Source organism: Cryptomeria japonica, chromosome 4 (genome assembly GCF_030272615.1).
Source record: "Cryptomeria japonica chromosome 4, Sugi_1.0, whole genome shotgun sequence".
NCBI lineage: Eukaryota > Viridiplantae > Streptophyta > Pinopsida > Cupressales > Cupressaceae > Cryptomeria > Cryptomeria japonica.
In genome coordinates, this window is record NC_081408.1 from 513,709,679 (window position 1) to 513,781,767 (window position 72,089).

Below are 72,089 nucleotides of genomic sequence, written 5' to 3' on the forward strand. Positions count from 1 at the left end.
ACAAGAAGAAAGGTCAGAGAAAATTCTTGCATGATTTCTGAATTTGAGCCCAAAACATTTAAAGAGGCACACAACGATGAAGATTGGATTAAGGCTATGGAAGAGGAACTTGACCAGATAGAAAAGAATGGTACATGGTCTTTGGTACCCAGACCTGAGCATAAAAATGTTATTGGCACCAAATGGGTTTTTAGAAATAAGCTGAATGAAGATGGCACAGTGGTAAGAAACAAAGCAAGATTGGTATGTAAGGGATATGCTCAAGAAGAAGGAGAAGACTATGGAGAAACCTTTTCTCCAGTAGCTAGATTGGAAGGAGTTTGAATGCTTCTTGCATATGAAGCCTTCAAGGGATTCAAAGTGTATTAGATGGATGTGAAATCTGCATTCCTGAATGGAATACTTGAAGAGGAAGTGTATATAGAGCAACCAAATGGGTTTGCCCTATCAGAAGACAGTGATATGGTGTGTAGGCTACATAAAGCCTAGTATGGATTGAAACAAGCACCTAGAGCATGGTATGAACGTTTACACTCCCATCTTGTGAAGATTGGATTTGAAAAAACAAGTGAAGATAGCAATATCTATCTGAAGTTAGAAGGAGATCAGATTTTGATATGTGAAGTGTTTGTTGATGACATAATTTTTGTTGGAGATGACAAGATGAGCCATGCATTTGCAAATGAAATGAAGAAGGAATTTGAGATGTCACTAATCAGAGAGATTAAGTTCTTCATTGGACTACAAATTCAACAAATGAAAGATGGTATCTTTATCACTCAGTCCAAGTATGTCAAAGAGGTGTTGAAGACCTTTGGCATGGAAGACAACAAATTCGTTGGTACACCGATGATGACCGGTTGTAAATTGTCAAAAGAAGATGACTCAGCATTGGTGAATGAGAAGGAATACTGGTCAATGATTGGTAAGTTGCACTATGTAGTACACGGTAGACCGGACATTGCACATGTAGTGGGCATTGTTGCACGTTTCTAGAAAAGTCCAAGAGAATCCCACTTGGTTGCAGTCAAGCGGATTCTTAGATATCTGAAGGGAACTATAGATTATGGATTGTGGTATCCATACAGTAATGATTTCAATCTCAAAGTGTTTATAGATGTCGATTGGGCTGGTAATGTGGACTACCGAAAGAGCACACATTCTTTCTTGGTGGTAGACTAGTCTCATGGATGAGCAAGAAGTAGAGTTGTATCTCTCATTCTACAAAAGAAGCAAAATATGTAGCAGCATTTATGAATTGCACTCAGACAATTTGGATTAAGTATGTATTAAGTGGTTTCAAAGTCCCTGTATCTGAACCGGTGAGTATATTTTGTGACAACACAAGTGCAATTAATATTTCCAAGAATCCAGTATTGCATGCTATAACCAAGCACTTCGAGCTCAAGTATCATTTCTCGAGGGAGAAAGTTCAGAACAAAGAAGTTGTATTGGAACATGTTTCCAGTAAGGAGCAGTTAGCAGATATATTCACCAAGCCTCTACTGAAGGCTACATTTACCTATTTAAGAGGTGAATCAGGGGTGTTGCCCCTTCAAGAGGTGAACTAAAGGTATGTGCTCCACATCAATCAGGTATTGCATTGTCAAATCTTTTTAGGATTGGTGTGTTGAAGGATGCTACTCCTCGGGGGGAGCAACATAGTGGAACATGGATGTCTGTGCCTCCACTTTGACATTGTTGTCAAAGGGGGAGAAGATGTGAAGCAGAGAAGATGTCTATAGTTTTGAAGACATAATATGGAAGAGATTGGGGAGAAGATTTGAAGCGGAGAGATATCTTTGTATATTGCCATCAATGCCAAAGGGGGAGATTGTTGGCATATGTGCAGAGTTTGATGACATGATGATATTGTATGTTGTCATTGATGTCAATATGTTGAAGTATGAACCGGTATATGTGAAATGGTGAACCGGTATGTTGGAATGTGAACCGGTATATGCAAAGTTTGTATCGGAGTTTCATTTGGTATGACTACCGGTTGGTAGTCTTGGGTTCAGGGTTTCCGGTTGATGCATTTCAAGTCTGTGTGATTCGACCGACGACATCCTATGATGAGTTAACATTGAGATGAAGATCATATCGCTTTGCCACGTCAGCCTTGTGCACGTGAAGGATTTCCTTGAGGATCTTGCATGAAGAAGATTGATTCTATCTACCTCAGGAATGTGCGAAGTCTCAGTAAATGGTGGAGAGTGTGTGATGGGTTATCAGCTTCCAGAAGTGGCAAAGATCAAACAATGGAGAACGTCTTGAGATTTGTTCAAGATTGTTTTACCCTATGCAATGTGATTGAACGGTCAGTATTGGACCGACTGTATTGTTAACCTAGATACTTAGGGTTTTAGGTTTTGGCTACCAGCCTAATTGTTGTCTATAAGGTCGATGATGATTTGCATTATGAAGTTGTTGGCAAATGTTATGTGTGTATCCAAGTGAAGAGATACTTGATTCTTGCCAGACCGGTGTAGTGAGTAGAGATCTGCAGAGTGTGATTGCAGATGTAAAGGAACTAAAGTGGATCTGCCTTGGCATTAAGTGTTGTTATCAGATCAATGTATTACTTGTTGACTTCTAACCATTTCAGCAGTTGGAAAATCCCTTTACCGGGTAGCTTTAACAGGCTTTTTGTAAATCATTTAACAGGGTGACTCAAAATCATTGAGTTCTTCAAATCCTCTTGCGAGGTAACCTTTAACGGGGTTTTAACCTTTAACCGGGTATTTAGCCATCCCTTAACCTGGTGATCCCTAGCAGGATCGGTTCCTAGCAGAACCTGTTGTAAAGTCCTTAATCGGACTAGGCTCCTAACAGAGCGGACTTCAGAAGAGTTCATGAACAACTTGTGGGTATTCATCCCCACCGTGGTTTTTCCTAGTTGGGTTTCCACGTGAAAAATCAGTGTGTCATGTGTGATGCTTTTTCATGTGATGTTTTAGTATTTTCTGTTAAGCGGTGATGCATGTTGATTCAGCGGTCATTATATTTCTGATGTATTACTTGTTTAAGCATATGGGTGAAGTGGAAATGGGATATTAGGTTTTAAGCATATGGGTGAAGTGGAAATGAGTTATTAGGTTTTGTGAAGATCTAAGTGTTATCGGTTTATGACTTTTACAATCACTATGTTTTACCGGTATTGCCTTGATTTAGATCGGTGATGTTGTTTACTGGTTAGTGCAGTCTTTGTTGTTTAAGTTGTTAAAGAAGTTTTTATCTATTCTGATTCACCCCACCCGCCCCTCTCAGTATCTGTTGAGTATTTATTGTTCATCATTATTCATCAGTTTTTATATGTAATTGACTAGTGTCTTCTCCTCTTTTGGGCTACAGAGTGACCCTCTTCTAGACTTTCGTGTATAACCTTATGAGACAATTTTTAAATCTACTCCTTAGATGGATCTGTTAGCATATCTAACTCTCAATACTATTTGAGTTACTGTCTGCCACAATGATGAGTCTGATTGAGTTTAAGTTTCCCTTGAAAAGACCAATCAACAAGAACAGAAGGACAAGGTTGTCACAAATGTATTCTGTTTTATCATATTATTATTGTAACAAGCAATTCTTTCATAAGAGAATTTAAGATAGCATTCATTCACTGGAAATGAAAATCATAGAGAACAGATATCTTGAACAAAATATCTTCCACAACATAATTGAAATGAAACACTGATTCTATTACTGAAATAAAAAGTATTTGCAAATTGTATAGTAAAATTCCTCATGATGTCTTTCAAATCATTACATTACATACTTATAATAAAGTGAGGGGTCGTGCCCCTTCAAAAGAGTCTTTTTGAAACTTAAGCAATAAAGAAACTAACTTAACAACTAGGGATTTTAGGATCTAATTAAGCACATATGTACTCTTGTTAAATGATCTGCATATCCTTTGCTTGAGTATGTATCATAGTCTTCCACAATAATCTTTGGCACACTTTCTACAACAATCATCTCTTCTATATAACTGCGAACTCTATTAGGATCTCCCTTCTTGGAAGCTTTCAAAGCATCCCATAAATACCTTTGGCAGTCTTGTATCCATCCGACTTGATCTTTAATTCTTTATCTTCAGTCAGCAAGGGTAGTATGTCTTTTTCTTTATCAAAAATAAAATATCTCGCTTCTTCGATTAGTTCTTTTGAATACCTCATATGATATTCCATCAAATTTTCAATATCCTTTATAACTAAGGCATTTGAGTTAATCCTCTTCTGCACTTCATCGAGTTTTTCTCGTAACCGAGTTTCCAACCTTTCATGCTCTTCAATGAATTTTTTTTTTTGAACAAGTAGCCCAACATTTGTCCATCCATTCCATCATAAAAGAGAACCTCTTCTAGATGAGTGTTGACATTATATCAAACTTGATGTTTTCCAATTGGTTTTGTAGTTGTTGGTTCTCCATTTTAAGTTTACTACACTTATCCTTAAGTTGGGAACTCTCTCCTTGAGTGAACATTGGTGTTGGGCCCATAGTATTAATCATATCTCTCAAGGACTCAATCTCTTTAACCAACTTACTATTCCCGAGTTTAAATGCATCCCTTTCTTTCATGAGTAATTGGATTTGAGCCTTATTTAATTTAGCTACATTTATGCCCATATCTGATGTAATTACAGGGTCTGTCTCACCCATCTTGAAATCACATGCCCAAAATATTTCTTAGTATCAACAATAAGAGGCCTTTTATTTGGCAGATAGAGTGCCCAAATTAGGAGTGAATTCTCATCCGGTTTATATCCAAACCCAATAAAGACTTGAGTGACACCTGCAGGGCTCAGTTTATGCTTTGCACCACTATTATGAAGGAAACTATCAAATACTAACGCAAATTTTATATCTCACCCAGGGAAGATTAGAACACCTGCATCCTTCAATATTTTTCTTCCCTTTTCAGGAGTCATGGTTTCCATCTCACGATCAACATCCATCCTTAGAGTCCCCAGTAACTGACCTTCATTGTTGTCTGTAATGGTGTCAACTATTTCCCTTGAGGCTTTTCCTTTTAATTTATACAAAAATGATTTAAATTCTGAAGTTTTAATAAATTGATCATCAGAAATGAATAAATTACACACTAATTGCATTGTATCCTCCTCAGCAAGTTCTCCAACTTCCTTCTCTTTATTCATTGGCTAGTATGCCTCAATTCGGGCAGTTAGAATTTTATTGGATTTGGTAGGTGGAGTTTCTTCATCGGATGACTTTTCACTTGCAGAGGATAGGAGTTGTGTACATACTACATTTCCCTCATCTTTGACTCTATGTCCATAGTGTACCTCTTAATAGCTTTAATTACATCAGCTTCATCCAAATTTCTTATTGTGTCTTCCTCTGGATAAGGTATATGATTATATCTGCTCAACTTTTGCATCCTTTTGACATTATCAATGAATCCCTCTAGATCAAACCATGTCCTCGGTGTTGCTTTGATCATGTTATAATACATCAATTTATCCAAGATCTAACTATATCTTTCATAGGCAAGTATAGTGAAATCACCAAAACATAAGGTGGCTAGCATAAAAGATTGTTTTTCATAAGACCTCAAATGCATAACATTAGAAAAATCCAATTGTCTCACTATTTCAAGATAAGCAATTCTATCTGGAATAGGCTTAGGCAGTATGGAAGGAGTATCCTCAAATCCATATATCCCGATTATGGTAGCATCTGAATAACAATACCAATCCCCCCAATTATGTTCCACTATCTTAGGTTCATCATAATCCTTTGGTCTCAAGAATTTCTTAATCTCTTTTGAAAAAGAATAATTACATGGGTGACTGAAAATTCTGAACAGAGTTTTCACAAAGTACTCCTCAAAGTATGCATAATTCGACTTGGCAAACCTATTGTCCCAAATAGATGTCCATAATTGAATCGGTAAAGGCTCACCTCCCTGATCAAACTGCCTTATCTTTAGTTCTTCTGGCCATATACCCTTCTCATGTCCGTAATATAGAATCATATGCATAAGACTCGAGTAATGTTTGAAATATATTTTGGAAGGGTTCTTCTTTATTGCCATAAGGGTTGTCACTCATTTGGTGAATTAGGGCTGCATAATCAAAGTTTCTAGGATTATGGTTTTGGACATCTGCAACAACTACCATAGGCTCAATTGACATATATTCAGGGAACTCAACCCCTAGCACTTGTCCAGTCGAGTAATATGTATATTTGAAGTAACTTTCGAACATATCTACATGGAATGGTGTCCCGTCATTATCCTCCAAGGGTACTAAATTCCCATCTATCCTGGGTCTATGCAATGTCAATCTCCAACCCTTATAAGTAGTATCTAGGCTCCAATATTCTCTGCTTAGGTCTTCATATACAATTTGATGATCACATATATCTTCAAACCCAAAGATCTCTTCTATTACAACTTTAGATAAGTACAAAATGGTTTTCCTTGCAGATAGCATGTGGCTTTGAGGTCTGGGTTATAATATTTGGCTAAGAGCTTGACTAGGTCCATGTTCACAAACACATTAGGAACTACTATCTTCCCCAAGTTCAGTCTCCAAGGGTTACACAAAGGCTCATGCCTAGTTCTCCTACAGTAATTAAAAAGAAACAACTCATATCCCCGAATATTGGTCCACACATCCCCCATATCCTAATATTTGTCTTCAAGTCTATTGGCACTAGGGTCTAATTGGACTGATCTTCTATACTTTACCCCTGAGCCAAGGAGTTGGTCAATTAAGTCGTAGCATAATCTTCATTCTTCAGCCACTTTGTCTTGTTCAATTTCATCTGGTTGTTTTGAAGGTTTTTCTTCTTGCATTTTCTATTTCTTATTTTTTTGTTTTACTAGTTCCCCCTTTTGTTTTTTACCCTTGGAATTTGTAGGTCTATCCATCTTTCTAAGCAAAAAGGTGTAATTCAAAATGAATTTCAACAGAATTACAGAGGAATCACAATTGCTTACTTGCTATTGCCTGATCTTTTTGGTTTATTCTTCTGCCTCCGCTGCTCGCAATATCTTGTCAATTCACTCTGGCTGAAATGTCTGTAATAACTTCTCACAGAGTATTCTTATTGTGCAACATTAATGTCATCTATGACGATTAATGCATCGATAGACTTTGAAAATTGGACTATCAGACTGGTGTGACAACCACTTTTATAGGTATGATGCCATTCGTTTGCATGGTCAAGACCTAAGAAATATGTTGTCAATGGGGAATGTCATTTGGTCGCCTTTCTTCGATTCAGGTTGACAACTAGCGGTCTTACCGATTCACTTAGTGACCTTTCCTTTTGGTATGGTTTGCTCATCAAGGAGAATCTCTCTGATTTTATCTCCTGGAATTCATTGTTGATTAAATGCCATCGGTGGGACAACAACTATCAGAATCATAAAAGAAACATCAGGTCGAAGACTATTGTCTTGCTGATTTACTTGACCCTTCTTGTTATTCGCATCGGAGTGACTTAACCCGATACACCTTCATGTAGCTCTATCGATGTGACTTATACTATCGGGCTAACTTCTGGGATCTCACTCCAACTTTATAAGTTCTGTCGATGAGTTATCACTAATCTCATCGGCCAGACTCTTCCTAATAGCCTTCCTCTCACAGATTTGCATTGACATGACATATAAGATCAGGCTGACTGCTTCAAGCTCACTCCGACAAGGGTTATCACATCAATAAAGTTTAATTGTCTGTTTTATTAGTATGTCTATTTTCGATGACATTGCAAGTTTATTTCATACAATAGGTTCTCCTATTCGTAGAATATGAAAATATCTCCCCGAAAAGTGCCTGTGATGCTAATTCAGATGGGTGATAGTATGATCGATATGACTTGATGGGGTTTTCTCGATGCATTGTTTTGGTGTGTTTTGTTGAAATCAAATGCTGGGCTTTATTTATCAAAAAGGTTATTTAAATTTTATATATATATATATATATATATATATATATATATATATATATATATATATATATATATATATATATATATATATAGGCAATATTAGTGAGGTTCATGGGAACCAAAATGCATAGTAATGAAAAATCTAAGGCTGTATGATAGCCTTACATAAGAAGAACATTTTATTACTTTTAGGTGCTAACACCTTCTTTCTTCAAACCTCTCAAACCTTCTTCTATTTTTTTTTTTCTCCAAAAAAACATTATAATCTTCCCATTAATGTGATCATTTGCCTTTCTTTGACATAACAATACCCATTTCTACTTATTCTTTGTCTTCTTCATCTTCAATTGATTTTATCTTATGCCTTTTTATTTTTGTCTCCTCGATATTATTAATTTGTCTCTAACATCATTTACCATCTCAAATATTTTCCTTTTAGTGTCAAGGATCTTCATTCTTTGTATTCTTTTGAACAATCCTTTGTTGCCTCCAAGGCAACTTATTTTCCACTTTCCTTGATGTTTGATTCCTTGTCGTGCATCCTTTATAACTCCTTGTGCCATTGTACAATGCATTACTTTGTTCTACAACAATGATTGTTTCTTCTCTAAATTCTTTGCTTCCTTCTTGATTCTTTTTCAAATTCCTAAATTTGTTTCTCCCCCCTTTGTTGGTTTGTGTTGCAATTTATCCAATCTATCAAATGCATCCTTATCATCAACTCTATATTTTTTCTTTTCTTCTCTATTGCTCTTTCCACAATAGCAACCCTAACTCTAGGTTTCACATTCACTCAATTTTATTTTAGTGACAAAAATTTGATTGCAAATTATACTTGCAAATTACCTCAAATCTCAACAATCAATCTACTCACATTGCATATTTTTTATTCTTCCTTGAGCTTCTTCACTTTCGGTGGATTTCCTCGTGGTTCAACAATCTATCCACCTTGTTCTTTTAGATCTTACTTTGTAATTAGACATGGCTACCAAATTACCTCACTATTGGCACTTACATTTGTAGGGTGATCTTGTTTTACACTTATTCACCCTTGCAAATTACCTCTCAATTGGTGGTATAATAACTCAAGCTTCTCAATTCTTTTTCACTAATATGAAGCTATTGCCATACCTTTGATTATCTTCTATGCGACATCACAATGCTAGAAGACAACTTTTCTCTCTCATTAATGTGATGTTGATTGCCTCTTCTTCAACACTCTATCAACAAGCTTCAAGCACCTTTGTTTATCTTCTTCTCAACATCTTAACATTGGAGGACAACTTCTTCATTTACCAAATACTTGGATACCTTCTAACCAACAACTTGATGCTAGAAGATATTTTCACATTTTTTGCTATAGATGGAGGGTTTAATGAAGACTATCAAACCATGCTGACTTAGCACCACCACTTACAATTAGTGGATACCAAAACTTAATTATCAACAAAATTTCATGACAATGAATTGGAATCCATATACATATGCTTAACAATTTAAATTATGCCTATAGGTTTTTCTACTAGGGATTGTAATTAGTCTAGACCTTAGTCTTAGATTACAATACAATTCAAGCACTTCACACAAGCATAGTCTCAAACACTAGCTTCATTAGACTGATCTTGCTTTTGTTATTCTACTTTGAGGTACTAGACATTACTTGGTCCTTGGATCTTTCTTTTCCCTCTATCATCCTTCCTCAAATAAATTAGACCTTCTTTATAAGTGTATAGTTGACGTAGAAGGTTCTTGGGTTGCCCAAAATAAAAATTATAATTCCCAATAATGCAATTATAAACATGAACCCGCTTAGGGCCAATGGACTTGTAGGTATCTTCAAATATCATTGTGAAGATTTAATGTTTGTTGCACAACTCAAAAGGGTATTTATTAAGAAATTGGACAGAACATATCATTGACCAATAGCCAACTTCTACGAGTTGACATGGCACACTAGAATATGATCTTATGAATCTCTTATATCAATTTAGAGGCTCTTGAATCAATGTGTTGCCACACAAGTAATTTTATCTATTGTTCTAAGTGCTCATTTAATGACTAAATCTATAAAATACAACTACAATGATTGGAAAAGAACTATCAAACTACAAAAGAAAAACCGCAGAGATATTTTTGGTTGATGCAATATTGCTTCAGATTTGCAAGTCCTCTTTTGTATCTTGCCCCAAGAGCAGTTAGCTTTGGTTTGCAAGTCCGGAGCAATGAGCTCTTTTTGTAATCTGATATATATAATGGATATATTTTTGTTGGCAGGTGCTCACCGTGGTTTTTCCCTGTTTGGGTTTTCCACTTAGAAAATCTTGGTGTTCATGTGTTGGATGTGTGTTCATGTTTAATTGTTTATATGCTGAATTAATTTTCTGTTTTAGGCTGATTCACCCCACTCTTAATCATGTTGTCACAATCCTTAATTTTTCTTAACTAACTATTTATATTGTTAAATTAATTAAATGATGATAAAATATATAGATATTTGTTAAGTGGAGACAATAAATAAGATATTAGGATATGATTGATTTCAAATTTTTGTTTAATTAGTTGAAGTAAAAAAGAAAAGAGATTGCTATTCTATTAAGGCGTATCATTAAAACCATAGTTGTATAATTATGTCGAGAGGCATCTACAATGACATACAAACATCCGTAAACGAAAAACTGATTTTGAATAAATTTGACGTGTAGATGATTATGCCGAGAGGCATCTACAATGACATACAAACATCTATAATTATGTCGAGTTATGCCGAAAGGCATCTACAATGACATACAAACATCTGTAAACAAAAAATTGATTTTGAATAAATTTGACGTGTAGATGACAGGGAAATGCATGCATGTTTCAGTTTCTCTATAAGTATTATTTTATTTCTCTAAATAAAAAGAATCATTGCCACTTGTCTCTAAGGGCACGTTCCCATGCAGCTACTTAGCTTATTTTGGCTGCTGCTCCACTTTTTGTGCAACAATTTGTGGAGCTGTGCGTAAAAAAATTGTATTTATTTTTAAGCAGCTCTCTTAAATGACACTTTAAATGAATTTTTTAATAATATTTTTTACATATAAAATTTAAAGCAAAATTTAATAGTTTATTTAACATTAAGTAGCTAATTTAAGTTGAGTGAGGAGTGGAAATTTAATTTTAAAAAAACAAAAAAAACTACCACTTCTCCTTAATTCACTCAAAAAAAAAATGAGTTAGAGAGGGAAACTAACAAGTTTGGGGAGGATAACATGCATATCGCCGGCAATGCATAACATGCAATTGATCTGTTTTATGATGCGAGGAACATTGTTCTGTGCGCAACAGGAACATTTGATGATTTTCTCGTTTGATGAGCGATAGAAGGGATTATACAAGTTGCTGATAAACGCATTTGTGGAGGAATTAAATTGAGGAAGAAGCTAAGATTTGAAAGAACGAAACCCTAAAGGCTGAAAGACTCTACAACTAAGTCACTCCTTGGAAGATCTAATGAGGAAAGTACATTCTCGAGGTGTCTGATTGCCAAATTATGTCAAATGGCTGTGAATAGAAGACTCCGGTGTTATAAAAGGTCGATCCATTATTACCCATCTCACAATATGTTTCTGCAAGCTGCATGGTCTTCTATCACAGGTCAGCTGATGTCAAATTTTCTCTAGTTTTTATCTGCAACCATTGCAATTAGAATCCCGCAGTTCTTAGATGAATTTATGGAATTTAGCTTTATACCTCTTCATGTTTTCTTGTAATTTCTTAAGCCTTTAGGGATATACATTCCTTGCAGATCTTGCGCTTAGCGCATCTCCTGAGATGGCATCTATTCGTTTTAGGTGGAAATCTTATCTTTTCTTTGCAATGCTAACCCCATCCCTTTTACCATGCAAGATAGGCAAGTCTAATAAACTACTCTGTTTGTTGGTGCCTTTAGCTGATAACATGATTTTATTTTTATGCAATTAAGAATGGTTTGTGTCTCTGAAGATTTCATAATATATATATAATTTTTTTTACACGAGGTATATGCATGTCTACCACTACATCTGTGAGTGCACCTACTACTTGTATGCCTTCTAATCTACTCCAAACTATTGATATTATCCTATTTCAAGTTCGGTTAAGTAACTGTAGCCTGCCAATTAATGTCATCGCTTGAGTATTACCATCAATCTGACTTCATGTTTGTCTCTGCCTCTGTTAATGCAAAACGATACTTAGCTTTATATGTAATTATTAGACCAAATCGAATGACATAATATACAATATAGTAGTTACTTCCTCCTGAAAAGTAAACGATTAAATCTTAGCAATTATAAAACTCTCTGAAAAGATAGAAGGATAATCCAATGCAAAGGAAACTTTTAGTATGGTATTATTAAAGACTTGAAAGTCCACGTAAGTCGCTTTATTTAATTAAAAGCTTATTAATACTTTTTATAAATAATCATATATTAAGAAATATTAGTTTGGAAATATTGCTTAAATAATAAAAGGCTAGATTATATAATTAGCTTGATTCATATGAGATAATAGTTTGTAAATTAGATTTAGATGTATTATTATTATTATTATTATTATTATTAATTTCAAAGTTGATTAATTTACTAATAGAAAGTGATTGTAGTTATATTTTGTCATTATTATATTTGTTCTTTTATTTACTCGTTTTCAATGGAATTAGAAGGATACGAAAAAGAAAGAAAAAGGAAATAATGTCCATACTAATTATAGCACATTTGTAGAAGACTCTGAGGAATTGGTAAAGGTTGTGGCACCCATAATTCTTTCTGTAATTAGTTTATATTTGGTAGTTTTCTAAACCTTATGATTCCTAGGACTTGAAGCATATAAGTGACTAATAAACAACTCTTTCTATTAGAACATAACACATGATTCAATGACAAGGGGGCAAAACATAGTATGATGAAATGCTAAACTAGGTCATGTTTCACTTCTTTAACTTAAGATTGTTATTACTTGTTAAATTATCACATATGATTTTATATAACAAGTGTGGATCATCTTCTTTAACTTATCTTCCCATTGTAGACATGTGAACATTAATTGATCATAGTTTTTTATGACTTTAATAACTAAGGTTTTGAATATATTTATTATTATGAGGTTACCTTATATGTCTTTTATTGAATTCTTGATTGATTAAGTGTATTTTAGCACGACAATAATTAATTTTTTATTAAAATCTTGTTGAGTAGACAAGAGGATGTGCATATTATGCTTTATTACGCACTATTAGGCTTTTGAAATGCTCATGAATGCACTTGATTGAGCTCTTGTATACTCGTGTATGTTTATGTATGTTCATGCAAGCTTGTGTAAGCTCTTGTATTATCTATATGCTCTTGAATGTATTTATGTTCTCTTGTATTCTTTTGTATGCTCTTGAGCATTCTTGTAGCTATTTTGTGCTTATGTATGTTTGTTTGAGCCTTAAATGCATGGTTGTGAGTTCGTTGTATAGCATGTGTGTTTTGGACGGGTGCCGAATATGGAACAATAGGGGAGGGTAAACCTCAACACCTAGTTTACTTGCTGGTAGTCGGCAAAATCTTTGGCCAAAGTCTTTACAACAATTTACTATTGTTGTTTTCTTTCTTACCCCCTGCCAAATCATGAATGTAGGAACGACATAGTCATAGGTGACATGTAGTTAGATGTATTCATGTTGCACCGGATTCCATCCCCAACCAGTTTCGAGTTGCTAGACTTCTTCATGCAGGGTCGGTGGTTCTTCGTGTCAGGAAGAACTCTGGGGAAGCGTAAATGCTTCGTGGTTGGGTGGTAAAGCACTCCGACGGTGTTCTCGCTCGTGATGTAAGCATGGGGATAGATGCTGGGAGTCCTTGTCAGAATGATATTCAACTTTGTATCATTTATTCATTGTAAATAAACCTTACGGTCTCTTGTATCTAAAGTAATCTTTCTTATGATTTGCAGATCTAATGGCTCATGTAATTCAATTATTGTGTCAAGTTATATTAAACAATGTGTCAAGTTATAACATTATGTAACTACTTTTATCTATGAAGCATATTAGATTAATTGATAGTGTTTTTCTCAATTTTATGTGAAAGTTTATTGTAATTATGTAATTTAATGTTTTAATAATAGGAGGTCTTTACACATGCCTTGGGTTCAAAACATATACGTATTTGTGTGTGTGTGTCTATATGTATGCATATACATATATGTATACACATGTATATTTGTGTATACATATAGATACATGTATATACATATATACACCTGCATTTATAATGTCTGTGTGTACAATAGAGTGGTGCTCTGCATTTGGTCTCTTAAGAGACTGTGCAAATTTTTTGGAAACGATCAACTATGTAGTTGGAGACCATTGGCCATCCCCTGAACAGTTGGGGATGAGCCTTCCCCCGATCGTCCCGGGGATAGATGGCCATTTTTGGCGGCAGGAGGGATAAAAAAAGATATTTTTATAAAATCTATTTTTAATATTAAAACGGTAAACCTTAATATGGATATCTTAAACAATTCCATTATGATTAGACTTAGCCTAGTGAACTCAGTGAAACGATTCTATCTCCAAGGGAAGCAGCCAGTCACATTTTTTGTATCTTTGCTCTCTTCTTTTCAACAAGACAACGCATTGAGGTCTATGGATTTTTTTTACCTTCCATTATTTAATATTTATACCATGAAATTCAAGTAGTTTAAAAAACTTAAAAATATTCTGAAAAAAATGTCATTTTCAGATTTTCTTAAATGTTCTTAGTTCTACGTTGATTCAATGAATTATGATATTCAGTGATTTTAGAATCTAGATTCTGATTTATAAATGTTATTACGTTATTATGATAAATGTTATCGTGTTACAATGTTATATAAATATATAATTCATGAATATATTTAAAATTTCATATTTCCCTGTCCCCTGCTTCGAGAAAAAAAAAAAAAAATACCGGAAACCCATTTCTTGGTCCCCCATCCCGTAAGATCGGGGTAACATAGTATATTGGTTGTTTCATTAGGGGATAGGGACTAGTAGTCGTTAGGGCTAACTTCGTCAACATGTAGCCGTCACATGGAATATTGTAAGACCTCCGTTTTTTTTAGAAATGTAATATGGACACTTTAACTATCTACAACTAAGGTTTGAAGGTGTGACTCATCATGCAAGTCGTCAAAATAACACGTCTAGTGCAAAGTGTAAAAAAAACAACTTTTAAAAGATTTGACCAAAACTTAATCTAAAGATCCCTGGTTGTTGAATAAAAAATATCATTTGTAATTAATATAAAATCGTATTTTTATGTAAAATATAACTTATATGAAACTTAAATGGACCAAATACCTATTAGTAATCATAAATGTGTGTTATCTCTAACTTATCCAACACCAAATGACCAATAGTTGAACACAAAACCAATATATTATGATATAAAATAAAACTTATATGAACACAAAGGGACCAATTGTTGAACACTTAAATCTTTGGACAATCCCTCACATTTCATGAAGAAAAACAAGGTATTTATTGTGTTCACCTTTTATATTTGTGATAAGACAAATTACTAATATGAAAAACTCCAATGCATATACATTGCTACCCCAATAGTTGTTCACATAAGAATAATATTTTTACACTATGATAACAGTACTTGTTTAAGTGAGTATCTTATTTTATAAATGACACATTTATATTGGATAGCTATGATATTTTATTTGAAACAAAAAATAATCTGTTTCACTTGTTAATTATTGTATTTATGCCTTTTTTTTATAACATTTATAGGTTCTCTTATGTTCAAGTATTGGTTCATTTTGATCAACATTTGGCAATTTTTTTATTTACATGTGGATTATTTATTTACATTATATAGTATAAATATGTGGCAAGACTGGATATTATATGCACAATTGCTATAACGACTATTGGACCCCGTACAACTACTGGTCCCTCTCCCCTATATCACCCAACACTTTGGTTTGGTCCCTCTCCCCTATTATCACCCAACACTTTGGTTTGGTGTTTTGGTGTGGATTGATATTTACAAGAAAGTTATTTCATGTGCAAATGTGCTTTTCTTTGGCCTCTTTTTAATGCATTTGGTGAATTGACAGCTATCCCCCATGGGAGGGCTGGCCCTATAAACCCTAACCCACCCTTGTTTATCCATGACAAGTGGGATCCCGGGTTCAGGGAGAATTGAACCACTCTACGGCCGCTGCCAAACTTTCAATGCCCTCCAATCAGTGTATCGTCCATCCCCAATCCATGTGGAAATGTTAGCTGATAAAGAGAAATATCAAGCAGTTTACAAATTTTGAGCTACCAGACAGAAAGCAGCTTCAGTGAAACAACAAATTGACAAACATTAATATAATGCTTGGGCACATACAAGTAAATGTTTAAGTCTACGCAATTTATTAAAACATCTAGCTGATTAAGCTCTTCTGGATATGAAGAAATGTAGGATTCTATTGGAATGACATTATCCTTTTGTTGGCTAAACTATCACTTATTGGCTAAAGAGCCTGATATGTGCATAACATCCCATCGTCTGATTAGAGAGATAATTCATAGACTTTTATCAGCTCAAATATGGTATTTGGCTAATCTGAATTATCTGAAAACTAATAATAATAAGACTAAGAACTGTCTACTTGAAAGTTGTACCTGAATGAAAATTGGTGATGAACATGCTAATATTGATATAATTTTTTTTTTAAATGGTAATACAACTGATTTTTGAAGGCACTCTAAATTCCAACCGCCTTGATAAATACTAAATTTTTAACATGACATTTTGTAGGAGCCTTCATGTAATTATGATTTGGAATCGATTGTGTGCAACACCCAAAACAATGGATGCAGTACAAAAGAATATCATGATACTTTATGTCAAGCTTCTGAGAATTAGCTGTACCTAGCAAGTACTTTTTTCGATTTTTGTATAGTGCCTCCAAGGAGAGGAACTTCTTTACATAGATACTGCAGCTTAATACTTAATGAATATAGCGATTGCTCCATTTTTTAATGTTCAACTGCAATAGAGGTGATCAAGCAAACCTGTCATCCATTATTTTCACCATCATTCTCACTGTCAGAAGGCCATCTGATTGTTTGTACTAGTCGTTCTCGCATCAGCTCCAAGTTCTGGTCAGTGATTGCCTTGTGCATGTCCACATGATTGTATCCCTGGAAAGCCAAAATAAAACATAAAACGGTTCTAATCAGTAAAGTTAAAAGTTGACAGCCCAGAAATGAAAAAATTAGCATGGGAAGTTAGATAGATTGTATAACCATAGGCAAATAGCTCGCTGAGACACTTTGTGTTGTATACAAATAGTTTTTCTTTCATATCCGTTAGTATGACAACTCAAATTATAGAGAGGTGGTGCTTCTAAGAAAGATTTAGGTATCATAAAATTTACACAATCTACCTTGGCCCATTTATTGAACAGATGAAGTCGGGTTATCATTACTCTTTCTCCTAGTTCTTGCCTTTCCTGATAAAGAAAAAAATCTATTCATTTCAGTAAGAAAATCCCCATTTATAGCTTGCACAGATGAAAAAAATACTTTACGTGGACTCCTGAGGCAGAATCAGACACAAAATATGCTTGCAGACATCCATACATAATAGTCACTGCACTTTTAACTTTTTAAATCATTGCAATCATGTTATGTTTTCGTATGTTACCTTTACAAGAAGACGAAGGAAACGTTTTCCATCACTGGGTTTGTTGTTTGCCACATAGCTGTATTAACAAAATTTGCGAGCTTCAGTAATAATGTAAAGCAGCACATGGAACTGGCCAAAATCAATATAATTGTCTTTCCACTTAACTATGCATGTCTTGGTGAGAAATTGAAAGAAACCATCTCGCCTTTGAGTACAAGAAGCACATATACAGAGGGAATATGTTTGGTAGAGTTAACTATAAAACTATTACACTCCTAATTTTCCAATGTGTTATTCCACCAGTACAGGTTGGATGTTGTCACTCAAGAAAACTAACATACCTAAACAATCTGTATCTACTACCTTATGGAAAACCGATAAATCAGAGGTCAGTTGCTAACAAATATGAAGTATATGTGAAGCAGCACATGAGACTGGCCAAAATCAATATGATTGTCTTTCCACTAAACTATGCATGTCTCAGTGAGAAGTTAAAATAAATCAACTTGCTTTTGAATCCAAGAGGCAAATATACAGAGAGAAAATGCCTGGCAGATTTAACTTTAAAACTATTACGCTTCTAATTTTCCAGTCAATGTGTTATTCTACCAGTATAGGTTCGATGTTGTCACTCAAGAGTCAAGACTACTAACATACCTAACAATCTGCATCTACTATCTTAATAAAAACTTAAACAAGTAAATCAGACTTCATCTGCTAATAAATATAAATTTGAAAACAATTACCCTAGATCAAAGCCATATACTTACTTGTAGAACCACCTGTACTCAGTGGGATTCATCTCGTACAGTTGTGTAAGAACAGTCTTGACTGCTTTGAATGTGAAATAATCAAGAAGATGCTACATGAAAAAAACTATTTTAGTAAGATTAAAAAAAAATTATTTACAGAAACAAGACCTGATATTCTGCAGGCATGCACATATTGATAAAAAATATAAGCTTATAATATCTTATAAATGAGATAGAGATTCAGAACTACCTCCATAAAAATAAGCGAGAGATTATTAATTCTATATAACAAGATTACATAAAAGAACAGTGCATTGAATAGAGACCAGCAAAAAGATGTAAAGTTTACAGTTATTTTACTAGAATTCATATTTAAAACCATTAGAGACATTACATTAAGCCTTTGAGCATAATAACAATTTGTACTTAGTAGTGAATATTTAACAGCTCTGGGGCTGGGGGCCTAGCTTGATTGGCGAGAGCTTCCAGTGGTAAAGCACGACATCATGAGGTCTAGTCTCCCCCCAGCCCACGTGGTAGCGGAGGACATGTTGCGCCAATGTCACTGGTCACGTTAAAAAGTTTACCCAGTGCACTGCAGTTTATAAGGGGGTGCTATACCTGATTCCTGGAGTCTCTCTCTCTCTCTCTCTATATATATATATATGTTTAACAGCTCTGAATACCACGATGGAAGGCTATTGAATGGAAGGAATTCACTGTGCTCTCCACAACTTTTATCGGAAAATTTATGGGCAGGTTCAAGAAATAATGTGTGCGAACAACCAGTCTAACCTGCCAACTCATACAAGCTTACCAAGAAATTAAAGAGCCAAGTCATTTGAATTACTTCAAATATACTGGGGAACCCTTTAAGATAAAGATTGACAGAGATTCAAGTAAAAGATTCCTCCAATCCTATCATATTTAATTTTCAATATGATCACCCATTACATCCATAGTTTGTATTTCCTCAACGAACACCCCACTTACAGCAAATATGTTGTCCTGTATGAATAGACAATTCTGATATATATAGCCAGTGTTTGAGATATCAATCATTGTGAGACAATTAATTGTTGTTTCTCTCAGGTGCACTACCAATGATTTATGGATCTGTTTGAAAGGAAGGACAGCTGATGGGATGAAACTCCTCTGCTTCAAGATGATTTTACAATATATTCAAGACCTGGCCTGGAGTCAGTTCCCTTAGATGATATAAGAGTTATTCTGAAACAACGAGAAAGTTATCAAACAAAGATCCAAGGTCTAATACACACATTGAAGGTTGGAAAGAAAGAGGTCATTGTTCTGATGTTAGCAAAAGCATCCCTTTGTTTCCCCTTATTCAAGTGATGGGTCTAAACATGCAAACTTCTTTGATGTATGCTGACAAGCACCTCTAATCTTGATACTGAAAGAAAGTTTCCAGAGACCACCTTGAGTCACTAAAGAGGCACCGATCTTCTGCATATCTCATAAAAATATGTGCATCTGAAAATAAAATGATCCTCAATTTTCATCTCCTGGAACCAAAATTGGCACAAATGTAGTAAGTTGCTACAATTGTCTAGAAGGTTGCTATAGGCATGCTACAAGCACGTCATAGGTTGTTATAAGTACACAAGAAGTTGTTATAAGTTATCTAAGGGTTGCGACAGGCAATCAGCAAGCTTCTATAGGCAACTAGAAAGGTACTATAGTGATAAAACGAATGGTGAACCATGGGCAAACGATTAAAGAATGATTTGAGAGGTGTTTTGTGCAAGTCCAAAATGTTAGTATGATGAATGAAGAGTCAACTATCTTCATCCATGCTTGATACAAGCCAGTTCAAGACATTTATATCAACCATTGGAAGTCATTTAGGCAAATTGGAGCAGCAATTGACCTTGCTGGAGCATTGTTGTATCTTCATCTTGAAGGTCGGCCCAAGCAATGCCAATCCCATTAACATGGAAAATTGTTTTATTGAGCTAGCAGTAGATTTGGAGGACATGATGGCTCAGCTTCCTTCTTGGCAGCAATTATATCTCTTTGTCAACGTTTGGTAGACCATTGTCCTTTCTTTCCACATGGATTGTTGGGCATTTCAAATGCCTTGGCAGTTACATGCATGGCAGTTAGCATCCATGCAAACATCCAGCTTTAATGGTGAAGTTGGAATGGCAGCAAGAGGAATGCCAAGCAACGATATTCAATAGCAAAGTGTGGTTAGAGAAAAAAATAATCCACGATAAAGACAATTGCAAGGGCTATTAAATTAACTAGATAGCTTTAGAAAAGACTTTGATGTTAATGAGTGTCTTTCATATCATACCTTGAACAAAGATTAGAGGAAGAACAGTGAACAAAGAGGAGCTCACTGAATTATTCCACATCAAGGTGCAACCAAAAACTAAAAAGTTTATGCTGTATTTGATTCATTCTCACAAGAAAACTCAATTCTTGTAAATTGGTTGGCTTGGTTTGGCAGTGATAGACCACGCTTGTCAATCTTTCGGACAGATGAAGGATGAAGTAAAGTAAAAGTCACCAAGCAATGCAAGTTTTGTTTTAAATTTTATCTAGAGTTTATTGATAGGATTCTTTTCCATGTGGCTTCCTTGGATATATGTGGAGTAATCCTTGGGATTCCATATCTAAATAAGAGAGAAGTGGTCTATTTCTAGAGAAAGAACCAATAGAAATTGGTTTAAAAGGAAAATAGTATTTCTTCAACTCTCAAAATAGCAAATCCAAGCTTGCTTTGGCAAGTACCTCAAAGGGAAAGTGGTTGATAAATGAAAGTGGGAGACTTTTGGAAAATAAGCACAGTTGAAGGAGCTGAGACAAAGCTTCATGCAGCATGGAGTAGCAGATCGGTACAAAACAGAGCATCCAATTTTAGGTGTTGTTTGTTATGTGGCATAGGGCAACGGATTCTTCAACCCTTATCATTTAATTCTTAAGGCTTTTGGGGACCAAATGCCTCCTAATCAGGGAGCTGTGATCCAAAAGCCTGGCTACATTTTTCAAATCTAGAAGGTTCACAGTCAATCACAGTTATGGTAAATTGTTACAGGTGTCTAGAAGCATGCTACATGCATCTAAAAGGGTGTTGCTAGCATGCCACAGGTGGCTATAGGTATGCAACAAACCATTAAAGTCACCTACAGGTTGTTTTATGCTATCAACAAAATACTATAAGTGACCATAAAGGTGCCACAGGTATATAAAATGGTGAACGATGAGTCAATGATGTGAAGAATGACTCAAGAGGTGCTTTGTGGTGGTCTACAATATCAGCATGATGCATGTAGAGTCAACTATCTTCATCCATGCTTCCTAGAGGTTAGTTTAGGACATCTATATCAGAAGTTGGAAGTTGTATAGACAGATTGGAGTGGTGGTTGACCTCGTTGGAGCAGCATTTTGTCTTCATTTGGGTGGTCAGACCAAGTAATGTATGATCCCATTATCATGGCGAACTGTTCTGGTAAACTAACAATAGAGTTGGAGGAAGTGACCGCTCACTTTCAGTTGTCCTTTTCTTCCTACATGGTTTGTTGGGTGTTTTGAATGCCTTGGTGGTTACATGTGCTGTGGTTAACACCCATGCAACCATCCACCTTCAACCAGGAAGTTGGAAGAACAAGAGGAATGCCAAGCAATGATATGCAATAGCAGATAGTTTCAAGGGTTTGTTAGGTGACTAGATAGCTATAGAAGATATTCATATATTGATTCGAGAATTAAAGAGAGTTTTGTAGACTATTGCTGAACAATAACATGGTAGAGATAAAGGAGACTGTATAGTTAGGACAGCGCAGTGTATGTCATGATCAGCATTTTCTCTCTTGTAACAGCACTAAAATTAGTAATGAGATGCTAAATGCATACACTTCCAAGAAATTTTCACTTGATTGAAATTCTCCAAAGGAACCTTGGCGTTGAGTGATTTATGCCATGTTTATTTACTACATATTCCTTGTGTTATTCCAAATGGTAATGTTTTTTAAGTTATTTAATGATAAGACAACATTAAGATGAATAGTGGAAGTTGATCCAGTTTTTTGATATCCACTGCTGGTGCATTACTAGATTCATCAACACAGTGGTTTATGGATCGCCAACTTGAGTGGTGGTGCATCAAATTCAGCTTGTAAAATACACTGAGGAACTAAATTTTTACACTGAACAATTTCTTTCGAGGAATAATGTTTGTAATCATTCCAAGCAAGCCCACTCAATTCTGTTCACAGAAGGACCCCAAACCTCAGACCCATGAAGAGAAGTTATCCAAACAAGAGTATCAAAAAGATATATCTCAGTACATGTATATCCAAGAACTGTATCTGAAAACATTCTTTTTCTAACCGACTTCAAGTAGCATAGCCTTAAAAAGCCTTGCCTCGGCAGAAAGCTTGAAAGAATGGCTCCTTTGAATCTGACCCCAAGATATGTTTATGAAGAGCTCCATACAACTCTCACCTTGAAAGGTGAACAAATGAGATTGGCACATTCTATGAGAGAAAATCATTCCAACTGGTTTTTTCAAGTTCACATGCAGCTTTCTGTTGCCACAAAAAAGATCCAGTTTATTGTAATCCATTTGCTGTTGAGGAGGTAAGAACAATTCCATCAAAAAGAAACAATAATGTGATAAATGTAATTTCAAGAAGCTCTTCAAGGAGAAACTTTTCCAGTTTGTCAATGCACATACCAAAAAGAGTGGGGAAGAATGAACAATCCTTCTTAGCTCCAGTAGTACTGTTGATGATCAAAGAAGTGCCATATGTTGTATGAAAATGACCTTTGACTATATCATAGTCTCAAAATTGCTTGAACAACTATGTCCATTAGACCCAAAGATCACAACCTTTCAAAGAGAAGATGCCTAGTAATAGTGCCAAAAAATTTCTGAAAGTCAACAAAGTAATAAACTGGTTCAACTTTACAATGAGCTTCCTCAATGATGGCTTGCAAAGTGAAAATGATGGGGAAGAATGAACAACCTTTCTTAACTCCAATAGTACCATAGATGATCAAAGAAGTGCCATGTTTTGTACGGAAATGACCTTTGACTATGTAATAGAGTCTCACAATTACTTGAACAACAATGTCCATTAGACTCAAAGTTCACAAACTTTCAAAGAGAAAGATACCTAGGAATAGTGCCAAAAGTTTTCTGAAAGTCAACAAAGCAATAATAAACTGGTTCAACTTTACGATGAGCTTCCTCAATGATCGCTTGCAAAGTGAAAATGATGATCACAATCGAACTTAGCTTGACTATGAGCATGAAGTTTAAAGGTATCCACAAAGGAGGAAATATGAGCATCTAGAATAGTGGCAGAAAGCTTGGAGAGTGGTTGTCCAATCATGATAATCTTGTAGTTATTAGGGTCAAGGGGGTTACCATACTTGTAGATAGGATGAATCAAGTGAGAAGACCAAGATGGAGGGAATCCATTGATTACTATATTAAATTAATCATCAATGGAAGAACAAAGTGTGGAAGTTGGATACTTTCAGAATTCAGATTGCAATCTATCAATGTCAACTGTTTTATTAGTTTGCAATTTATAAATGGCCTCTTTCATTTTGCAATAAGTTATAATAAGATGATGAAGATGAGAGGCAAGGTATTGTGATTGGGGGTTCTCTAAATGTCAAAGTAAGTTAGAAGAAAATGATGAATATGAGAGGCAAGGTATTGCGACAGGAGGTTCTCTAGTAATGTCATAATTTAGAATCAAATTAGAACCAAACAATGGATCTACAATATAGCACATATTCCTATCCAGAAGGATGGCAAGCCAAAAAAGTTTAGGGTCATTATGCAATAAAGGTAGTAAAAATAAAGCTAAACAATACTATTATAGGCATTGATCTCACTCAATAGAAGCCCTCATCATGGCAAAATGAAAATGGACAATAGAAGAACCAAACAACATGAGTGCACTGAATACTTCCCACAAGTATGGTAGCTGCATCCGAGTGAGCAGAAGTAAGGTTTTCTCAAGCAGCCAGGCTGAATCATAACAAAATATAAACGACGGGCAATCAAACAATAAAGACACCAAGCAGACAGTTGAACAGAGCCTTTATTTTAGGATCTTTATCTTCTTCAAATTCACCTTGGCATCTACAAACTCTTCTCCACCATGTATCTATGATATCCCAAAGATCGTCTTGCAAATTTGCACTTCTTCAAAGTCAGAAATAGCTTATTCTTCTTTAAGTTTCTGATACCCATTGAATATGTTCCTCTGATGTCTTTCTGAGAACAAGATTGCCATCCAAGTACATTATCGCATAAGAAGCAATGAATGGTTAAACTTTATACAGAAATTCCTTACATAACACAAATGGATATACACATCACTCTTTCAAAATCTGTTTTGTCTGGATTCTTGAATTTTTTCTTCCAAATGCCCTCATCATTCACTCAAGCTTGAAGATAACTAATTTTCTTTCCCACATTTCTGAAATATTTGGCATTTTGCAACTGATCAACCAGATCATCGATCTGAGGTGGTGGATACCTAATCTTGATGGTTATCTAGTTGAGGGATCTACAATCTGTGTGCATCTTTCATGACCCATCCTTCTTGGTAACCAAGATTATGGATTGACCCACATAGAGATATTATCTAGAGCACCCCTTGGTCCAATAGCTCCTGCAATCACTCCTTTACCTCATTGGATGCCTAATAGATTTCCTTTATCATCCAATACTGGGAAAATGGTCATTCAAATGCCTGTTGAATCATGCAATCCACTTCTCTTTTTAGAGGCAAACCCCTTGCTTCTTAGAAAAAATGCCAAATTGTTAAAAAAATGTTCCAATGTTCTCCTTTTCTTGCTTGTGCAACTAGTATTTAAAACTTCAAGCAACAACAGAAGCTTTTTTCTTGCATTGATCAACCTCTTTGTTTAACTAGTAATTACAAGAGAAATATTTTGCTTCCCTTCGTATTTATTGATAAGAAATGGTTGGCCTTGCTTGATCAAGAGGTATTTTTACCCCTTCTCAACAAAAATGCTTCTATATCCCAGCTTTATGAGCATTGAAACATCATCTCTCATATATCAAGTGGAACAACATGGCAATTGTATTTCACCCATGATATCAGAAACAACAGAAAACTTAAAATTTCCTTACCTAGTGACTTGCAATTTGGTACCCTTGTGCAAATAAACTGGATATGGTTGTTGATGATTATCTGTTCAATGTCCAAGATATTATACCAAGACTTTGAAATTAAAACTCTTTGAGAAACTTTACTGAAGTGGAAACTATATTCATGGTATTCACTCACATTTTGATTTGAAAATGCTTCTCATGCTCTTCATTCAGATTTTCTTCACTGCTATAATTTTCCATTTCCTTTTGCATGGTGGCACATGGCTTCTCTTCCACATTCAAACTACAATCTACTTCTTCCCCCTTAATTTTGGATTATATATTCTTCTTGTGCTGCTCCTTTCAATTCTTGGAGTAAATGTTTGAAGTTTGAACCATGTTTTTGAAATTTAATATCTATTTGCTTATTTATGTCACCAGTCACAATGATTATAAAGTTTCTTGGAATCCTTGCCTTTTTGGACTGTGGTCGCATTCTTTTGTTTTTTGTATCTCCATTTCTTGACTTTATTTTGATTTGCCTCCCAATGATTTGGATTAGAATAACCCACTTATTTCCTCTTCTTCATATCCATTTTGGTGTAAAGAACCTTCACACATGCCTCATCTATGTTCTCTACATGGAAGAGTTGCACTTCTCTTTGAATGTGATTATGCTACCATCCACGATACTTGACAACTCCACATGCCTACAATAGAGGTTCCTAACAAGATAATTATTGTACACTTTGCCTATGCTTTGGACAAAAAAATTTCCACATTATTGATTGCTACTATCCATTCCCAACTGGATAAAACTGTGAATTAGCTACTTGAAAGACTCCTATTTTGTCACCGGTGGTTCATCACAAGGCATCAACATAACTAGCCCACCATATCAAAGCATGATTAGGCGTATTCAAATGAACAAAGGGAACATTTTTTTTAATTAGTGATTCCATGGATATCAACGTAGATCTAAAACCATTTCAACCAAGTATTCAACTTTTCATAATCAGCTCAATTTTCATAATATTTGAAATCCTAACTATCATTCTGCCTTAAAGGGTGTGGCTGCTCTTGAAATCTCCCTTTTCATTGATTTATCCATAGAGATTTTCTTGTTACTTTCTTTCTTCATTTTCATGTTGTTGTTTTGGAGGAATCCCATGTTTTATGGCTATGGATTCCACCAAGCTATGATGGAATTGGTCAAACTAACTTGTCAAGTGACCCAGGTAGCTATACCGGCTTCCTGTCTTGTAGAATGGGCTTCATATAATTCTATTTCCACTGCCATGGTTGAGATATGAACTTTCAAACTCCTTGACTCAATCTCTGGTTCATATGACTCTAATTATTCTTTTCCAGACTCTTTATCATGTTGAGCCAAGCATATATACATTCTTTATGCTCCCAGAAAGCCAAGAAAAATGCTGATACAACTTCAATGATCCAATACCGTATTTCACCTATAATTGTACAATCTACGACTAATACAACTTATTAACCATTTCCTATAATTGTTCAAATGCTGAAACCAAAGTCTACGTAACTTAAAATCAAAATGTACATAGCAGAAATTCATGTCTTTGAGTGCTCAAATGGCAAAAGCCTCTATATATACAATTAAAAAAAGAAAATTAAATACAAGGAAAACACAAGAACAAAATTCCACAAGTGATTACCACAATTACGTGGATATAAAAAAACTCCAAAAAAAGGGATTACAGCTTAATTTCCCCACTAATTATCAGTTCTACAATTGCATACAGAGATTTTCCTGTCTTTGGAGCCTGAAAATACTCTCTATTTCTATTCTTCCCCGCTCACCTATATTCTATTTCCCCATTACTACTAGATGACTTTTTAAAGGAAACCCTCTGTCTTGGAGGTATATACAAACATCGAGAAAATTAAAATCATTCTGGTTTGTTTTCTCAAAATCTCTGTGATTGGAGACCCTTTAAGATCCATGAAGGAAGACGTCCCCATGGAAAACTGAACAAAACTGCAGGTTGTAGAATGTTTACTTGGTCTGCTTAACATCCTCATGGACATCCATATGGACACACTTATAGAACCTGCATAAGTGCTGAACTGATTTTTTCAGATCTTGACATGTTTGAGAGATTATTGGCATCATCATATCCTCATTTGGTACCTCAATGCCAACATATCATGGTGCTGTTTTGGATCATTTGACTCAATCTCAATTTTTCTTAATCATGTTACTTTTAATGCAAGCTTTTCTACTTCTCTAGAACTAGATTTGTCATCAAATTATATCTTGATGTGTGTTTGATCATGATGTTATAGACCCGTTCCAAATCATCAACATCCAAACTAATAATGTCATTGATGCTATAAGAATAAAGTTTGATATGCTTCAAGCTAGGATTAGGCATATTGATGTGGTAATGTGGAATTGATTTGAGAACTGTTCCCAACATCCAAATCATGAACATCCAAACTAATAATGTCATTGATGCTATAAGAATAAAGTTTGATATGCTTCAAGCTAGGATTAGGCATATTGATGTGGTAATGTGGAATTGATTTGAGAACTGTTCCCAACATCCAAATCATGTGTAGATAGATTCAAGAATTCTCTGAGCTCAACTATCTGAAGGCAATCTTAGTATGCAGTGGAGTTGGACAATTAATTTACACATCTTTGAAATCACATCTATTGTACAATGCACAGGTAATTAAATTTAAATTTACCCTTAGTTTCTGGGACAAGGATGGTGGGTACACATTTTGGGGGGGACATGTTTTTGGGATAGGGACAAGAGGGACCCTTTTTTAAGGGACGACTATAGATAAAATAGGAAAATTTAAATATATAGAAAATTTCAAATATTCATATGATAGCATTGATAAGGCAACCATCATATACATCATAGAACCCTAACACATAATATTAGAGTTCAATTGAGATTTTTATTTCATAGAAAGTGACAAACAATTAAGTTTTACTTTTAACAAAATTTAATTGCATTCATTGACAATGTACATACATATTATATAAAATTACAACAAAATGCCCAAAGGTTGTAAGTTACAACTACAAAATGACAAAAATATAGAAATATGCAGCTGTCCCTAACCAGCATCTCGTAACACTGCATCAAACTCGAAGTCTAAGTCATTACCACTATGAGAGGTCTCATCTTGATCCAATGGAACCCCAAGCAATACATCATGTCCCTCATTATCAACCTATGTAGTATCTTTGAGATCAACATCCCAACATGCAGCTAGAGTATGACAATATTCAGTAGTCTATAGGTCCTAGAGCCACAAGGCACTAAGCGCAACCACTAGCTTCTCCAATTGTCTAGAGTTAAGTCTACTCCTCTTGACAAATTGGATGAAGCTATATGTAGACCAATTCCTCTTTGCAATAGAGGAAATAACAACTTGTGAACGGAGATGAGTCCTCAACTTTAGTGCATCCTTGCCATACCATGTCCACCATCCAATGGCATCGGTTTGAGCTAATGTAGCTCTATCCATCCTCGCCTCTAGTCTATTGAATGTTGGGCCACAAAGATTCACAAAAGCTAGCCATTGTGGTCTAAGTTTGCTATACTCCTCAAAATACATTTTTCCAAGGGCCTTTGTGAAGCCTTCTTTCACCTCTTCATCATTAGATGGAAGCACTCTCCTAGATCTTGTTGCATATTGTTGTGTTGTAAACACACACGACCCATTACGAATGGGGACCCCCTTTTTTTGCTTGATATCTTAGCATTTTTGCTTAGTTTTCTTAGCTTGGCGATAATATTAGTTTTTGGCCTTAGTCAAGAAAGGGTATGTTCAAGTCAGGAATGGGTAGGTTGAGTCAAGAAATCCAAGTCCAGGATGAGAAATGAATAATCAATCCGTAAGAAAACTAGGAAAATCCAAGGTTTGGACAAGGAATGTGCAATTGATATAAGGTTTCAATTCCAAAGCAAGGAAAATTCCTTGGCAAGGTGAGATTTCCAACCTTGAAAAGAATGGAAAATAAGTTTGAAAGTGCATGAATGAGTGATCTTCAAATTAGGGATAGAGTGTAAAATGGGGAGGAAACTATGCTTGATAAAACATGGAGTTGAAAACATGTTAATGAAAAATTGTCAAGAAGAAAGTTGTTAAGGAGAATTTGTGAAGGAAAATTCCAAAAGTTCAAGGATTTTATCCATGACAAGAAAGTGTAATTTGGAAAAATGGTAAGTGTGGATTAGAAGAGGAAAATGATGGAAAATTCCGAGTTTGAGATAAGGATTTCTAAGATCAAGTTAAAAAATGCAAGACCTCAAAAAATCCACATTTTTTTTGAGGAAATTGGATGACATAATGCAAAATCCTTGGACAAGATAAAATTGTGATAAAACAAAATGAAAGGCAAAGGCTAAAATTCACTTGGAATTCTTTAACTACATGCAAAATTTGCTTGGAAAAAAATGAAAAAATCCATCATTAAGTTTCAATCCCTCTAAGGAATTTCTTTGAAAAATCCAAGACTTCGAAGAGGGTGAGTCCAAAAATCCACATCCATGATAATATTACATCAAAAAATCCATAAGTGAAATGGAATTCTGCTTAATAATCCTTGTAAATCATGGATCTCTGCTTGTAAATCCATGGATATGATGAAATCCAACCTACTAATCCTTGAACTCCTTGAAAACCCACTTAAAAATCCATGCACGCCTATGATTTGCACTGGAAAATCCTTGGGTAAGTTGAATTTCTGCCAAGGAACGACTAGGCAAGGTGAAACGTGATAAAGAGAAGAGGACCGACTTGAATTTAAAAACACCAAGTCCCTCCAAAATGCAAACGTCAAAATGCAAAAGGTGAAAGAGGAAGGCCAACCTAGAGTAGGAAACGTGGGTTTCCCTCCAAGGTATTATACGAAATTTTGCAATTTATAAAAACAAAACAAACAAGTCGACCCTTGCCAAAGAAGAGGTAATTGCTACATAGAAAGCATATAAAGAAGGATCAAATAATCATTTTGTAATGCAATTCAAATCAATGCACAACAGAAAAAGAGCAAGTTTCGTAGCAAAAGAGCGAACTCCAGTAGAGAGGTGCGAATGTTGTCAAAGAATAAATCAAATTAGAGTAGAAGAAGAGAAAATTTAATAGTAGAGGAGCAAGTTCAATAGGAGATAGGTGTGAATTTAATAGCTAATAACAATCTCCTCATCCCTATGTAGTGGCACCCTCCTCGGCAAGGAAAGTATCATTTTTCTATAATACATTGGCAACAAAGAAAATGCTAAGAGATGTAAGGGGGTGGTCATCTTGTTCCAAAGGTCAACAATGATCTTTTGCCACTTTTGAAAAATGTTTCCATTGAGTAATGTTCCTTGGCTTATATTATATTTTTTATTTTTTTTATCTAGAGTCCATGCCATCATAAATTTCGCCCAAACATGGGTGACTTGTATCAGCATGCCTAATCATACTAATGATAGGCTCATTGACTCTCAAAACATATTCCACAGAGGCCCAATACTCATTGTCTAGGATCCATGCTTTTGCTTTTTGGGCTCTTTTTGTGCTTGATTGCTTCTGCACACTCCCTAGGTTGTTGATGACCATAGAACTCAATGATTCTCTACCTTCAAAGTTTCGACAACCTAACATGGTGTAAAAAAATACATGTCACATATTAACAATTAAAAATTTAAATTTAAATTAGTAAATTTACATTCAACTCCAACTTGGAGGTCTTGAAGATGCCTTGTGCATATAATGATTAGTCACAAACATTTGGATCTCCTCACCCTCTATCTGTATTTGTTTGTCTCCCTCAATTTGTGTCTCAATCTTCTGCAATATCAAATTGAGTGAGTAGATTGCACATGGTGTCAAAAAAATGTGACCATATGTACCCTCCACTAAAGACCTAGTGGCCCTACAACTTTTAGCATTATCCATTATGACTTGGACAACATTTTCAGGGCCCACAATTTCAATGGATTCTATGAGGATATTGACAATGAAAGTTGCATCTTTCACTTGCTCCTCACAATCTACTAGCTTTAAACACATCAAGGACATTGCTATAACAGTGATCAATTATCTATTTTTGCAATCTTTCCATCCATAAAAAATCCTTCACCAATAAGTTGCTTCACACCTTTTCATACCCAATATTAACATAATCAGAAGATGTATTGGAAATGGCCGTCACCATATCCTACCAATATGATGATGTAACAAGGTTGAAAGGAAGCCCATTGCCATAAATGCAAGAAGCAACACTCTAATCTGTAATCTCCCTCACTTCATTCTTGAAGGCCTTCTCCAATGGACCTCTTCTACGTGAAGCCAAAACATTCTCATCTTCAAATGATGGCGGCATTGACATGAAAGGATGTGGGATAGTTGGTTTTTGATAAGCCACTAGGAGGTTTTTGCAAGCTTTTATTGGAAAGAGGATGTGGAGGAGACTTTAATTTTTAACTTGCTATGTCAGCATCTTCATGTTCTTTAATATAAGCCAATATTTGATGCTTTGGCAACCCTTTTTTATTTGGCCCAAGACAAACTCTTATCCATTGTAAAGGAATAATACACAAGTGAGATTTCACTCAAGCATATGATCTCCTATACTCTTTTGCACAATGGCTACAACACCAAAGATAACCCCTACAATCAAGAAGTTTTTCAATCATTGTCATATGTCACCAAAGAGGTGATGGTGAATCAAATTTGAATGAACTCTCTATATTTAGGGCCACTAGACTAGAACTACTAGCCATTCTTTATGAACCTAAAACAAAAAACATTACAAATTAACAACCCTACAACATTCTTTTTAAGTCAACATTATAACCTCTTATTATGCACAAAAAATTCAAAAATATATTCGAAGCTTACCATTTTAAAAAAAACTTGATTCAATTTTTTTTTTTGAAAAATCTTCAAAAAAGTTATTCAAAAGTTGAAAAAAAAGAAAGATTTACTCACCTTTGATGGTTAAATCTTCTTTGTGCAACTATTTCTCCCCTTGTTGGTGTAGGTTTAACTCTCTTGCAACCCTCACCTTCAAAAAAAAACATGAAGCAACCTTCAAAACCTAGCTATGGTAGCTTGGAAGAAAAAAATGTAGTTTTGGCCTTTTGTGTTTGTCAAATGACGTGAAAAGTTTGTTATGTCCTCACTCTAGGGCAACCAAAGCCTTTTCAGAGAGTTTTTTTTTTTTATAATTTGTATGGGTTTTTGGGTGCCCATGGGCCACAGGTACACCCTAGTACATATTAGGGTACACCAAGGGTACCACCTGGCCACCCCAAATAAAGGATCCACATGGAACCCAAGGGTGCCCAAGTGGTACCTTGGACGTACCTGAGGGCATACCCAAGCCAAACCAAGACCCCTTTTTGACCCATTCAAGGACACAATAGGTTAAATAGGAACCAATAACATAGAAAAATAATAAATATATGCATATTTACAACCTAAAAGCAACAAAATTTATATTTATTACATTAAATTAAATGTGATATATTTAAACATATTGTATTAAAGTAAAAATTATTATATATTAAATTAAAGTATTAAATGGAATAAACATATCTTCAAAGAATTAATAAACTAAATATTTTACTAGTTTGACACATATTTGAATTAGTATATTTTATATTCAAATATCATTATGATCCAAGTCTTCATATTTGTAATGTATTAAAGTTTATGTTATTTTTTATTCTAGTCAAATGTGCATCTAGCATTGTTGGATAAACATTGTCTCCTCTAAAACTTGATAAATGTTGGAACAAACAAGGTTAATTCTAGCTTTTCATAAGCAAAATGACTTCTAATGTTTATCATCATAACAACATCATCAATAGAGCAAATGTCACAAAGAAAAATTGCAAATGGAACCAATACGAACTTTAGTGGGATGAATGATTCCAATTGCCACCCTACTTTAAAAACATTCCCTAACATGACAAGAAGTTCCGATAGAATAAATCACAAAAAAACAAAATGAAAGAAACTTAAAAATCACCCATGTTCACTATGATGTTAAAGGAAATGCATAATAATTCATTTTTTATTGTCCAAGTTCGTTCGAGATAGTCCCATAATTATTTCACCATCTCCTATATGATCCCTTAGGAACTAGAAACCAAACCAAGTTCAAATCAGACTTGAATCTAGGGCTTCTAGATGACAAACCGGTAACATAAGGAATAATAATGGGAGAGTAAATTTTTTTAACAATGTTGTGCATGTTTCAAGGCTTTCTCTAGGCAAGTTGAATGATTCTAAAGTGTATGTGACATTTGACGAGTCTAGTTGGAAGTTGGTGGGAAGAAATTTGGTGATAGCTAGAGGCTCACAATGTGAAACTTTGCTTAGGCTTGATGCCTCCACATTTTCTAATTTTTACAATGTACTTGGCAAATTTGAAAATGCATGTATATTGTGGCACCAACATTTGGGCAACATTAGTGAAAATGTCTTTGGACCATGATTAATAAAAATATGTTCACTGATTTTTTTTATTTACTCTGTTGAGCATTTTTTGTAATGTCCCCATTTTCAATCATTCGACTTTTTGAGAACAATTTCATCATTTTTAGGGCACTCCAAACTTCTTGGAGGAAAATTCTATTTTTGGAAAGTATCTATTTTTTAGTAAGTTTGATCTTTGGTGAATTTATGAGTATGCTAGTGCCTTTAGTTTTCACTTCAAAATCTTCTCTATATTTTTCGCATCGTTGTGCAAAAAATAATTTAATGATTAAATAATTAATAGTTAAGTTGTCGAAATAACATATATTAAAAGACAAATTAATTATCTAAAGGGGCCAAAGAACTAGAAATGTTAAAAATGAAATGGAGTCACTTTTATGAAGCAATGGGGTTTATTTAATTTTAAAGTGATTTAAAATTATGTTTTCATGAAAGTTTTCTCAAAGGAAGGGGTTTATTCTCATTCATTTTAGATTATTCATTTGAAGAAACCCTTTGTGGGAGTTTGAGATGTTTTTCAATCCTAGGACAAAAGCCCTAAAACAAAGGATTGGTTTCGGTGGTGAAAAATCTACCCTAGCTTATTCAAGGTGAACCATTCAAATTTCACATGTGTTTAAAGTCTACAAGATTTGGATGCAAAGACTAAACATTAGCATGCTTTTTGCCAAGGTGTCCAAAACAGACCAAAAAAAATTTGAGACCAATAATTGTGCAAAAGTGAGACTGATACATGTGCACTAATGTGACATCACATGATTCATTACTTTTTAGTGCTTAAGGATACATTTCACTCAATTGTGGGTAGTCATCATCACAATAACAACTTTAAAGTCACAACTATTTGGCATCAAATCAACAAGTGTGAGCATTAAATCAACAAATGATATCACAACCATTGGAATGCACTCAACTCCTAGTCCCTTCCTCTAGGGGAAGAGCACCAGTAGCCGTCATAGCTAACTTCGCTCACCCACAGATCCTAAACGGTACATCGGGTTTTGATTTTTTTTTTTTAGTTGTCTTCGTATGCGACTTAACTACTTATAGCTATTGATCTGGCTTCTGGGTAGTAATGATGCACACTGCGGAATCAGTTATGCACACAAAGGTCAAAAAGTACACATTTCAAAGTGTTGCCTGATACCCAACTAAAGATGTTCCAGGAACCGTCAACTCAAAATCGCTGGTACTTGTTGACAAATGTCCCAATAGTGGTGCACAAATGTTCCAATAATGGTACACAAATGGGACAAATGTTCCAATAGTTGTGCACAGATGGAATAGTTGTGCACAGATGGACCAATTAATTACAACAAATGATCAGCTATTGGTACAAAACAAATTTATTAATGGTATTTTTAGTATGACGTCTATTGAGGGGTCAACATGACAATAAGGTGACAGTTATTGGAACCATGTTATCTATTGGTACTCTTCCCCTAACAAAAGTTGGTTTTTGTGTGATATGTATTGTGGAAACTTGGATTTAAAAATAATATTTTATTACCACCCACATAACTCAAGAAGAGGTCCTACCCCCTCAAACTTCAGATAGGTGGGCTGAAATATCATATTGAAGGCTTTCGAGCCTTCTGTCCTATGTGGTGTTTCCAAACTTGTCGTACCCATCCCTAAGATGGGTTGAAAGACTCGTAGCATTTTGAAGTTTTACGCATCAATCTGGGAAGATTAAGGACTGACGCAGCATATTGAAGTGGTCCACGTTGACAGCTAGCAAAGATTATATGCAATACGAAGTCTAAGAGAAGGCGATTCAATTAATTCAAACTTTATGGTCGAACACTAGGCGTGAGAATATAAATCAGTCACAAAAAGGGCATTTGGACTCCTACTGCTGGTCGCCTATCCCCTAGCAACCAACCTGTGGAGTTTAAAGCTGGGGGCTGAGTTTACTTGTTGGGCCATTGATACTTGCTGAGAGAAAGGATCGAGTTGCTTGAGGTAGAGATATCCCTGCTGAAGGATGACGAAAGACCAAGTGATGGGCCTAAGATTTGGCCTTGGCCGGGAGTGGAATTCACATTGCTGAGTTTGAAAGAAAAGTGGACAGTTTTGAGGAGCATAACTAGGCGCCATTACGTTGGATGCAACAGTAACTATATGTATTGACAATCATTTACTATGCCCTTGGTTTCATGTAAAGGTCAGATAATAGTTTCATTTATTTCTGTATTCAGTTTACTTACAGCAGTTTGTAGCACATGTACTGCTTCATTTTTTGAATGCATTGATGTATGTTAAAGTTGTCCAAAACAAATCCCTTACAATACATGAATTTACATGGTTGCAACTTGTTCCAAATCAAAGAATTGGTTTCTTTATCTGCAAACAGAGAACTCTCCTATAAATGCACACAAATTGTTTGTTAAAATGCTTACCTGCAAACAGAGAACTCTCCTATAAATGCACACAAATTGTTTGTTAAAATGCTTACACACTGAAAGTGGTGAAAATTGCGAAATTTTGGGAAAGAAATATGTCCGGGACTGCTACATTTTTATTTCAATGCACTGTGTGTTTGGCAAACAAACTAGAGTTTCACTTTTTGTTGGAAGTAATAGACCACAAATGTTATTAAAAGTTACTCATTTGACTGGATTTGAATCAATGCGTAAATCTCATTATTATGTTCATTTTAGTGATGATTACTCTAGGTTCATCTGGGTGGGTTTATTTTCTACGTTCTAAATGCAAAGTTTTCTCGAAGTTTAACGAATTTAAGGCTTTTGTTGAGAAACAATTAAATAAGAAAATAAAGATACTGCGATCTCACAATGGTTGTGAATATTGCTGTAGGAAATTTATTGATTTTTGTAGACATGTAAGTGTTGTTCAACAAAAGACTACTCTTTTAAACACCTTTTACCTAGATGGGGTTGCAAAGAGGATGAACCAAACCTTAATTGGAAAGAACTAGAAGATGGAACGAACTAGAAGAATGATGAGTGGTACACAATTAGATCAATGCCTTTTAATAGAGGTTGTGAGTATTGATTGTTACTTGACTAATAGATCTCCATGTTCAGCTCTTGTAGATAAGAAACCTTATGATTCGGCTCTTGTAGATAAGAAACCTTATGAAGTGTGGACAGGTAAGAAACCTTTTGTTTCACGTTTAAGGATATTTGGCTATTAGGCTTTTTTTCACGAGTCTAAATAAAAACAATCTAAGTTGGATCCAAAAACATGAAATGCATCTTTGTTGGCTATGGTGAGAATGCAAGAGGATATAAGTTTTGGAATCCACTAATGCAAAAAATGATTTATTTTAAAGACGTGGTTTTCAAGGATCTTAGAGTATTTTCAAGTCCTATACAGTTAAGAGAAAAGGAAGGAAAACAATGCATTTTAAAACTGAGGTCAAGAAGTAATAAGATGCACTTGTTGAAGAATAGAATGATAGATTAGAGAATGGATAAGAAGAAGAGAATTCAAGTGAGAGTTTTGAGTAGGATGACCATGTAGAGGAACATGAAGAATCTCTTGTACTCCAATCTTGATAAGATCCACAAGACAATGGAACCCAATTGATAGGTACCACCAATCAAATTTTCATTTGTGTATTTGCTTTGTTATGTGCTAATTATAAATCTAAATCTTTATGGCAGGCTCTCTCTTCAAAGGAGCACGATTCTTGGATGGAGGCCATATAAGAGGAGGTAATAGCCTTGAAGAAATGTGAAAACTGGGATCTTGTCAATTTACCCAAAGGAAGAAAGCCCATAGGTTGCAAGTTAGTGTACAAATAGAAACTCAAGCAAATTATTAGAGAGGTACAAAGCCAAGCCAGTGGTTAAGGCCAATCCCTAGATTGAGGGAATTGATTTTGCTGGATTTTTTTAACTTATTGCTAGATTATCTTCCATTAAATTCCTATAATCTATTGTTGCATCTTGTGATTTTGAGATTGAGCAAATGGATGTTAAAACTGCTTCTTGCAAGGGGATCTTGAAGAGGAATTTATATGTGTTAGCCACATGGATTTGAGGTAACAGAGATAAAATGATCTTTGTATGGTTTGAAACAATTGCCTTGGATGAGATACCAAAAGTTTGATCTATTTTCTTTGAAGTTGAGTTTTGTTAGAAGCGAAAAAGATCATATTATGCATACATAACATATATTGATCATCAAATTCTAATTACTATCTTGACTGTGGATGACATGTTTATTGGTAACAACAAACACTAATTCAAGAGCTTAAAACTTGCTTTCTGGTGCATTTGACATGAAGGATCAAGGGGCAACAAAATTCATTTTGAATATTAAAATCAATAGGTAATGAATTCATTGAACTTGCTTTCTGGTGCATTTGACATGAAGGATCAAGGGGCAACAAAATTCATTTTGAATATTAAAATCAATAGGTAATGAATTCATTGAAAGCTTTGGCTTAGTCAAAGCAAGTATTTTGACACCATTTTGTGGTGATTTATTACAAACAATTGCAAACCAGTGAGTATTCCTTCACCTATAGACACCAAGGTTTCATTGGATATGTGTCCTAAGTCAAATATGATGTAGGGGATATGTATAATGTGCCTTATGCTAGTGTTGTTGGTAGCTTAATGTATGCAATGTTATGTATTAGACTAGATATTTCCCAAGCGGTGGGATAGCAGGTTTATGTCTAAGTCTGGTAGAGAGTGTTGGACCTATGTTAAGAGGATATTTAGATATTTGCAAGGAACTTTTCATTATTGCAGGTTATCATGATTTTAATGATGTGGGTAAGATATTGGACACAAAGGGCTTCGTTGATGCAGATTGGGCAGGTGCCTCAAATAGTCAAAGGTCTATTGGTGGCTATGTTGTATTTGTTTTGCAATGTTATTAGTTGGATGAGCAAGAGGCAGCCACACTGCTTTGTCCACTACCAAAGCTGAGTATATGGCTATTACAAATGCCTTTAAAGTGATAATTTGGTTATAGAGATTGTGCTCCAATAGTTAGTATTGATTGTACAGTGATTCAGCTAGGATGTAACAATTAGAGTGCTATTTGTTTGACCAAGAAATCCCGTGTACCGCGCTTGTAGCAAGCATGTTGATGTAGAACATTACTTTGTTAACAAAATGGTGGAGAATGGTAAGGTTATGGTACAAAAGGTTGACAATTGAGAGAATATTGCAGATTCACTCATGAAACTGATGAGCACAGATAAGTTCTCTTGGTACAAGGAGGCCATGGTTCTTGGATCCTATACTTGATTCCTTCTTACAACATTCAATCCAAAAACCATCAAAATTTGCCAAAAAATGCAATTTTATACCAAATCGCAATTTAATATGGATAAACTGACAAAATATATTTTTCATCATTTTCTGCTCCGAGTTTTGCTTCATTGCATTTTTTTTTCCCAATTTCACTAGAAACTATAGATGAATTAAGTTGGATAATGTAATAAGATTTAAGACGAGGGACAAATGCCACGGAACTGGAATATATCGAACTCACCCCAAGCATGAAGCAATGAGTTTCAAGAAGACCTGCTCGCATTTATCTAGCATTAATGACAGCTCACTCATGAACAACATAAGACAAATTTAAGATCTTTCAATATGATAGGGTCATGTGATAGTTATTTGACATGTCATGTCTAAGGTATCAATAATATTTTGTAAGGACAGGGAAGATACAAAGTGAAATCCAAATAACCTTATAGTGCAGTACAAGCCAGCATACATTACTAGTTCATATTCAGGTTCCAGTACACAGTGGTTTTCCAGTTTTTTATTTTAATGGTTGGGTATGGCTGTACAAAATATTAGAAATATAAAAATATACCCATAGTTTGCACACAATGCTAAATTAAATACAGAAACACAGCTGGTAGTTGATATTTCAATGTAAAATCTTTAAGCCAAATCAAAATGGTTTATAAATATTTAAAATGCAGCAATACTCAGTAGTCAAAGGTGTTATTGCACTAGAAACTTAATATAAATCATCATATAGCTCTTCAGCGTCAACATCCTCAATTGATTCATTAAAACCACAAGCAGTGCTAATGCCACTCTCACTAGGTGCACTGTGCATGTCCTTCATAGAAGCCTCATGCCCTCATGATCAATAGAGACTAAAGAAAGTTGTGCAATAGAAGCATCCAAGTTGGGATCTTCTGGCCATGAATCTTGGCCAAAACAAGGGTTTCCATCATTTCTACTGGATGGAAGGATTGTAAAAACAGGCCCCTAATAAATGTCATTACAGTGTGCTCTAAATGGGCAATATTTTTACAGTGGTTGATAGTAAGGGCAGTTGAAGGAAGCATTCAAATTGGAATACTTTTCCTTTTACTTTAGGTTCTTTAAGTTTTCTATTTCATTCTTTGTTATTTTCATTAAAAAATTGATTCTTCTTTTGTTTTGTTTTTTCAATTGGGTGCAGGTACAGCCAGAATTTGTCACCAAGTTAAGACCCTGGGCATACCCAAGCCATACACTGAATGGGTCAAGCCTGGGTTTATGGAGTACCCAATAACACAAGCCAGCATTTGAATTTGTGGTTCTTCGCCTTTTTAAATGTGAATCCATAGCATCTCGAAACTGATTTTATCCATGGGTTTGTCAAAATTTCAGGATTAAAAGAAGAGAGACATTGTCATCCTACAATAGTTGTGTGACTACCCACTAGAAATTCATGTGTAATTGTCAAATTCCATTTCCCTTGATTAAATTTCCAATTCTAGGATCTATTCGTTAAAGTTACAGAATGGTAGAATACATTAGATTCAAGCACAGTATGAGATGAGGAGGATAACTAAACTAAAATGAAATATAAGATGTGAAATAAGAAAGAAAAAGAAAAACAATGGCTTGGCTAAAACTAACTAAAATAAGGTGAGAAACACCACAATAAAAAATATATTCCTGTTAGTAACAAAAGTTTAATAAAGGTCATCAATCAAACATGAATTCTTGCGAAGAGATCGACAACTTCCATGTTTGCAGGCATTCTGCAAGACATTTAAGGCAAAATGAAATTTATGTTGGCAGTTGCAAGAAGAAAAGCTGAAAGATTATTTATGTTGCCTTATGTTCGAATACACATTTTTCCATTTGACTCAACACTTATATGAACCTCATCACGATGCATTTATATGCTTCACGTCTGCTCTCTGGCCAGCATAAAGGTGTTTCATTAAGAGGCTTTTTCCACATATAGGATAATTACAAAAGTGCATAAACCAATTACTTATAAGGTCTCGGAGTGATTTGAGGAATTCCTGCATCATACGGGCCGACAAGGTCTTCGATTTAGAGCATTGACGACAAGGGCATGTCCTCAGACACCTAGCACTGGGCATCTCACAAGAGCAGAGTGCATTTATGCTCCTAATCTCCTCAACTTACTCAAAATAAAAAATTGCTTGTTTTACGAATAACAGATTGATTCAAGACAAAAACTAACTAATATTCATTGATGATGGATCATGGAGTGTGATCCAAAATAATGATGCAAAACGTATCGCACAATCAAATCCGAAAACAATAACACTCAACAATATGGATTGTGGAAATCTAATATCGTTAATTGATATTCACTATTCCAAAAAAGATAATTTTATCTTGGCTTACATTTTTGAACCATTTGTTTTTACCTGAAAGAAATATTTCTCAAACAATTTCCCCAATTTAGTTGAAAACATTAGCTTCTTTAATAAAAGGCCAGTTTTCTTTCCAGCATTTGTTTTGATCCCATAAAGAACTCATAGCTGATTTGAAAAATTTATTTCTACTGATAGATATCCGCATTACAATTGTCTGACCAATTTTCCCTATAAATTGAGTCTATTGATAGGCATATCTACACTTACAATAACAAGGTTAGGACATGAGAAGATTTCAAATTTTACATTTTTTAGTAATAAATTATAGAAAATAAAAACTACGCAGAAAATTTCTCAGGGGTTATGATGTAATTGTGGCAGGGGCAATCCTAAGAGTGTCAACCACGTTCAAATCCCTCATAGCAAAAGTGGCCCATAACTCCAGCGAACTTGTGGCGAGGTTGTGATGGGGTATATGTTTATAAGTTTATAAATGTGATGAAGTCAAAATCTACCATTATAGGGCACATTTGAATTCACTCACACTCACAGGACTGCAATAACCTCACCCAACATATATGAAACAGAAAAAAAAAAAAAACATCAATTAAAAAAATTGCAATGGATCCAAGAGCACTGGAAGCAACACCTGTTTGAATATATCAGATCCAGTGACCTGAATTTTTATGTGAGTCGATGCTAACACATAGTATTCATCAAAATACCAAAATGCCTATGTTCCCAAGCCAACGTATGCTGATTTTCATCATCACTACTAGAATAAGTTTTGCATTTAAGAGTACAAAATTGAAGGCTTACCTTCCCAACATCTGCAAAATTTTCTTCGTACTGCCCTGCAAACTCGTCTACCACCACCAGAGAGTGACGTTTTTTATGCCTCCATGAACATGTGCCTCTGAACACCCTTTCACTCATATTCCAGCTACCCAAAAGCACACTCTGTGATTTCCCTTTATTCTGCTGTCTTTTTCCAAATCCAAATGTATACAATCTAGCCTCTGTGATAAAATTACTCCTGTATACTTCATGACGATCTCCAATTGCACCTAACACTGACAGAGCTCCCGTCATCCTCAAAGGTGGGCTAGCGATTAACACAAACACACTGCCACCCAAAAGCAAAAGTCTCGTTTTCTTCCCCAAGACACCAAAGAGAGAGAGAGACAGAGAATTAGTGAAGTAAATTATTCACAATTTTGGAGATGTTTTAAGCACCCCACAAAAATGCAATACACCATAAAAGTAGAAGATGAATCCAATGAAGTAGTTATTCACAAGTTTGGGGATGCGTACTACAACCCCACAAAAAAAATAAATTTCGCATTCTTTCTCAACAAACTAAGAAAGAAGATGAATTCATTCAAATCCACTGAGTATGAGGACCTATTTACTCTTACCTTGGTCAGCAGAATTGCAATGCAGGGAGGAAGGAAAACATTTCAAGAAATTGAAAAAATTCCGTTTCACAAGTTGCACGTTGAATCTGAATAGTATGACTTTGAGGAGGTGTATAGATTCCATGAATCTAAGATATGTACTGTTGAGTTTCACAATAAATTGTGAGCCTCATATTCTTCTTGTTAGCCTCATACTCTTATTTTCTCGTTCCACTCTACACGCTAGCATATAGTATTGATAAAAGTGAGCGAATGGTTGGACAAAATGCCAAAAAGTCGAGTGGGGTAGGTTAAAATTCACAACCACATTAATTTAGGCATTTTCCCCTTTTTTCTCGAGTGCATATGGAATAAAAGTCTTTTGAAATTTTAAAGAATGTCTAATTTTGTTTTATTTTTTAATTTTTTATGATATTATATGTGAGTACAAATCTAAATTGATATTTTTTTTTATTATTTAAATATTGAAGGATTATTTCTATCAAAGTCATATGGGATAGTCATTTCCTCATCTCTTATAATATCAAGGGACATGACTTGATCTTCAACGAGCATGCTCATAACTATTCAACTTCATGAATCAACTATCTTTGATTGAATGTTGTTATTTACTATTTTATACTTTTTAATTTATTTTTCAATTGTTTGGATATTAACATTCTACTACACCAGTTTAGTACATCAAGTCAACTAAGAGTCAAGTTTGAGGTGTATAGCCAAGTTCATCTAGATTGTATCTCAACTTTAGCATCTTTTAGTGTCAAAGCTTTGCACTCAACAAGACTTGGTCTTGGTGGACTCTATGAATCTTTCAACTTTGCAAATTCAGACCTTGGATCATCTGATGTCAATTGAATTTTATTGTTGAGATAAACTATAACAATGCAAAAGATAAGATTGCAAGCAATGAAGAAAATTTGCAAGTAAAGAGAAGAGACTCAATTATTAGAAAGTAGGTTTATTTGTAACAATTAACTTTAAGCATGTTTGGACTTTAGGTCCTCATCAATAGAGTGAGTGAATGATTACGAACAAATGAGTGAAACCACTACAAATAGAATCCATTGAAGTGTTTATGAAAGGTCACAATGTGTTGGAGTTGATAGTTAACCACATAGCTCCCAAAAATACACTTGCAACCAGAATGCCTATCACATCTAAATAGAAAAAGCCATGATTGATACTATGCAACCTTGAGAGAGAGATTGATATAAGAGAGAATTCGATATTGAGATTAACATGAATAACCTAGATTGATTATAATGAATACAATGAATGTAGATTACATCTACCACGATCATTTTGCAAGGTATTTTGATATGATAAGGTTTTTCCTTGTTTTTCAAGCCTCATAAATGCTATGTGTCATTCTTTTCTTCTTCTGGCTTCATTCACTAAGGTCTACGAGCCCCTTCATACCTAAGTTCAAAATTTGCATGAAGGTCTCTACATGTCAACATTGCGGGTGATCTCCCCAGTCCAAAGTTAGAAACTCTTTGCACGTTGCACCGTAGAGCAACTTCACACGCCATCAATATGGAATACAAATGGGCTTCTACTATTTAAGTTCAATGCCTTCCATGGTAGTCATGTGTCTGCTCCGTGTGCATTCTCTTGAGGTCAAAGGCATATGTTTCAAGATGTTGTGTTGTGGTGTTGTGTGTCAAGATTATGCACTTTCAAAGGAAAAGTGAAGATGTTGCTATGTTGCAAGTCTATAAAGGCCACATGTCAAGTGGGTGCAAGTCGAAAGAGATTCAAAGCTTGAGATCACCCAAATGTTGTACCATTGGCCCCTTTTAAAATAGGCTCACTGCAAAGGGAAAGGGGATTACGCCATGTGGAAGGCACACACCAATCTATAGCAAAGCGAAGGTTGTTGGAGTTGAAGTCACACCTTTATTTGTTTTAACAATCAACCTCCCTAGCAATTTCAAGGGAATTAGAAAGAAGAAAGAAAGAAATGAATTTTAACATCCACAAGGCTAAGAATAGCCTATGGGACATCTTGTCCAATCAGAATCGACTTCTACAAATTAGATCTTTGCCTATACAAGTTGATGATGAGTGCTCCTAGCTTCTTGATATACTCCTCACTGAATAAATTATACCACATGTTAGCAGTTAAGATATTGACAAACTTATCCTTGTTGTCTTTAAGTGCATAACACTCTAAGATAAAATATTTTTGATCAGTTTCCACAGTCTCAAAGTTAATAAAACGTGCAAACTCTTTCTTCCCAAGTCTCTTTTGGCCTTTTCCACTGTTCGGTCTCACATTGAAGTTGGTGAGAGTTGGTTCAAAGTTGAGCAATAAGAATTTTATCTCTCCATGATATATTAGCCCCTATATAAACTATTTGAAGATGTAGGTGGGGTTGAACTCATTGATATAGTATTGTTTCTTTCTTCCTAACCCAATACCCCAAATTTTCTTGTAGAAATTATCCATAAAGAAGGCCTTTATCTCCTTGTTATTTGTAAGGCATGAATTCAAATAAATGCTCCCTTTTCTCAACCATTTGATGTTTTGCTAGATCCACATCTTCCTTTTGTATAGTATGTCAGGTTGGATATTAGAGTTGTTGGAATGTGTTGTTGTCATTGATGTCAACATATTCCTATGTTCTTGTGCTTTGGTGTTGAAGAGAGTTGGTTTGGTTGCAAATGTGCTGATGCAGATTAATGGGTTTTGAGATATTTATCTCTAGTTGATTTAGTATGAGTTTTTGTGTTTCGGAAGGTGATTTGATCGAGTTATGTGATTCTATGTGATGATTGGTTTTTCTGTTGGTTCTGTATTGCAAAGTTGTGATTTCTGGTTTTAAGTGCTCTGGAATTGATTCTTTATGTTGTGCAGATTTTGGAGAGTGTTTGGGATGTTCATGTGTGTCCTCCATTCGAGTGGTTGATGATTTGAAACTTCACAAGCGTATTTTCAAGTTGTTGTTGGTGTTCTTGAGCTTCGGTGATGAAATGACGACGATTCTAGTTGTCTGAGTTTTTGTGGTGGTTGCAGAGGAATTCACGTTGCTTTTTGATGTTCTTCGATCGTTTTCTATGTGTTTTGGTGGTTCGCATTGATCGTGGTGCGTGTTATTAAAGATATAATTGGTCTGGTAGTATTCTTCATGTTACACGCCTTTCTGATCGATCTGATGGTTGTTGCATGTTGCAAATGATCTTGGCGAGATATTCAGTGGTGTTGCATGTTCGAGGACTTGATTTGGCTCCATTCTATGTCCTTGTCGATATTGTATTGGTCCACATATGGATTTATGTATCGTGTGATGTAATTTTGTAATTAGGTCTTATGTGTTGAGCCAACCTTGAGAGTAAGGTTGATGAATTGTATAAATACATGTAATATTCATTTGAGAGTGGCATCTATTTGTGTGGATATTGTTTTGATCCTTCAGTAGCAGAGGAGAAAAGTGAAGAAGTGCGAAAGAGTGTGCAAAGGTGTGAAGAGTAGAGTTTGAGTATATGTGCTTAACTGGATCTGTGATCAGGCATTAGGAGATGCTATTCTTCTAGTTCATGTAATCTAGATCATTGTCTGATCTTTGTAAGGTAGTGAGCCTTCCTAGGATTGTATCCCCTTGTTGCTTTGAGCAGTGAGCTCTATGCAATGTTCCTAAATGCATGTGCATTCCCCATTGTAATATTTACCACATACTACTACAGAGTATCATCATATTGTGGGTAGGTTCCCACCGTGGTTTTTCCCTTAACTGGGTTTTCCACGCCAAAATTTGTGTGTTATGTGTGTTGTTGATGTGGTGCTTATCTTTGCTATTGTTTTTCTTGATCAGATTTGAAGTTGAGATTAATTTGTTTAAGTTTGGTGAAAATTGATTCACCCCCCCCTCTCAGTTTCGCTATATTGTTGTTGCCAACAATTAGTATCAAAGCTAGATCCTCTGGATGGAGCTTGACTGCTTGAGGAGATCCGAGATGGCAACTATTGTTTTCAAGAAGGAGAGTCCGAGAGTTGATTGAACTAAGTACACTATATGGAAGGACCGAATGGAGTGTCACTTGAAATGCCTTGGAGAAGATTATTGGAAGATCACAAAGAATGTCTACAATGTTCCTCAAAACGATCCTTACTGTAGCTGAGATCAAGGATGTTGAACATAATATAAGAGATAAAGAAGCACTGCTGAGTGCCCTAACTGATGATGCAAAGATGACTAATGTGATGGGATTGCAGACTGCTCATGAGATTTGGGAGAAGTTAGAAACCTTTTATGAAGGAGATAAACATGTGAAAGTTGCTAAATTACATAGCTTGAAAGGAAAGTATGAATTGTTGAGAATGAGAGAAGATGAGAATATTTCATCCTTTATGGCTAAAGTGAATGATCTTGTACTAAACATCAGATGTGTCGATGGAGTCCTCGAAGAAGATGAGATTGTAGCTAAAGTGTTGAGATCCTTGCCTCCAGCTTACAAACACAAAGTTGTTGCTATTGATGAGATTCAGACTATGACAACTGTGACAAGAGATATGTTGGTTGGTAAGCTTGCTGCTTTTGAATTGAGCAAACTTGGTGAATCACATGGAAAAGCTAAGACTGCATTTAAAGCTACTGTATCCGGGAAGCAAAAGTATGATCCAGGAGAGAGTTCAACTAGGGTACCAGATATGAAAGGGAAATGAGAGAGATGGAAGAATAGGAAAGAGAAATGGAAGAGCTTGGAGCACTTATTGCTAGAAGATTGCCTAAGGGAGCCGATAAGTATGAAGGGAAGTTACCTTTGAAATGTTTTTCATGCAATAAGATAGGTCATTTTGCTTCTAGGTGTCCTGAAAGAGCAAAAAGCGTGTCAAAGTATGATAAGCCTTACAAGCCTAAACATAAGTATAGATATTAGAAAAAGTGTTATTATGCTATTGATGAAGGTGTGACAGATGATGAGTCTGAGAAAGGGAATTCAAAAGATAAATTTGTATTCATTGCTATCAAGGAAGATGATCTGGTACCTGCTGATTCTACAAGCTACATTGGTGAAGAGAAATCCTTGGATGCTAAGATTGAAGAGAAAGATGAATCGATGATTGAGAGTAGTTGATCACATCACATGATAGGTGATAAAGGTAAATTTGTATGGAGAAGTATGATGGTGGTATAGTAAGATTTGGAGACAACAAGGCTTGTGTAATCTGTGGTAAAGGTTCTATTTCTCTTGATGGTAAACATAATACTGATGATGTTTTATATGTTGAAGGTTTGAAGCATAATATTTTGAGTGTTGAACAAATGGTTGATAAGGGATATGATTTACAATTCAAGAATGAGAAATGTAAGATCTTGAATAGCTCCGACTAAAACTAAAGGTAATATCTTTCATCTGAATGCTGGTGAGAAAAGTTATTTAATTGCTTAGATTGATGAGAGTTGGTTGCGGCATAAAAGGATGTGCCATGTTAACTTTGATTGCATGATTAAGATAATTTCTACCCAAGCTATTAGAGATTTGTATAAGATAGTGAGGCCTACTAATCCAATGTGTAAAGAATGTCAATTGGGAAAGCAAACAAGAATTTCATTCAAGAGAAAACTGTATACATCTAATGGGTTATTAGATCTTGTGCATACTGATTTATGTGGACCTTCTAGAGTGAGAAGCTTGTAGGGTGACATATACTTTATGTTGCTGATTGATGACTATTCTAGAATGATTTGGGTCACTTTTCTAAGGGAGAAATCTGAAGCGCTGGAGAAATTCAAAATATTCAAAGCTAGAGTGGAGACAGAGACGGGATTGAAGTTGAAGTGTTTAAGGTCTAACAGAGGAGGATAATTCACTTCTGGTGAGTTTTATTCCTCTTGTGAAGAGCATGGAATCCAGATACAATTATCTGCTCCACGAACCCCTCAACAGAATGTAGTTGTTGAAAGGAAGAACAAAACCATTTTGGATTCTACTAGGACCATGATGATTGAAGGAAATGTTCCACATATCTTGGAGAGAAGTTGTTAGCACTGTTGTGTACACATTCAACCAGGTGCATATAAAAGGTGATTTCGGTAAGACCCCTTATAAGTTATGGTTTGGTCATGTTCCTACAGTTAGATATTTCAGAATCTTTGGAAGAAAATGTTATATCAAAAGAGATGAGGATATAGGAAAATTTGATGCAAGATGTGATGAAAGAATCTTTTTGGGATATTCTACTAAGAGAAAAGCCTATCGGTGTTACAATAAAAGACAAAAAATAGTGGAAAGTGCGAATGTGAAAGGTTGACGAGAGTCATGAGAAGTAAATCAGAGCATGCAAATATAAATATGATGATCAAGATGTTACTTCAAAGCAAGTGTAGACTTCGAGCATGAAATAAAGTGATTTGAAAGAGATAGTAAATCTAGATGTTGCTGGCGGTGAAGAAGTTCAAGAGACTGAAAATCTGAATAATTAGAAGATCCCTAGGTGTGTAAGATTAAATCATTCAAAGAATCAGATTATTGGTGATAAAAATAAAGGTGTGATGACTAGGAGAATATTTGCTGTTGAAGAAACATATTTGATTTCCAAGATTGAGCCTAAAGATTTTGAAGTTTGTAAAGATGAAAATTGGGTAAAAGCTATGGAAGAAGAGTTAGATCAAATTGAGAAGAAAAACACATGGGAACTTGTTCTGAGACCTAAAGAAAAGAATGTAATTGGTACTTAATGGGTGTTCCGAAATAAACTGAATGAAGATGGAGAAGTTTTTAGAAACAAAGAAAGACTAGTGTGTAAGGGATATTCACAAATGGAAAGTATTGATTTTGAGGAAACTTTTGCTTTGGTAGCTAGAATTAAAGTTGTTAGATTATTTCTTGCATAGGTTGCTCATAAGAAATTCAAGGTATATCAAATAGAGGTGAAGTCAACCTTTTTGAATGGTGAATTGGAAGAGGAAGTCTACATCAAGCAACCGAATGAATTTTCATTAATAGATGAAGGAGACACGATATGCAGATTGAAGAAAGAATTGTATAAACTTAAACAAGCCCCTAGAGCTTGGTACGCTAGATTGGATAGGTATTTGATGAAGTTGGGATTCTGTAAAGGTACTGTTGATGGTAATTTATACTTCAAGATTGATAATGATAATATTTTGATTGTTGAAGTCTTTGTTGATGACATTATTTTTGGAGGAGATGATGATTTGAGTAAGAAATTTGCTGATGATATGCAAATAGAGTTTGAGATGTCTATGATAGGTGAGATGAAATTCTTTTTGGGATTGCAAATTACATAGACTAATAGAGGCATTTTCATATCTCAATCAAAGTATATGAAAGAATTGCTGAAGAAGTTTGGGTTAGATGATTCCAAACCCGTTGGAACTCCTATGGTAACTAGATGCAAGATGACAAAAGATGATGAATCTCTGAAGGCTAACTAGACCTTGTATAGATCTATGATTGGTGGACTGCTATGTTTGACTCAGACTAGACTTAACATTATGAATGTTGTATTTCTTGTTGCAAGATTCCAGGCTGATCCAAAGGAAAGTCATGTTATTGTTGTGAAGAGGATATTCAGATATTTAAAGGGAACAATTGATTATGGTTTGTGGTATCCGAAGAATGATGATTTCTTTTTGAGTGCTTATACAAATGTTGATTGGGTAGGTGATGTTGATGACCGGAAGAGCACTATCAATGGAGCATTCTTTTTGGGAAAGAAGTTGATTTCTTGAGCAAGTAAAAAGCAAGATGTTATCTCTTTATCTACTACAGAAGCTTAATACATTGTTGTTGCTAGCAATTGTACTCAGGTAATTTGGATGAAGCAAATGTTGAAGGATGTTAGAGTTGTTAATAATGAGCCTACTATTATATATTGTGACAATCCAAGTGCTATCAATATTTCTAAGAATCCGGTGTTGCATTCTAAGACAAAGCTTATATCAATCAAGTTTCATTTCTTGAGAGAGAAGGTGAATGAGAAAGAAGTCAGATTGAATTATCTACAAAAGAACAAAGTGCAGATATCTTGATGAAGCCTTTGCCTGCAGATACATTTGTGTATATGAGAGAGAAGTTAGGGGTGATTGCCCCTCCCGTTGTGAACTAGATGCATTGAGTTGCATCAATTCAGTGGACTTCATAGTCTTATCCTTATATCTGGATTGATGAGGGGTGCTGCTGCTCAGGGGGAGTAGTCAGTGTGTGGTTTAGGTGTTTAGTGTGTGTCTTTGGGGAGAGATTATCTAGTAAGAGGGAGAGAATAATGATGTGTATGTGTCTTTGGCATTGTTGTCAAAGGGGGGGAGATGCATGTGAAAAACAGTCTTATCTATCTGAGGTAGAGAGCTATGTGTGCATGATCTTAGGTTGAGATTGTTGGAGTTGATTTCTTTCTTTGCATTGATTGTTTTTCACATTCATATGTTTCCATCAATGCCAAAGGGGTAGATTGTTGGATATTAGAGTTGTTGGAATGTGTCATCGTTGATGTCAACATATTCATGTTTTATTGTGCTTCGGTGTTGCAGAGAGTTGGTTTGGTTGCATATGTGCTAATGTAGATTAATAGGTTTTGATATACTTATCTCTAGTTGATTCAGTATGAGTTTATGTGTTTCGAAAGATGATTTTATTGAGTTATGTGATCCGGTATGATGATTGGTTTTTCTATTGGTTCTGTATTGCAGAGTTGTGATTTCTAATTTGTACTACTTCGGAATTGATTATTTATGTTGTGCGGATTTTGGAGAGTGTTTGGGATGTTCATGTGTGTCCTCAGTTCAGGTGGTTCATGATTTGGAACTTCACAAGTGTATCTTTCATATTGTTGTTGGTGTTCTTGAGCTCTGGTGATGAAATGATGATGATTCTAGTTATCTGAGCTTTTGTGGTTGCGGAGGAATTCACATTTCTTGTTGATGTTCTTCGATCGTGTTCTATGCATTTTGGTGGCCTGTATTGATTGTGGTGCGTGTTATTAAAGATTTTATTGGTTCAGTGGTATTCTTCATGTTATACAACTTTCTGGTTGATCTGATGGTTGTTGTGTGTTGCAGATTATCTTGGCAAGATATTTTGTGGTGTTGCATGTTCGAGGATTTGATTTGGGTCCATGCTATGTCCTTGTCGACATTATATTAGTTTACATATGGATTTATGTATTGTGTGATGTAATTTCGTAATTAGGTCTTATGTGTTGAGTTGACCTTGAGAGTAGGGTTGATGAATTGTATAAATACATGTAATATTCATTTGAGAGTAGGGTTGATGAATTGTATAAATACATGTAATATTCATTTGAGAGTGGCATCTGCGTGTGTGAATATTGTTTTGATCCTTCAATAGCAAAGGAGAAAAGCAAAGAAGTGTGAAAGAGTGAAGAAGTGTGAAGAGCGGAGTTTGAGTATATGTGCTTAACCGAAACTGCGATCAGGCATTAGGAGATGTTATTCTTCTAGTTCATGTAATCCATATTGTTGTTCAATCTTTATAAGTCAGTGAGCTTTCCCAGGGTTGTAGCCCCTTGTTGCTTTGAGTAGTGAGCTCTAGGTAGTGTGTTTGAATGCACATGCATTCCCCATTGTAATATTTACACATACTACTGCAGAGTATTATCATATTGTGGGTAGGTTCCCACTGTGGTTTTTCCCTTAACCGGGTTTTCCACGTCAAAATTTGTGTGCTATGTGTATTGTTGATATGGTGTTTATCTTTTCTATTATTGTTGTTGATCAGATCTGAAGTTGAGATTAATTTGTTTAAGTTTGGTGAAAACCGATTCCCCCCCCTCTTAGTTTTCATGCATTGTTGTTGCCAACATGTCATCGACAACCATCTTAGGCCATCTATCTTCTCTCATTTTCTCGGTTCTTTTTAAATAAATAATGAGATGCACCATAGAAATTGCTTCAATAGGGACAACACCCGCTTCACTTAACATGATATCATATTGAACTATACTTTTAATTTTGAACTTGTTCGTGATTAAACGCTTTTGAATTCTTACAATCACCAGCACCAAAAACCAAAAAAGAGTTTGGATGGTTTTCCAGTCCCATAGCTCTACCTCCTTGTATCTATTTTGAAGAGCATAAAATGCCTTCCAACCTCCCAAAGTTCTTTTCTTCCTGCAACCTTCCCAACTAAGTTTTTTGTTGAAACCAATTCCAAGGTATTTGTAATATGTAACCTCTTTAAGAATGTTGCCTTCAAAGTAAAACTTATGTTTCTTTTGTTTCCATCTATTTGGGAAAACCATGACTTTTGTCTTGTTGATGTTAACTTACATTCCCACCATGCTACAAACACACTCAAGAGAAAATAAATGCTCTTGCAAACCAAGGGCAAATTTAGCAATCAAAATAAGGTCATCCACATAAAGGAGCAACTTTATCACAAATTCACCTAGTTGAATAACCTTGCTGTTTTGCATGTTTAACCATTCTTCAAGCTTGTCAATGTATAAGCCAAACAAGGTAAGAGATAAAGGACACCCTTGTTTGACCCCAATATTGCTCCTAAAACTATTTGAAATGCCAGCTGAAGTTCTGATTTTCACTTTAACCTCCTCATAAAGCCTATGAGCAATAACCCTAAGATGTATAGGAATAACAAGGGTGGGGGGGGGTGGGGGGGGCATGTTCATAAAGATTCTTTGCATAATCAAGCCATTGTGTAGCTATGATATTATTTTCAGTCTGCTTCTTTCTTGGTTGAAGCTCTTTTCAAAAAAGCTTAGGATTATTTTTTGTAAGAAAAATTAGCTCTTCTCTCCTTGTGATCATAAAATCAGCTTTCTTTTTCTTTAAAATATGTTTGTAAGCTTTGATGTCTATCTCAATTTTATTTGTCTCTCTTAAAATTCTCCTAGTCTTTTTGCATTCCTCATCAAACCATGCATTCACCGGGAAACAATTTGTCTCAGATTTTGTGTTTTTTATTCTTTTGCACATGAGAGCCACTTGGATTAGATTTGTTAACATATGACTATTGAGGTCATGGAATATAGTTTTCTCCACCTTAAAAATCCTCTCCAACATAGCCTTGAAGATACTAGCATTTCTTGAGTCAAAAGAATTTTGCACTTTGAATGTTGTTGCTAAGATGGTTGATTTTTTTCCTCATATTGCTTCTTTTCTACCCATACAAGACACAAATTAATTGGTCTATGATCTGATTTTAGATCCCATAAATGCTCACCAATCACCACTTTCTCAATTTTTCACATAAGCTATAGGAGAAAATTGTGTAGTCAACCACGCTTGTCTCATTGTAAGTTTTACAAGTGAAACTACCCGACTTTGCCCATCTAATCGGACCATTACAAATAATTAAATTAAATGTGCCACAAAGTGTAAGTAACTCTTCCCCAAACTAGTTGCATCCTTTGGTGTCTTCTGACACTCTTTCCCATTGATGCTTTTCCTGTTCTACGAGCCAAATAGGATTACAATTACTTTTACAACTGAGAATGCTAGCTTGTTCACTTGCAGTTCTAGCATTGCAATCCTCCACAAGGAGGACACCACCATGCTGAAAGAACACATTAATGTCCCTTTTTAAGGCTGCAAAGGGGTTTTTGTTGTCTAGACCACATTTTTTTATAGGTTTTGGAGACTTGCAAAGAGAAATAACATGTTGTAATTCTAATAAGATTACAATTTTCTAAGATCTTGAACCATAAAAACTGCTTATTGGAGTTCTCTTTTTCAAGCTGAATGAAACAACCTTCTTTTTCTTTCACTAAAACCATTATTCCACCGTGATTTTTGTCATTACCCACTACTCTATTCTATACTGCCATTTTCAAATACCCTTCAAACATGGGAGTCTTACATCCTTCATGCTCATGAGTCTCAACAAGACAAATAATGTCTCCGCCTTCCACAATAGGCCGTAACCCAGGCCCACGTCTCCAAGGATAGCCTCTACAATTCCAACAAACTAAAGTTAGAGAAGCCTGGGTAGAACTTGATTGCTATTTGACCTGGCATGCAAGACTCAACGTTGAGTCTTCATCCCCATGCGATCGTATGACCCTTTTTACATTGTATCCAACTACATTTTTTGTCATTTTTTTATTGCTCGCTTGCTGCTCTACCCTATATTAGGGACCGAAATAGGCAATAACGACTTTGCGTTTGAACAACCACACTCTTTTCACCTCATCTCTAGTTGTTCTAACCTTTGCCACTTCAGCTCTTCTCTCTTCAAATGACATTGTCACTATTTGAGAAGGAGCTATTATGATTGGCCAATTGTGCAGTTGCAATGATAATCATAATGGTTTTCAAGGGAGGCAAGAGAATGTGAGAAGCTTTTTTGTTAGAGACATGAATTTTATATAAAAGTGGAAAAGAGTTGTGAAAAAGGGTTCATCATTTCTATTTTTAACAGAGACTAAAATAGAATAGTTGACTATTATTGTTCTTAGACCTTAGCATGTTATGTTTTCGAAAGTACAAAGTTTAGCCTCTATAGCGTGTTTGTCTCAAATCAATATAAAAGAATTTACTTTGTACTTTCTCTTTGAATTTATGATAACCAATTGATGATTATTTTCTTTCATAGCTTTGATTATATCTGTTGAATACAATCTATTGGATCATGTTGTTGTACTCTTCTAATTTCCTAAAAAGCATAAGGAGCCAAAACTATGTTATGCATTATGATGAATAAAATATTATTATTGTCACAAAAGTTTGCACCCTTGTTGAACACTAGTGTAATAACCTTGTGAAACATGGAAACAACCTCCAAGTGTCGGACCTTGCGCATGTGAGGTTGAGTCTCTATAGAAGGTAGACTTCCTTATCAATTAGGGTGCAGTATTGGACAAACCCAACACTTGTAAGACCTATCCTAATGATCTGAGGGGAAAAGGGGAGAATGAATGTTGAAAGGGAAAATGGGTGATGCACCTAGATTGAAAGTTGATCCTCCCTGCCCATAACTACACAAGACATCAATGAAAACTACCCAAGGATATGCACACTTTCCTATCCTAATCATCTCCTCAAGAACATGCAAAGGTTAGAATCATGTAAGATGAAGAAAGAAACTAAAACAATTCATAGACAACATCTACTGGGGTGATATTACAATCACATAAGCTAAGAATCATAAAAGAATGCATTCAAATAAGAGGTAATATGCATTACATAGAATATTTAAACTAAAAGAGAGGAAAGACAATAAATTTTATTGATATAAAGGTAAGGAAAAGTTTACAGTTGCAAAAAAGTATTTATTTTTCATAAGATAAATAGGGGGAGAATCTCTGTACAATATGTTACAAAATTGCCTTTATAGATCAGGCATAATTCATACAATACACTAGGTTCAGAAACCCTAACCAGCTAGGTTTAGGTTACAAAAAGAGGAAGATCATATCCGAACAGATTGATTTGAAGGTTGCATGCCCTGAAGATCCTCGTCGAATTGAGAAGGAGAAACAATCCTTGAAAAAAGGGGAGAATCCCTACAAGAAAAGCATTTGATTGTCCTCTACTGACCCAAAAGTATTCATTCTGCAATAAATGGGCATAGTTCGAGATCTAAAAATCCCCTACAGAGTTATTGCGGAGTAATGGTGATTGCCCCCTGGTCGCCTGAAAGTGTTTGGAAGGGTTTTGATCTGATTTGGGCCACCGATGGGGTCAAAAACTGATTTTCTCCCCATTAAGTCAACAACCATCCTTGGGCACTTGTTTGAATTTCAATAATCACCTCTATTTTAAATTTGGGCCACAAGATCCTCTTTATTGCATGCGGATGGATAACCAATATCATGTTACGAGGTCCTTAAAAGCCTTGTAAAAGAAGTTTAAAACTGGGTTGTCGATTTGGCTTATAATGAAATTGGATGACTTTGATTGTCTTGTGAAAACCAGCTGGCCCCATGAGCCTCATCGCTACTTTGTAGCCTCGAGAAAACCCTTGTTCTTTATCACTCGCCAGCATCGCTCATCATGCAGTCACACAAAATCGAAACAGTCCCAATAGGGAGCAAAAGTGTAAGTTCTTGACCAATGCGACATAGTGATAACCAACAGAACTCTTGCCAACATCACTCATCATGACATCAAGCGAAAGTGGAATAGTCTCCAAAAGGAACAAAAGCAAAAAGTTCTCAATCATAGGATAAGCGATGAAAAAGGACTCCCGTCAATTGGTAGCAGGTAAAAGGAGTCGGTCTCGTCATGAAGAAGGGACCCTCCAACCAGTCAAATTAAGTGAAATGACCACCCTGTTTGGTCAACAATGAAAATAATAAGGCTGAAAAAGGTTTTATTGCAAAAATACTTAGGGTTTAGGGTTTTAGCCTTTTGGGATTTTTAATAGGGTTTTAGCCAATAAGTTTTCTCAGATTGGCTATTTGCACAGGCTAAGGTTGACACAAAAATGGTCAGCAATTATGAATATCTAACACATTTCCTTAAATTAGTTGTTTTTTATACATTTCAGTTTTCTTTCTTTCTTTCCTTTCCTCCTCCCTTAAAATGCAAAGAGTTGGCTTCTAAAATCTTGGAGGTCATTTTGTAAATTGCATATAGTCCCACACTTGTAGAACTTTTGAAGGTTGTGTCTCTTAAGTGTAAGCTTTTGATATCAACAATTCTTTTAGGCACACTCGGTGAGAACCATCATTTTAAGCTTTTATTAGAAGTGAGTTTATGAGCTAGAGGCTTGTTAAAAGGTTACAAAGAAGACAAATTCTAGGCCTATTACTACCTCTATTAGTGAGTGCAACTCAATCTAGAGCTTCTGAATCAAATGCACCACAAATCCGGGCACAAGCTCAAGTGAAGATCCAAATGGCTACTCTAGGACACCAAGGAATTTTGTGGCCTAGAATAGTGGTTGTCCACTAATACCTCCTACTCCTCTAGTTATATGGGATCCTATTCTTGTCACTACTTTAAAATAGCTACCTAAGTTTATTGGAGAACATTTAAAAATGTTAGTAAAACATTTGCAAGATGTAGCTCAATGTATGCACCATCCATCATGTCACAGAGCATAACGTGGTTCTTAGACTTCTTGTGGTTTCCTTCAAGGAAAATCTCTTGACTGGTATAGGTCATTGTCACTTAACTCAATTGCTACTTGGGACCTGTTAGAGAGTTCAAATAACCGAAAGACAACTTGGGGGGGGGGGGGGGGGTGAATCAGTTGTCTCAGATTACCATAACATTTAGCAATTAAAAATTTAATACCGGAACCCAAAAGATCAATACCAAAATGCATAAACGAAATACCGAAATAGAAAATATAACAATTAAGCATAAGCAATAATCAAAGAATAAATACCATCCACATGATACCAAGATTTATACGTGGAAAACCCGGTAAAGGGAAAAACACGGTGGGAAGCCTACCCACAGTTAGATAATACTTATGCACTAAGTATGTGAATTACAATTGAGGGGCCTGCACTTGTAGGAAGGCCAACAGCCTAGAGCACACTGCTCATCACAAAAGGAGTCTCACTGACTACATAGAAATCCAGACTACAATCCAAAGAAATGAATGAACTGCAAAGATAGCATCTCCTATGCTTGAATACAATTTTGGTTAAGCTCAATACCAGAGGACTAAATCCTCTTACATAAACCCAACTCGATCACCAATGATCGACCAAATCCTCTGCCTAAATGATTATTACATTATTCGCTCCTTACATATCCATACCATAATGATCTACAATGAGATCTTACATCACATATATATATACAAACCCTTGACCACAAACAATAAGGTCGGCCACTAGACAATAAAACAATTACACAATTACAAATCATGTCGGCTAGAGACCAAACAAATAATATCCAACCCATAAGACATCTCGAAAATACATTGAGAGGTCCAATCCACACGTTACATTAAGTCGGTCCATAACCTAGATACATTGGGACCCAATTTAGGTCCACACATGCTAAAGAAATGATCTCAATCCGCCAAGTCTCAAACATGATCACCATCGGCATCCTGAATTCATACCAGAAGTCGCACTAACACCACTTATGCATGACATCAAAGATCTTCAATAAAGCTCTGCCGGTGAAACCCTCAAACGAAATAACAAACCAAGCTTTCTAGAAAACAGGATAACATCCGATTACCAAATCCAAAACCAACTGAGTGAACATGAATCTGAGTAGCATGAATAAGCCAATCCCATAACCAAGACATACCGGAGCATACCAGATCATAATAATCCAATCCAACCATAAGCCAAACAACTTATCGGGACCAGAAGGATACCGGTAAACAACCAAAATAGCTAGTGTTGACATCAATGACAAAAAATCAATGCAACAAATAATCAATTCCTCCAAATGCCCAACAATCTCCCCCTTTGGCATTAATGGCAACACTAGATGCGAAAAACATCCAAGTGCCAAGAAAATGCCAAACAAGTCTCCCCCAATGGAAGACAACCAACAATATCTCCCACATAAATATATAGCAATGAAGTTCTGAAACAAAGACTAAACTCCCCTTGTGAATGATATCTCTATAAGGCTCTATTTTTCATATATATCTCTCCCCCTTTGACATCAATGCCAGAAATCTGACAAAAATATCAAAGAAAAAACAAAAACCACTGAAACACAAGGCTAACTACTCCCCTTGAGCAATAGCATCCCCGCATCATCTTGGAAGTAATATATCTGATAATTCATACTGAATTGAAGTCAGATAACATCAATCAATTCTCTGTCGGAGGGGCAGAAACCCCTAACCCATCTCTTAGGTACTCAAATGATTCTTTAGGTAAAGGTTTAGTGGAAATATCTGCAATCTGCTCTTTAGTGTTCACATAAACCAGTCTAACTTTATTTTCTTCCACCTTTTCTTTCAAAAAGTTATACTTGATAGATATGTGCTTTGTCTTAGAGTGAAATACCAGATTCTTTGATATGTCAATAGAAACAGAGTTATCACAATGAATAACTACCGGTGGACAGTGCAATGCACTTTAATATCCTTCAACATTTGCTTCATCCATAGAACCTGTGTACAGTTAGTAGCAACAACAACATACTCAGTTTCAACAGTAGATAAAGAAGCACATGATTGTTTATTGTGGATCCATGAAACGAATTTCTTTCTAAGAAAGAAAGCTCCACCGGAAGTACTTTTCCGGTCATCAACATCACCTGCCCAATATGCATCTGTATATGCACATAAAGTAAAGTCATCATCCTCACGGTACCATAAACCATATTCAAATGTACCTTGCAAGTATCTAAAAATTCTTTTCACAACACTCACGATTCTCTCTAGGATCACTCTGATATCTAGATTCAATACAAACAACATTCATTATGTTAGGCCTAGTCTAAGTCAAATATAGCAGACCTCCAATCATAGACTTGTATCTTGAAGGATTTACCGGTCCAGATTCATCTTTCCTTGACAATTTCTCATTGGTAACCATAGGAGTACTTACCGGTGTATATGGTGAAAATGGATAACAATAACAACAATATTGAAAGGCTAAATGAATCCAACCACAAAAACCCTAGCCTAACAATCAATAAAGATCCACCATAACATATGAAGATTACCTAAGACAATGCAAATCACATGAAATCACAAAGATTATACCATCACATGTCCAATAGGGTTTTGATCTCCATTCTTCCTATCTCCATTGATCTTGCTTGATATATTTGTTCTCAGATTTTTATATGCACAAGAGCTCAACAAAGAACGGAATGTGGTTGCAAGTAGGATCGTAGTGTAGCCAAAAATGATCATTAGGCTGAGTGATTAGGGTTTGACAATGAAGGAAGCATCTCCTTAAATAGAAGACACAATATGAAATGGAGGGTTAAGATTGAGAGGTGTAAAAAGTGAGGTCGGCTAGGATTAGAGGGTAGGTAGAAGAAATACCAAAATAATGAAAGGGGTAGGTAGTGTAGGAATTAAGAGATGAATGACATGTGTCATGTGTAGAAAAAGATAATGAATTAATTAAATAAATAAAGATTTATTTAATTAATAGAAGAAATGGGATCAATTAAATAAATAAAATATTTATTTAATTTAGGAAAAGGATAATTTAAATAAATAAATGTATTTATTTAAATGAGAAATAAGGCTAGAAGAGGATAAATGAATTAATAAAATAAATAAGAATTTATTTAATTAATAGAAGAATTAGGCTTAGATAATTAAATAAATAAAGTATTTATTTAATTAGACTGGACAATTTTGAGTGTCTACAACCGGTTTAGAATCTTCCATACCAAATTTCTTCAACAATTCCCTAGCATACTTAGTTTGACAGATGAAAATACCTTTATTAATTTGAGTAATCTGCAAACCTAAGAAAAATTTCATTTCCCCAATCATAGACATTTCAAATTCTTTCTCCATATTCTTTGAAAATTCCATGCACAACTTATCTTCACCTCCAAAAATGATGTCATCAACAAAAACTTCAATAATCAATATATCATCATCAGTGACTTTATAATATAGATTACTGTCAGCATTACCTTTAGTGAAACCAAGCTTCAAAATATATTAATCTAACCTTGCATACCAAGCTCTAGGTACCTGTTTCAATCCATATAAAGCTTTCCTTAACCTGCAAACCATGTTTGTATCATCTGAAAGTGAAAAACCATCAGGTTGCTCAATATAAACTTTTTCATCAAGATCCTCATTAAAAAATGCACACTTGACATACATCTGATAAACCTTGTAGTTTTTATGTGCAACATAGGCAAGAAATAATCTTACAGCTTCAATCCTAGCTATAGGTGCAAAAGTTTCACCATAATCAATTCCTTCTAAGAATATCCTTTACAAACCAATCTAGCTTTATTCCTTGCAACTTGTCCATCTTCATTTATTTTATTCCTAAAAACCCATTTAGTTCCAATAACATTCTTATTTTTAGGCCATGGAACTAAAGTCCATGTGTTATTCTTTTCAATTTGATCTAATTCTTCTTCCATAGCTTTCAACCAACATTCATCTTTACATGCTTCAATTAATGATACCGGTTCAATTTGAGAAATTAAACACACTTCATTAGATGTTAATCTCCTTCTTGTCATCACTCCATTGTTCTTATCCCCAATAATCTGATCTTCTGAATGATTCAATCGCACATACCTAGGGGTCTTCTGACTCTTTGTTCCTCTTCCTAGTTCTTGAGTTACTGTTGAGTTTTCTGATACTGTTGGAGTAACTGGTTTAACATTTTGTTTCGGTAAAGGTGCTACTGGTTCAGTTATGATCATTTCCACTGTTGGTTCTTGCTCATAAAATCTGATTTGACTTCTATTCAACTCATCCATCTTGACATTAGCGCTCTCCACAATTCTCTGCAATCTCTTGTTATAACATCTATATGCTTTTCTTTCATTAGAATAACCAAGAAAAATTCCTTCATCACATCTAGGATCAAATTTGCCAATGATATCATCTCTCCTGATATAACATTTACTACCAAAGATTCTAAATTATTTAACGGTAGGTGTATTGCCAAACCATAATTCATAAGGTGTCTTACTAGTTTCTCCTTTGATATGTACTCTACTGAATGTATAAATCATTGTGCTCACTGCTTCTCTCCAGTAGATATGAGGAAGACTAGCTTCCATCATCATTGTTCTAGCAACATCCAAGATAGTTCTGTTCTTCCTTTCCACAACTCCATTCCGCTGAGGTGGCTGGGGAGCAGAAAATTGTCTCCTTATACCATGCTTCTCATGACAAAAGTTAGTAAACTCACCGGATGTGAATTTTCCACCATGAGCTGACCTTAGACATTTAATATTCAATCCTGTCTCTATCTCAACTTTATCTTTAAAGATTTTAAACTTTTCAAATTTATCCTTTAAAAAAGTAACCCACATCATTTTAGAATAATCATCAATGATTAGCATAAAATATCTATCACCTTGAAATTTTTTAACTCTAGCAGGGCCACACAAATCAGTATGAATAAGATCAAGAACATTATTAGATTTGTCTTGTATACTTTTAAAAGAGGTTCTGACCCGTTTTCCCTTTTGACATTCTTTACATACCAGATTATAGGGCTTCACAATCTTAGGTATATCTCCGAGTGCCTTAGTTGAACTAATATTTACAATGCAATCAAAATTCACATTACATAGACTTTTATGCCATAGCCAACTCTCATCAATTTGTGCAATAAAACATGTCTTCTCATTGGAATTCAAATGAAATATATTACCTTTTGTATGTGTATCGGTTGCAATCTCCAAACCAGATCTATTAATGATTTTGCATTTTCCATCTTTCAACTGCAATTGAAATCCCTTATCCACCAATTGTCCTAGACTCAAAAGATTATGCCTTAAACCTTCAACATAATAAACATTATCAGTATTATGCTTACCATCCAATGATATAGTTCCTTTTCCCTTGATCATACATGCTTTGTCATCTCCAAATCTAACTAGACCACCATCAATTGCTTGCAAAGATAGAAACTTCATTTTATCTCCAGTCATATGATGTGAACATCCACTGTCAAATACCCATTCATCCTTATCTTCAATTTTAGCAGCAAGTGCCTTCTCTTCTGGTACATTCTCTTTGAGTGTTGGAACATCTTCCTTGATAGTCAGGAACACCCATTCCTTTCCATTGCCGAAACCAGTAGTAGAGTCTTGTGTTGGTTCATCATTAGAATCAGTCACACCTTCCTCATCCGCTATGTAGCATGATTTATCTTTGTTTTTCCTATACTTATACTTGTTCTGATATCCACGGTTGGCTTAAAAGATCTTCTATTTTTCTCTTCAAATCTTGAATTCCTTTTAGGACATCTAGATACAAAATGACCAATCTTATTACATGCAAAACATTTAAAAGGTGATTTTCCTTCATACTTATTTCCTACCGATCCTTTAGGTACTATTCTAGCAAATAGAACTTCAAGTTGCTCAAATTCTTCATCTTGTCTCTTCATATCATCCAATTCCTTTTCATATAAAGCTTTTCAATCTTGCTTGGCGGTTGATGATGTAAATGCATTAAAAGAAGGTTCAGACTTCACAGCTCTAGAGGGTCTAAATTCTTCAAGCTCAAAAGAAGATAATTTCCCAACCAATGTATCTCTATTGACATAAGTATTAGCCATTGTTCTCAATTCATTAATTGTAGTAGCCTTCATCTTGTAAGATGGTGGCAAAGCTCTCATAACTTTAGAAATTATTTCATCTTCACTCAGAGTTCCACCACAAAATTGAATTCCCATAACAATCTCATTTACCCTTTCCATGAATGCAGCAATCCTTTCATCTTCTTCCATCTTCAGGTTTTCATATCTCACCTGATAACCATCAAGTATAGCAATCTTAACAGTAGGGTCACCTTCATTAATCATCTCCAACTTGTCCCATATAGCCTTTGCAGATGATTTTTCAGTTAATCCCATTATTTGCTGATCAAAAAGTCCACACAAGAGGGCTTCTCTTTCTCTACAATCATTCTCAAGCTCCTTATCCAAGTTTGTCGGAAGAGGATTGCCAGATGCCAGATTATAAGGTGTAACACCATTCTGTGTGATCTCCCAAATTTCCTTACCAAGAGATCTCAGATGAGTCTCTATATAAATCTTCCAAACTCTATAATTTGTTCCATCAAGCCTAGGAATATCTCTCTGAAAGATAGCTCCAGATGAACTAGATGAACTTGAACTGTTAGTCACCATAGGATCTTCCTCAAATGGTTAAGCTTTTGCAAAGAGGACCAGAGCTTTGATACCAACTGTTCGACAGTTCAAATAACTGAAAGACAATTGAGAGGGTGGGGGGGGTGAATCAATTGTTTCAGATTACCGAAACATTTAGCAATTAAAAAATTAATACCGAAACCCAAAAGATTAATACCAGAATGCATAAAATAAATATCGAAATAAAAAAAATAACAATTAAGCATAAGCAATAATCAAAGAATAAATACCATCCACATGACACCAAGATTTATACGTGGAAAACCCGGTAAAGGGAAAAACACGGTAGGAAGCCTACCCACAGTCAAATAATACTTATGTAGTAAGTATGTGAATTTAAATTGAGGGGTCTGCACTTGCAGGAAGGCCAACAGCCTAGAGCACATTGCTCATCACAAAAGGAGTCTGACTGACTACATAGAAATCCAAACTACAATTCAGAGAAATGAATGAACTTCAAAGATAGCAGCTCCTATGCCTGAATACACTTCCGGTTAAGCTTAATACCGGAGGACTAAATCCTCTTACATAAACCCAACTCAATCACCAATGATCGACCAAATCCTCTGCCTGAATGATTATTACATTATTCGCGCCTTACATATCCATAACATGATGATCTACAATGAGATCTTACATCACACACACACACACACACACACACACACACACACACACACACACACACACACACATATATATACAAACCCTCAACCACAAACTATAAGGTCGTCCACTAGACAATAAAATAATTACATAATTACAAATCATGTCGGCCAAAGACCAAATCCAACCCATAAGACATCCCGAAAACACATCGAGAGGTCCAATCCACATGTTACATTAGTCGGTCCATAACCTAGATACACCAGGACCCAATTTAGGTCCACACATGCTAAAGCAATGATCTCAATCTGCCAAGTCTCAAACATGATCACCATCAACATCCTGAATCCATACTAGAAGCCACACCAACACCACTTATGCATAACATCAAAGATCTTCAATAAATCTCTACTGGTGAAACCCTTGCCGAAACAATAAACCAAGCTTCCTAGCAAACAAGATAGCATCCAATCACCAAATCCAAAACCAACTGACTAAACATGAATTTGAGTAGCATGAATAAGCTAATTCCAGAACCAAGACATAGCAGAGCATATTGGATCATAATAATCCAATCCAACCAGAAACCAAACAACTTATCAGGACTAGAAGGATACCGATAAACAACCAAAATAGCTAGTGCTGACATCAATGATAAAACATCAATGCAACACATAATCAATTCCTCTAAATGGTCAACATGACCAACTCAAAGATCATTTCTTTGATCACTTCACAAAGAAAGGAGATCGGTCATATTTACTCTAGAAATTGATAATAATTAAAAGGACTCCTCAAGAAGTTGTCATAGAATTCAACACCAGGTTTCATAAGACTCACCAAAGAATCTTGGTGTTGAACTAACCCTGAGTAGATATGACATTTGTCTTTTATCTGAAGGCATTCAATTCTGATATAGTGGTTATGCTCTAGTCATTGGGAGGTCATACACTACTAGATGCTTATGACTTGGTGGTAAGGGCTAAGAATAACCTGATAGATATTGTGAAACTCCTTCCTCAATTGTCCATGCTTGTATTCCTTGAAATAACAACACACTCGAAAGAAGATATTACTTCAAATACCTATTTTGCATTGCAATTCATGCATGTTTACCCTAATACTTAAACAAATGCATCCACTTATTCCTCACTAGTTGTAGAAAAGAATGATATAAAATCCCGTTGTGAAGTTTTTCTAATGAAATACTCAATCTTAAGTGACAATATTTCATTCCTCTGAAACTTCTCTATCAAAATTGCCAAGGTAGAAGGCCTCCTTTTCAGCATAATCAATACGAAAGAGGAGCGAGAGCTAGTAATAAACCTCAACCTTCAAATCAAATCATACCAGTACCTACTCCACTTCAAGCCATATAACTTAATCAATTCAAGGAGTTGGTTATTGGTCATAATAACTTGGTAGATGGCACAAATGCATGGTGTTTCCGATGTAATGATGCAAGCATGCCCCGTAATTGTCTTACAAACCTTCAATAGAAGGTAGCAAAGCAACGGAGACAGGGGATTATGTCAGACACTAATTCCTATGCTTATCAGTCTTCCAAAGTGGAAAATGCCATTTTGATGGCTTAGGTGCAAGGCATGTCTCTCATGCAAGAAGGAGACATTTCCCCAAATCATGCACTTTTCTTATGGATGGAAAGAGAATACACGGTGTTTGCGAATGAGGCTTCAACATCGAAAGATCCTCAAGTGTAGTCTAATTATTACACCCGCTCCAAGAGAAGGTTTACTATAGGACAAGTGCCTCAGGTTCATCAACCTAAATCCATCTCCAAGAATAATATAGATACACAAGACGTCACATATGTAATTCCCCTCTCTATTCCATCCTTTGTGATTGAATGTGTTAGATATTTATGGGCTTGTTTGTGCTCTCGAGACTCCTTGCTTCCTATTTCATTCTTGATATTGAAATTCCCTTTAATAATAAGTGTACATTTTATGATTGCTATGATTACTATGATGATGTTGATTCTATGTCTTTGGGTATTTATTGAAGTTAGGTTTTATGTTTAGCTTCATGGACGTTCATTCATCAGGAGGATGCAATGCCTTCACCTATCTTGCTTATCTATATTTTGATAGGCTTGTTATTGATCTCTGATACATTGTTATGATTATAGACATTTTCTTCACTTATGGTCTTATGGTTAGATTTATTGTTTTGATTAGATGCATGACAATGATTGCAGTAATGTTTCTGATTATGTAGATGTTTAGTATAAGTGATGATGCATTCTTTACTCGCATTATGTTTAGAACTATATGTTATTGGAGATAGAATTAGATATGATCATGTGGTGCAGGGGCACCCCTTCAACATGATCATTCAGGATTAGAGGAGGAAGGATAAGACCTTAAACATGTCTTAGGATGTTTTCCTTGTGTTTTCAATCATGCATTTTGTGTTTGTAATAAAGGACTCCATCTTGTGAGCCAAACTCCTATTTTGGCATCTTGATAAGCCAATTAGGAATTTTAAACAAAAGGGGATATGTTTGTCCTAGTGGGTTTATTTGTTTTATGTGCTTCTAGGGTGTTTAGAGGTGTTATTATTGACCCAAGTCATTCGGGTGGAAGAAATGACATTTTTGACAACTTTGTCAAAAGTTGTCATGAGCAACTTTTATGCAACTTTTTGAATTTTTGTTGGTTTAACTCCTCCAATGGTCTAACCTCTTGTTTTCGGTTGGGAGCTATTGTAGAGGGGTATAAACACCTTGTGGACACAATTTCCAAGGAGAGACTGCATGGAGAAATATTTTATGATTGCAAGCAATAAGAAATTTTGAGTTCTTCCTGCAAACTGTGAGGCTTTGGCACGGGGTACTGAGTTGTATGGATTGGGACCAATCCCCAATGTTGTGATTTTATTAGTGCAATGAGTTACCAATTATTTGGTCTTGATTTGAGGTCTTGATTGTTTGTTTTGCTCCAGATATCTAAGTTTTGTTGTAGGTACCCGAAAAACAAGGGTTTTGCCTAGGGTTTCGCTTTCCCATGGCCATAACTTGCAACCTGTTCATCTAAAACTCATGGAAGTGGGTGGGATGAAAGTGTGGCCTATGTATTCTATGTTTCCAAAAGAATTTTGCATGAGGAGCAAGGGAGATGTTTTTTTGATTAGTCCCTAGGTAGACATCTCTATGTGGCTACCTAGCCATTAGACTGCAATAATTACCCTAGAAGACCATTGGCGATAATTACAGGCATGTAACCCTAGAATCTATAATGGTTTATGGTTCCCCACATGCCCATGGGGTTGTGGTTGTAAGGTGTGTCTAGTTTGATATAGTTGCTTCACAAATGGAGGCCTAATTAACCCTTTAGGACAATTGGTCATCATCGGGTTCAGACCTTTCCTTGCCAGATCTTGACCTCTCCTTTTGGAGGATTGTGTAAGACCATAAAGGGTATTTGAATTTGTGATTTATTTTCTAGGATGTTTGGAAAATTTTGGACTTAAGGTCCCATTACCCGTCTCCAAGGGCTACAAGCAAATAGGCCTAATTGTGAAGGTGTCATAGGGAATTGGGTTGAATCCTTGAAACCAGTGTTTGGTCTTGTCTATGTGAGTGTTCTATGATCCAAAAATAGGTTTTGTGAAGGTCAGGAACCTTAGGAGGTTTCATGATGCGTGATGGAGCAAGTTATCCAATTTGAGTAGTATGAATCTTGGAGTGAGATGAGGAATTGGAACTAAGATTGTAGAGTCTTTCCTTGTAGGATCCTACTGGTGTTTTGAGGGGTTAGTGTCAAACATCTTGGAGTGTTTGGAAAGACACAAGGAGGGCTCTGCATCAAGTTGTATTAGAGCCTAGTAACGACTTTGGTAAAGAGATAGTGATTTTGAGAAAATGGTAGAGGGAGAGGAAGAAGTCCCTAGGGGACCAATCACCAACATGGAATTGGCAAAGAATGTGAGAGAGTAGGCCAATGCTTACAAGGCCATGTAGAAGGAGATAGAGAGGTTGAGGGGTAGAGTAAATGGGAAGGAAGATCGAGGTACTGGTAGCGGTGAAGAAGGGGATGAAGATGAGATCCCTATGCCTGAGGAAGAGGCTATTCCTCCTGACCAGAGGCACTTCCTTAATGCCCTCAAGTCCATGGAGAGAAGAACCATGGAGCAGAAGATTGATTTGCCACCTTTCACTGGGAAGATGGAACCGGATGTAGTGGTGGATTGGATAGACTACGTGTCCAGTTTCTTTGAATGTGAAGACATTCCAGGGCACCAGAAGGTAAAGATTGATAAATCCAAGTTGAAGGGAGCCGCCCTAACTTGGTGGATCTTTGTCCAAGAAGAGAGATAAAAGGATAGAAAACCCAAGATTATTTCTTGGAAAAAGATGGTTGCCTTAGTAAAGGAGGCTTATGTACCTAAGGATTATGAAGTTCAACTTCACAAGAGGAGGCAAAATCTCAATAGAAGGAGATGGATGTGAACTCTAACACTGAGGAGTTCCAAAGACTATGTATGAAGGCTAAGACAAAGGAGGAGGAGAGTGAAAAGGTTGCCTGGTACCTAAATGGATTAAGGTACAACATCCAAGAAGAACTAAACCTCCTTAACTCGGATACAATTGGTAAATGCCATCAACTTGCCATCAAGGTGGAAGAGAAAATCAAAAGGAGACAAGATCAGAACAATAAAGGAAGAGGAAGAAAATAGAGGGGTGGAAGAAGTTATTTCAAAGGTAAGGGAAATGGTTTTGGAAACCAAGGTGAAACAAATCAAGAAGGCACTAAAGGAGAAAGTAGTCACAATAACAATGGAGGATACAATCAGAGGGGTAACTTCAGAGGAAGGAGACCACCATTTAGGGGAAGATCTCAAGGTAGAGGTCCAATCAAGAAGGGCACATGGCCAATAGGTGTCCTGACAAGCCTACTAGTTCTATGGGGGAAAGAAGAAGTAACTTGATCCAAGAATTTGATTGCCAAAGTGTGGCAAGTGCAAATACATACCAGAGTGTCAATGCCCCTGATAGCTATGGTTACCCTGAAAGAGGTGAAGCTTTGATGATCAAGAGAGAAATAACTACCATGAAGATGGTTGACAAAGAAACTCTCTATTCAAGACCACTTGCAAAGTGGGTGGAAAGGTATGCAAGGTTCTAATAGATTCCAAATCAACTGAAAACTCTGTGTCTCTAGAAATGGTGGAGAAGCTAAAATTGAGAAGACTACCTCACCCTTGCCCCTACAAGGTCTCATGACTCACCCAAGGTCATCAAGTTGTTGTGGAAGAGAAGGCTTGGGTAGAATTCCAGATTGGAGCCTATAAAGATAGGTTGTTGTTTGACATTACAAAGATGGATGTTTTCCATCTCCTATTTGGGAGACCATGGAAATTTGATTTGAAGGCACAACATGATGTTGATAGGAAAACATATTCGATCACCAAAGATGGTAAGGTGATAGAGTTGATGGAGAGTGAGGGGGAAACAAAAACAAAGGAGGCCAAGGTGTTGGTGGTAGGAGGAAAGAAATTCATGAAGAAGATAGTAGATGAAGACATTGTTTGTTATGCCTTTATTCCTAGTCTCAAAGTGAAAAAGGTGGAGAAGTTTGAAGACAAGAAAGGAGAGAGATTGAGGTTGGTTGACCCTGCAGTGCAATAGTTACTAAACAAGTACAAAGGTGTCATCTCTGATGGCATGCCAAGGACACTACCTCCTATGAGGGATATAAATCATTGCATAGACCTTATACCTGGATCCACCCTGCCTAACAAAGCAACATATAAGCTCACCCCAGATCAGAATGTTGAGATGGCAAAACAGATTGAAAAACTATTGGAGTCCGGACTGATTGGCAAAAGTTTGAGCCCATGTGCAGTCCCTGCAATCTTGGCACCCAAAAAGGAAGGCACTTGGAGACTTTGCACAGACTCAAGGGCCATCAACAAAATTACTATCAGGTATAGATTTCCAATGCCTAGGATTGAGGATCTATTAGATTGCTTGGGGGGTGCTAGGTATTTTACAAAAATTGACTTGAAAAGTGGCTACCATCAGATTAGGATTAGGTCGAGAGATGAGTGGAAGACTGCATTTTAAAAAAATGAGGGGTTGTATGAGTGGAAGGTCATGCCCTTTGGCCTATCTAATGCACCAAGTACCTTTATGAGGTTAATGAATGAAGTTTTGAGGGATTTCATAGGAAAATTTGTCATAGTCTACCTAGATGACATTCTAATTTTTAGTCAAACCAAAGAAGAGAACCTAAAACATGTAGACCCGGTCCTAAGTAGATTGTATGAAGAGCAATTAATGATCAATTTGGAAAAGTGTTTGTTTATGTAGGAAGAGATTATTTACTTGGGATTTGTAATCACATATGGTGAGTTGAAAATGGATCAAGAAAAGGTGAGTGCTATATTGTCTTGGCCTACACCTAGAACAATGAATGATGTTAGAAGCTTCCATGGTTTAGCCACATTCTATAGGAAATTTAAAAGGGGATTTAGCCATATTTGTGCTCCAATGCTTGACACCATAAAGGGAGGACAAAAGTGCAGGTTCAACTAGACTAAAGAGGCAGATAACTCCTTTGAAACATTGAAGAAGAAAGTTGCAGAGCAGTTGGTCCTTGCCCTACCCGATTTCAACAAAATCTTCCAAGTGGAATGTGATGCTAGTCACATGGCTATTGGGGCAGTGCTTAGTCAGGGAGGAAGGCTCATTGCCTTCTTCAATGAGAAATTAAATGAGGCAAAGAGGAGGTACTCATCCTATGACCTAGAGATGTATGCTCTAGTGCAATCCTCGAAAAAGTGGAGACACTACTTACTAC

The 72,089-nt window shown here is 35.6% G+C and overlaps 1 protein-coding gene and 1 long non-coding RNA gene across 4 annotated transcripts; one reads left to right on the forward strand and one right to left on the reverse strand.

Moving 5' to 3' along the window:
• Window positions 1-16,598: 16,598 nt before the first annotated feature.
• Window positions 16,599-43,146, reverse strand: LOC131049065 (chaperonin-like RbcX protein 2, chloroplastic). Of its 3 annotated transcripts, none has more exons than XM_057983074.2 (6): window positions 42,957-43,143; window positions 42,358-42,664; window positions 18,377-18,468; window positions 17,625-17,682; window positions 17,365-17,430; window positions 16,599-17,119 (listed from the first exon to the last, which is right to left on the reverse strand). In XM_057983074.2, the coding sequence occupies exons 2-6, from the start codon at window positions 42,628-42,630 to the stop codon at window positions 16,994-16,996; spliced, it is 615 nt and encodes a 204-aa protein (XP_057839057.1). In that variant the 5' UTR covers window positions 42,631-42,664; window positions 42,957-43,143; the 3' UTR covers window positions 16,599-16,993. The 3 variants fall into 3 exon arrangements, with proteins under 3 accessions (XP_057839057.1, XP_057839056.1, XP_057839058.1); XM_057983073.2 differs by having other exon boundaries at window positions 42,358-42,693; window positions 42,957-43,140; XM_057983075.2 differs by lacking the exon at window positions 17,365-17,430 and having other exon boundaries at window positions 42,358-42,693; window positions 42,957-43,146.
• LOC131049067 (uncharacterized) lies at window positions 35,529-38,013 on the forward strand. Its single transcript, XR_009106660.2, has 2 exons — window positions 35,529-36,129; window positions 37,595-38,013. It is a non-coding gene; the product is annotated as an uncharacterized LOC131049067 (long non-coding RNA).
• Window positions 43,147-72,089: the final 28,943 nt, after the last annotated feature.

Coding starts and splice junctions, on each gene's coding strand:
- LOC131049065 (XM_057983074.2), bottom strand. CDS start 42,630: ATGACGGGAGCTCTGTCAGTGTTAGGTGCAATTGGAGATCGTCATGAA. Junction 18,469..42,357: donor ATTTTGCAGATGTTGGGAAG/GTAAGCCTTCAA, acceptor TTTTTCATGTAG/CATCTTCTTGATTATTTCAC. Junction 17,120..17,364: donor TGTTCAATAAATGGGCCAAG/GTAGATTGTGTA, acceptor TTGGCTTTCCAG/GGATACAATCATGTGGACAT.